At 34.7% G+C, this 72,089-nt stretch overlaps 2 protein-coding genes across 8 annotated transcripts; both read right to left on the bottom strand.

Annotated features, from left to right (window-relative positions):
• Positions 1 to 34,187: 34,187 nt before the first annotated feature.
• On the bottom strand, positions 34,188 to 47,266 carry LOC123532152 (amiloride-sensitive amine oxidase [copper-containing]-like). Of its 4 annotated transcripts, none has more exons than XM_045313514.2 (3): positions 47,053 to 47,266; positions 41,628 to 41,728; positions 34,188 to 37,480 (listed from the first exon to the last, which is right to left on the bottom strand). In XM_045313514.2, the coding sequence occupies exon 3, from the start codon at positions 37,474 to 37,476 to the stop codon at positions 34,849 to 34,851; it is 2,628 nt and encodes an 875-aa protein (XP_045169449.2). In that variant the 5' UTR covers positions 37,477 to 37,480; positions 41,628 to 41,728; positions 47,053 to 47,266; the 3' UTR covers positions 34,188 to 34,848. The 4 variants fall into 4 exon arrangements, 3 of the variants coding, with proteins under 3 accessions (XP_045169449.2, XP_045169448.2, XP_045169450.2); XM_045313513.2 differs by lacking the exon at positions 47,053 to 47,266 and adding an exon at positions 42,087 to 42,238; XM_045313515.2 differs by lacking the exon at positions 41,628 to 41,728.
• Positions 47,267 to 49,519: 2,253 nt separating this feature from the next.
• Positions 49,520 to 71,842, bottom strand: LOC123531313 (uncharacterized). Of its 4 annotated transcripts, none has more exons than XM_053517345.1 (14): positions 71,728 to 71,832; positions 69,866 to 69,957; positions 69,256 to 69,706; positions 68,851 to 68,944; positions 67,390 to 67,524; positions 66,936 to 67,080; positions 64,097 to 64,228; positions 62,609 to 62,768; positions 58,562 to 58,754; positions 57,747 to 57,894; positions 57,029 to 57,169; positions 55,487 to 55,782; positions 54,387 to 54,707; positions 49,520 to 53,077 (listed from the first exon to the last, which is right to left on the bottom strand). In XM_053517345.1, exons 2-14 carry the CDS (start codon positions 69,948 to 69,950, stop codon positions 52,829 to 52,831), a joined length of 2,550 nt encoding a protein of 849 aa, XP_053373320.1. In that variant the 5' UTR covers positions 69,951 to 69,957; positions 71,728 to 71,832; the 3' UTR covers positions 49,520 to 52,828. The 4 variants fall into 4 exon arrangements, with proteins under 4 accessions (XP_053373320.1, XP_053373322.1, XP_053373321.1 ...); XM_053517347.1 differs by having other exon boundaries at positions 71,804 to 71,828; XM_053517346.1 differs by lacking the exon at positions 71,728 to 71,832 and adding an exon at positions 70,729 to 70,784.
• Positions 71,843 to 72,089: the final 247 nt, after the last annotated feature.

Below are 72,089 nucleotides of genomic sequence, written 5' to 3'. Positions count from 1 at the left end.
ATAGTTCCTTATATTATCATATTATTTGCTAGGCTAAGAACATTATTTTGTGTTTCCATAATAGTACTTATATATTATGATTTGCATTAACAGTGAAAACTTTTTATATAAACTTTAAGACAGTTATTAATCTGTGTTTCTAAGTTTGCAGAATGATGTAGTTGTGAAAACTTATTAATTCTGGAAGGGCCTAAATTGCCAGCTTTCATCTTGAAGTATAGCTGTATTGTACCTGTATTATCACAATGATTTTCGTGATGTGACATCATGACAATTTAACATGACAATCTGATAACACAACACTTTGTAAATTAACTCACAGTGGATTATGGAATCAGCTGTGGATTACTACAGGGTTACTACAATGACGTGATAAAAGTGATTAATTCAATATATTAAGGAAACAGATAGACGCAATTCAGCATTTTAAATGAAACATTAGATTTCTTAAATATTATATAAGTCCTTACTTTTTACCAGTTATATAGATACAATGTGCGGCGTTTGGGTTCCCGTTTGACGTACATTCTATTATTTCCTGTTTACAATGTTCACATAATCGGTAAAGTAGAATAAGCTTGATTTTCTAAATTGCAGCTAACATCATTGAAAATTGACCTTTGTCATAACACATATCTGCTCTTTACCTGGAAAATTATGTGCAATGCATAACAATTTTAAAGACATACTATGTAGCGAACTAGCTTAGTTAGGACATTTTCTATTTATATTATAAAAAAAAACATCATCCCTTCCTCTATCAGACGCCAAAACAATTGACTTTAAATGTTCAAATATAAAACTTTAATTTGATGAATTTTCTGGATAAACGGAAATAACTTTACATGTGTGTCCAATAACAGCTTTCTTTAAAAGAATGGCCAGACTATGAGTTCACAGTTCACAGTTTTCTGCGGCAATCATATTAGAATTTTATTTCATGAATATTGGTTATAATGTGGTCATCAGAGGCTCTAAAGGGAGCGTTAATGAGTTCTATTGCTTTGTGTGGATGACTTTTAACAGGTAGATACAACGAATTTTGACTGGCTGTCTTTGTCAAGAGGTTTACTTTTTTGTAAATTAGTGTGAATTTTGTTGGAACTGTAAAACTGTTGCTAATACATGGATTTCTAGAATAAAGTTGATAGTCTTTGTTTTGGGCTGAAAAATTAAAAAAAAACAAAAAAAGGGAGATTAGTCTATGATGAAGGAGGGTCATAAGAATACAGGTCGTATCTTTTCTCCGAATAGAAATTCACAACGTGGTGAAGTGTTTTTAGAGATTCAGTTCCTTTACTTGTGAAAGAAATTGCATACAAATGGCTGTTTCTTTGAAGGGTGGTCTAAAACAATATATCATAGTTTTGTTATAAATTGACCCTTTCATGAATTATGTCAATATAATTCAGTGGAGAAGGAAACTAATATACAAAAATAACTGATTTTTAGTAACTCGTTAAGGTAACAGATTTTGGTAGTTTATAAGGCTCCCTCACTGTACACAACAGTTTGGCTCATTTAAAGAATAAGTGAGAGAGATAGATCTGTTTGAAAGTAACAGTAGAGTTTTGCATAATTTGTTATCTTATTTATTTATAACAGAATCTCGATGCATAAAATATTATTAAAACAGTACCATAGTATAATTTAATCTTTCCTTTCAATATAGTATGCTATATAGCAAGTTTTTTTTTCCCTCTGAAACATGGAGAAATAAATGTTAAAGCGAGGGACAACAACACTGCTTAGTGTGTCCTTAATTTTCTTATCGCAGTAGCATGAATTGATTTTTGGATTTGCACTTATTCACGACATTGATCTTATCTGGTATTTACAATGAATATCATTTAACCTCTTTTAAACTGTACTTCCTTGTCTTGCTCTTGTTATCGCGAATATCACAACAAGCATATATGAGTACTTTTGAAATCGATTTAAATGTCATTCAGGTACAAATTGTAATATAACATCGGTTTTGATTAGGTGTTAGCTACAATGGATAGACAATGAATTAAATCCGAGTTCTTTATCTGAAAGAGATAAAATATGGTTACCGTAGCTATATATTTAAATTGAGAATACTCAGTTAAAAGCGGGCATTGACAGGGTGAGATATGATGCTATAAACGGAAATGAGATGTTGAACCTTAAAAAGTATATAATATGAAATGAAAACCTTAGTAGACCGTCTTGATTACGAACATGATATATAACAAGAAATATAACAAGAAAATGTTGCAAAACTGGAATCTGGTCATAAATTATATTAAAATTAAAGAAACACAGTTTTACTACTTTCTGTCTCTTTTTCGTCCTCTTATTTCCAACAGTTGTGTCATCTTCTGAACTTTCCTTTCCAGTGTTTGTTCTTCACAATGAAAATAAATCTAGAGTTTAGTTAGTCTTGCATTGTAAAAATAAACGTCATTGACTTGTGCGGTAAATTACTCGCTCCCAAGCAAATGTTATGGTGATTATTGATGGTGGGATTAAGTTTACTTGCCGAAATCATGATTTGCAATATTTTGAAATTCAAGGCCACAGGCGCTATTTGAAATAAATCATAAAATATACCGTATATATCACGAGTTTCATACCGGCTTCGACGTATATGTGTGCGTGTATCGAATCTTTTTACATAAACTTTCGATAAATGTAATCATTTGAGTAATCTTGCTGAAGTTGGCGGCCTAGCGGCCTGACGTTAGCGGCCCGGAAAACTTGTGTATTTATTGTAAAATAATGATTTGGACTATACGATAATCATAACAAAAACTGTAAAAACAAACATTAAAACTAAAAAAAAAATGATGCTTGATGTTGAATATTTTGCAACGCGGCCTATGAGAGTAAACTTACAACAAAAATACGAAACAGTCATGTTTTGAGGTTAATTTATGCTCAGTGAAATACATAGCACAATAGTTTAATAACTCTGAAAAAATCCAATTTAGCGGTTTGGCGGCCTAGTGGCCAGGAAGACTTGTTCATTTTTTTGTAATACTATTAATGATTATAATAATAATAATAATAATAATAACAATATATAAATATATATATTAGATTTACTAATACAAACCTTATAACTCAATAAAGCACCAAAAAATGTGTTGTTTGGTGCTAAATATTAGCGAGGCAGCCCACAAAGAAATTAAGAAACGACCATATCTTCGGTTAATTAGTGCTGAATGAAAAACTTCTAGGTTACACCATGACAGTTGTTTAGATCTTTTCTCAATATAATCTGCAATCAAACTAAACCAAAAATGTAACTGTCACATCATATTTCACTTGTTTCTGTTATATTTTATCAACAGCATGGAACTATTTCTTGGACTACTTCACATATAACACTGCGTAGTCACTTCCGGTTTGGTATAATCAGTCCTTTAAGGAACGTTTTTGGTGGACAAAATTTGAAATTGATATACTGACCTTTAGGTCCACCTTTTACCACAAACATGTTAAAATTTGAAAGGAATCCATGCAAGCATTCTCTCAAAATATGCATTTTTAAATGATGATATTTTTCAGGTTCGGACAATTGCTATTTTCTGATTTTTTACAGAAATATATCTTATAGAAAAATTTATATATCTATTGTATTTCTTAAAACTGAAGACTGTAATTGCTATTGGCTGTTACTTGGATGACATCTGAATAATAAAAAGTAAAAAAAATCACATATGATCATATTTTCTACTTTTAACATGGCTTGAAACATAAATTTTGCAATTAAAATGGTATACAAATGACTTTATATAACCAAAGAACATGTTAAATTTGGTTATTTGATAAATAGCAAAGTGTCATTTAGTGATTACAATAATTTAGAGACAAGATGTGTGTGTGTGTTGAGGTTGTTTACCCTCGCCACCGGTTAAAAACCATATGGGCGAGCATAGCTACAATTAATTAACTGCACTTTATATGCTACATGTAGAGTGTGTACCATAATTCACAGTCCAAAGTAAGTTAAAGGGGGATGTTGCTAGCGGTTGGTGGTCATAGCATGTAGCTTATTGTCAGGTTATTATGAATCATCGTTTCATATGTTTTATTACCCAGTGATTACTGGAAGCAAACATGATCATCCATTTCCAGCTTTACCATCTGGCCTGCTGTGATTATCTATCAGTCAGAAATATGTATTATACATGTATACTATATATTTGCAATGAACAACAAAAGTACATTGATATACTAACTGGTCAAAGTAGCCAGTATGTACCCAGCCAGAATGCATGTGATCAAGGACCACACTGTTCACTAATATGCCAGATATTTATTTTATGCATTTCAAGAACAATTTCTACAGAGACGAATAGTTAGGTTTTTATCAGAAATAGTTGTTCTCATTATTGTTTATTTGATTGTTTATTCTTTTGTTTCAATTACCCTGTTTTGAAAATATAATTCAAAATTGACCGGCTGGGTTGTCATTAATAATCAAGTACATGTAATCCTGTAATTAATACAGCTACAAGAATAAAATATGAAATTTCCTGTTTTGAGGTGCATAATGACACTATTTTGTGATTGTTACATTGGTCTTTTACATTTTCAAGTATAGTGCAGCACACTGTAATTATATAGTATAATTGTAATTTATCAGAGTCTGAGTGCGGAATGTGGCTCTCAGTTTAAATAATTACATCTAGATACCTCATGACTAGTAAACCAGACCAAAAAGGTACCAACATTTTTTTAAATATACTTATAACATTTCAATAGGTCTTTTTTTTATCTAGATTTGCAATCTTAGACGAATAATAGCGCTTTTTTATATTTGAAATTTGAGTGTTGAGTGATAGTATTTGTTGTAATCCTGGACTAGGTTTCATACCAACACATTATTACATGGTGTCCACTATGAGTGTACGCTCTCTCGTGTTCTATAAATAGAACATACAGCATAATGCAATGCGCGAATTGCGGACAAGGGAGCATTTTCTATATATAACGAATCATCAGCTATCTCAGTAAACTTTGAATGGAATTTAAAAAAAAGTAAAATGCCACCTGTATAAAATTGTCGCACATGTTAACAGAATAAATAAAAGAGATGAAACAATAACTAATTAAAGAAATATATTGGAACGAATGTAAGGAATATACAAAATATGCAGACATATTTTTTAACAAGACTATTCAAAACGGGCCCACTAAGCAAATAAAGAGCACTGTTTAAAAGCATGTCGCATGTACATTACCCCATATTCTGCAATCATACTATTAAAAATCTTGCATCAGAAGAACGATTTACAGACTTAATAGCAATTGATATACTAACTAGTAATTGTCAAAGTGGTAAATTTCTACAGAGACAAATAATTAGGTTTTTGTCAGAAATAGTTTTTCTCATTATTGTTTATTTGATTGTTTAATCATTTTTTTTTTCAATTACACTGTTTTGAAAATATCATTCAAAATTGACTGACATGGTTGTCATTAATAATCAAGTACATGTAATTCTGTAATTACTACAGCTACAAGAATAAAATGTGAAATTTCCTCTTTTGAGGTGCATAGTGACACTATTTTGTGAGAAAGAATATGTGATTGTTACATTAGTCTTTTACATTTTGAAGTATAGTTCAGTACATTTTAATTATATAGTATAACTGTAATTTACCAGACTCTGAGTGTGGAATGTGGCTCTCAGTTTAAATAATTACATCTAGATACCTCATTACTAGTAAACCAGGCCAAAAAAGGTACCAAATTTTATTTTCAATACACTTATAACATTTCCATAGGTCTTTCTTATCTACATTTGCAATCTTAGACAAATAATAGTGCATTTTGTATATTTGAAATTTGAGTGTTGAATGAAAGTATTTGTTGTAATCCCAGGCCACTTTTTTTCAAGTTTCACATTAATTACATGGTTTCCACTTTGTGTGTACAATGTATTGAAATCATTCTATGTATTATATTGTGAGGATTTTATACTGCAAATTTATTCTAAAATAAGATTCATAAGAACTCACTTAATTATAAAGATACAAAATGTGCCGTCATAATATTATAAAAGGGAATACCAAGTAATGTTGAATTATTAACATGGACACGGAATCAAATGTCTACCAGTCAGTCTGATTCCAGTTCAAAGGTTGAACTGCCCCGTCTCATCCTCAAAAGTGTATGTCAATTTACGATCTAGTACGAAATTTAATTTAACTTAAAAATCGTATATACGGAACATTTTCAGACAATGCACATACCATTTACGATTTGATATTGACCAGCGTATACATATAGTAATCTCATAATTAATTAATATAATTAATCATTGATTACATCATGCTATTTTTATGAAATGCATCCATAATAAATTGAACTATAACTAACTTGTTGCTTGCATTTTGTTTCAGTAGTTATATACGTTTGACGAATTGACTGTGACTACACGACCTCAAAGAATTGATAGCGAGACTGGCATTGCAAAGAAAATAATACTAGATCTACAGCAGCAAAAAGCATCGTTTTCACAATCTCTTTTTTATCTTGAAAATACTGATAACACCTAGCCAAACCATAAAACACATGTGATGGTAATTAATATGCAAGATAAATATATCTGGTTGACCACTAACTGAGTATCCAATTTGCTGATGACTATTAATTATTGACATGCTGAAGTGCTAATATGTTTCCCTGGGAAATGAACATCCCCCTTTAAAGTAGCCGCCAGTGGGCTGTGAATAAGATGGGAATTTAATCCCATACATTTACTTTAAAAACTACAGTTAGAAGAAGAATAGTAACTTATTTGTGTACCATCATTTGTATATATTAGGCCTCTGTTATGTACCTCATATAGTGTATCAAGGCATTTTGCTTTCCCATTTTAAACTATATTATTTATTAAAACTTATCTTTTATTTAAGACCTATATTTAATAACTGACAGAGACAACAAAGTCCTAAATTCCATAAGAAACTTTGGTTTGTTTACATTTTTCAGCCGAACCACGCTTTTGGTAGGCCAACGCTGATTGGCTTAGACGTAATTGTCTGCTTTGTCGTGATTGGCTGTCTTAAAGTTGTTTACAAATCAAGTAGATCAATCCGATTTTTCTGTAAATTCAGAAAAACCGAATTGAGCCACCTGATAGTTACTGTAAATGGAGGAAAATCATTTTTAAAGCTTAATAAAGTAGTTTTTTAAATAGATATTATCATTTTTTATATGTTGTCTCTGTCATGTTACCTAAATTCTATTTTCATACTTTATGTATGTAATCTGGACCATGTTTTTACTGAGTTTTGCTGATGACCTTCTAAGAATAGCAATGTTGCCAGATATTACATTGAAATTCTAACAGCTCAGAAAAATTCTGAGTTGTACAATAATGCCCCGATTTGCTATCAGTAATATCTGTGTTGTCTGATATGTGGTGAGGCTAACTTGGTGAACATATATAAGATAGTCTCACACTTGAATGGGCTCATGATGACTTTTGCTCCATATTATTTACAATGAGCCCATTTTTATAATAAAATGCTAAGATTAAGCATTATAGAAGAGATAAAAAATATGTACAATATGGAGTCTTTTAACATATCAGACAACATGTAGCTCCCATCCTCCCATATGATTAATATTGGTCATCAGACAAAAACATTTTAAAACAATGCCACTCGTGTGACCCTATTTAAAATGAGAATATAAAATCAAAATGCATATAAGACACCGCTTCACGGCTTACTTAATAGGGCCACAGTTAAAATAACAAAATATGTAAAAATAATTACATTTAAAATATTTACAATTTAAAAATAAGGGTCACACGGTATGGCAACAATTAAAACTACACAATTATAATATAGATATTTGTGTACACCATGGCGTCTGTACTGTTTTCTGGGAGGGGCAGGATAATAAGAAACCAACACAGTTATATTTTGCTATTATTTGTTTCATATTGCTCATTTTTGTTTTCTCCTGTCTTTCTCTCCTTAGCTGTATCAGCTGTTAGCTGAATACATTTCTTTGTAGCTATCAGAATTTCTGGGGTGACCGGTTACGAATATATAGCTTGTCTCGACTATTCCCCCTTGTAAAACATTTATCTGGTAGCGGCCAGTCTCTAATATTTATTCTTTTACTTGTTTTAATAATCTTAATTCTTCCTACTTATATTGTTGTTCTAAAAAATGATCGATGTTGCTAAATATAGCACAGACATAACCCAGACACCACGTGACTCTGATGGAATGTGAGGCTCCAATTGGGTTATTTTGAGGTATCTTACAGGGTGTATTACATTGTTCTCTCAACATTTCTATCCGAATTTGTAGAAAATTTCAAAGCACAATATTACTTATGCATTTATATATGTTCAAATCACTTTTAATCTATTATGTTTATCTATTATATAGGTGTTATTTTTCCAAATCTGATTAAAATCTATTGCATATTAAGGGAGAGAGGAAGCCATCCAGCTGGCTTACGAAGGTCGGTGGTTCTACCCAGGTGCCCGCTCGTGAAGAAATAATGCACGGAGGAGCACCTGGGGTCTTCCTCCACCATTAAAGCTGGGAAGTCGCCATATGACCTATCATGTGTCGGTGCGACGTTAAATCCAAAAATAAATAAAAATAAATATTAAGGGAAATAGGGCCATTTCATAATTTTTTACATATGTATAGAAAACGGTTGCTAAGCAACCATTTCTTGATGTTTTTTATTCAAACTTTCATAAACTACTCTTTAAATGTTATACTTGAAGTTCATAATATAATATTTTTTCCCACTAGGTTTTTTAACGTTTTTTAGGGGGGAGGAAAACATGGTAAATTTTGAGAATTCTGAGTTAACGTTTTTTCTTGATATTTTTTTTAAAAGTTATGTTTTTTTAACGAAATTTTCATATTTTATCCTTTATATATATGCGCATCTGATGTTATCAACCATTCATATCAAACCCATACCCAAAAAATTTCCGACGTCAAAAACCAAAAATCTACTTTTGAAAAAAAGCCATTTTCACCCATCCTTATTTTCTTTCTAAAAGATTTATTTTTTAATATTTTTAGATTCTGTTTTTTACATTTGACCGTTCAAACCTATATCTAAATACCTGTGAATTAGGATAATTTACTATCATCCCTTTATATGTATAATATGGATCTCAAAGTCACCATCTTATCTGGGATTGTCATTATACTATTTTATTGCTATTGTTATTAATTTTATATACAAACTAACATTTTATCATATACTTAATATCTCTAATATATCCTTATTTATGTGTTCTTAATTAACATATAGCTTTATTACTATTACTTTTAATCATTTTTACTTAAAATATGTCTTTTTAGCACAACTTATCCTCAATTTTACTATATCCCCCCACTTTATTTTGATTTTTTTTTTTAATTATTCAATATATAATTAGTCCACCATACCAGACAACAATGGATATACTGTATTAAAGAAACTGTAGTAAACACAATATGTATCAATCTGCTGTCAGCATATAACCAAAGATGCTGTCAGTATAAACTGACAGCCCAACTATTTATCTGCTGTTAGTATGAGTTTTGATTTCAGGTTGATATCCAGCTATGCAGAGGGATGTAAGACAGTTCACACGATCCTTACATATACCAGACATCAACCTTACTTTCTTATTATACATGAAATGGAAACAGCAGAATGATACTACAAGCTTCTAGTTATGTTTTGATTCACTATTAAGTAGTTACGCTAGTCTAATGATACTAGTATGATATAAAATGTAGCAAGGAAACTTAATTATATTACTATTTCTAGTGTCATACTAGTATGGTCACTAGTTGAAAACAAGACTGGCCGCATTCGGAATTTGTTCTTAATTAACATAATACAGGGCACAAAGTGCCTACTGTTTAAATTAAATATTCTTTATTTGGTATATCTCTATAAATTATTGAAGACCAGACGAATAACTATTATTATTCATATAAAAACTACTAGCACCCCTAGATCTATTCTGATGTTGTTGTTTTGTGTCTACTGCTTACCCATCTTTGCGCTCTATATTATTAAAATAATAATATATATATCCATAAAATCTTTATATTATTTATTTAATTTGTTAATTTTTATAGAATTTAAAACTATGTTAAAGAACAGCAAGGATGTACGGTCTATAGGAAATACAACTTAGAATTTTATGAAGACAAGATAATCCATGCTAGGGGCTTTATTAAGGTATATTGCCATGTCTGTGCATCTGGCTGTGAAGGTGTGAAATTCCTCAGGTGTTCCACAGGGTTCTACACTATCACCTGTTTTCTTCATAGTCACTTAACCTGTTGTTTTGTATAGATCAAGATGTTAAAATTTAACAGTATATGCATGTGTTAGTTATTAGTTATAAAATTTTATCTATTTTTTGTCACTAAATTGCACAAAATGGTTCGCTTGAAGAAACAAGTTAAGCACTGCCGCAGTGTTGAGTTCAAGAAAGGTGCTCCTAGCACAACTAAAGGTATGAAACATTGTTATAACACTGATAAGTTAGAATATAAGTATGTTAGGTTAGAAAAACAGGTTCACAATGCAACAGTTCATGAGAACTCTGAAGTACTAACCTTTAAAGATATTGATGGCAATGCCACATTGAATAAACCGCTTAGGCCAAAATCAGATAGTGTTGGGATTATCGATAAGTATGGTACTGCTCAAACTGATTCTGTTCACCCGGACTTGCAAACTAACAAACTATATCTTCCCGTGAATGTACAGGCTATGTTCAATTCTGAAATGAGAAATCATAGGGCTGTACACAGTGAATGTGAAGGTGATCTTGTGTTTGAAGGCGAAGCGTCACGAAAGTGGGGGGGGGGGGGGGGGGGGGGGTAGTGTGGCGTGAAAGACTCAAATGTACAAAATGCATGTTTTTGAGTCAGTTTCACAATCTTTATGATGAGTTGGATACTAGTAAACGTGGCAGAAAGGCTGCCACAGCTAATATAGGTTTGCAATTAGGATTATACACCACCCCAATAAGTAATACTGGCGCTTGCCGGATACTAAATAACGCAAACATAATTTCACCGTGTGTAGCTTCTATGCACAAAACTGCATTAAAAGTTGGTCAGGGTTTACAGGTGCTAAACGAACAAAGCATGAGTGATATTCAAACAAATCTTAAAACAGTAAATGAACAAATAGGTCAAAAAGAGCCAGATTGAGTGAATGTTGAAGGAGACTCTTGTTATAATAATCCTATATTTAACTCAGATTCAACCCCGTTTCAGGCGGGTACAATCGTTGCGACTACTTTATGCGAGAACAATACGAAATCGGAAAAAATCATAGGGGTTCATGTTGGCAGTAACCTTGGCGTAGTAGCTGCCAGACTTCGCAATAAAGGTAGAAATGTGGACAAATCATGCAGGACATTGTAGTGCTAATGTTCCTGAATCTGATTCAATTGGTGATGAGGGTAGATGGAGTCAAGAGGTAGCAAGTAAACTGTCAATGCGCATAGCCTCCTACACTGGAGATGGTGACTCAAAGAGTCATGCCGGTATTGAAAATCTCAAAACAATAAAGTAACACACTTAAAAGATGTCAGGCATCTTAGCAATTCAATGCGGCGTGAATTGTACAAGGCCCCATTCAGTAGCTCAATGTTGAAATGCGGTAGTAAACAAACATCAAATCTAAAAAATAGGTTTGCTATTTCTGTAAAGCTGAGATGTGTTGCTTAGCTCAGAAAAGCTCAAAAAGTACATAACGGTGACACAAGTAAAATAAAACTAGAATGTGTCTGTAGGACACAGGGTGTGCCCCCCACTGGTACATTTGTCACAAATAAGGGGCAGTAATTCAAATTTTTGCAGTCTTAATGGGGTATAGCCTCAACAAACATTTTATGAAAAGGATTCATTATTCTAGGCCCTATACTTTTTGAGTTATGAGCATCACAAACAAAAAATCCACTATTTTGGCTATTTCAAGGGCCACAACTCTGTAATAAGAGCTAAGATTCTCAAGAAGAATGACAAGCGTGCAAGGTCACATCACATTAAAGACTCCAGCAAGGTTTCCTGATTTACATCTAATACTTTTTGAGCTAGGCACATAATTAGGTGAAAAATTGCATTCTTTTTACTATTTCAGGGGCCATAATTTTAAAAATAGGGGTTGGAGCCAGCCAAAAAATTAAAGGTGCACAAGTCTATATCATGATAAAGACTTATGCAAGTTTTCAACCATTTATATTAAATACTTTTTGAGCTAGGTGCGTCACAAGGTGAAAATGTACATTTTTTGCTATTTCAGGGCCTATAACTCTAAAAACAGGGGGCGGACCCAAATGAAAAATAGGAGGTGTAAAAGTTTATATCATGATAAAGAGTCAAGCAAGGTTTCATGAATCTATATCAAATACTTTTTGAGCTAGGCATGTCACAAGGAGAAAATGTGTATTTTTGACTATTTCAGGGGCCATAACTCTGAAAATAGGGGGCGGACCCAAATAAAGAATAGGAGGTGCGCAAGTTCATATCATGATTAAGACTCATGCAAGGTTTCATGAATCTATATCAATATTTTTAGCTAGGCTTGTCATAAGGTGAAAATGTGCAATTATGACTATTTCAGGGGCAATTACTCTAAAAATAGGGGGTTGGGCCAGATGAAAAATAGGAGGTGCGCATGTTCATATCATGATTAAACTGTTGCAAGATTTCATGAATTTATATCAAATACTTTTTGAGCTAGGCATGTCACAAGGTGAAAATGTGCATTTTTGACTATTTCAGGGGCCAGAACTCTGAAAATAGGGGGCGGAGCCAGATGAAAAATAAGAACTGTGTAAGTTCATATCATGATTAAGACTCAGGCAAGGTTTCATGAATCTATATCAAATACTTTTTGAGCTAGGCATGTCACAAGGTAAAAATGTGCATTTTTGACTATTTCAGGGGCCATAACTCTGAAAATAGGTGGCGGAGCCAGACGAAAAATAGGAGATGCGCAAGTTCATATCATGATAAAGACTCATGCAAGGTTTCATCAATTTATATCAAATACTTTTCGAGCTAGGCGCGTCACGAACTTCGGACGGACGCACGAATGCACGGACAAGACCAAATCTATATGCCCCTACCACTCATGGGGGGGGGGGGGGGAGCACAAGAAGTATTCCAAAATTGATATCTGCCATTGTTATGTAAACATGTAAAAATGATAGCCTGGTTTGTTGCAGTAATTTCAAAAATGCTTACAGTTATATGCCGGTGTAATGAAGTATTTCGACCCCCATAGAATAACGACCCCCCGGTCATTATTCTATAGAAAATGTGACTCCTTTCCTGTAAAATATTGACTCCCCTTATAAAAAACTGACTCCCTTTGAAAACTCTATAGAATAACGACCCCCCCCCCCCCCCCGGTCATTATTCTATAGAAAAACTGACCCCTCCAAGTAAAATACTGACTCCCTAAAGATGACTCCCTTCGAATCTCATAGAATAACGACCCCAGTTATTATTCTATAGAAAAAGTGACTCCTTCCATGTAAAATACTCACTGCCGAAATTACTACATTCGAACTCTCATACAATATCTATTCCCGGACATTATTCTGTTTAAAAAAGTTACTCTTTCCGTGTAAAACACCGGCTCCTAAAAAGACTTTCGACGATAATATCTATTTAAAAGTGATCCCCACCAAACCTAACGGACAATTTTACTAGATCTACAACTCTGAATACCCTCCATTGCCAATAGTTAACATTTTGATTGTACTACTACTACTACTACTGGTGCCGCGACTTCTATTGCTATTACTACATGTACTTCTTCTTCTTCTTCTTCTACTACTACTACTACTACTACTTCTACTACTACTAATACAACTGCTACTACTGATACTACTATACCTGCTTCCACTAATACGTCTTGTACATCTACCTCTTCTTCTCCTGCTGCTGTTGTCGCTGTCACTTATTCCTCTGCTGCTGATGCTGCTGCTACTGCAACTGCCACTACCACTGCCACTACTACTACTACTACTACTACTTTCTATTGTTGCCGCTACCGTACTTTACTGCCATTGCTAAGTATTGCAACTTCTATTAATACTAAGTTCTATGCTAGCAGTTTCTTGTGCAGTTTTCTTCTGAAGAATTACTTCATACCGAAGTTTGCAGGGATTAGGCCTATTGACACTGCTGTGTTTTGTGAACGTATTGTGAATTGTTATTTTCCTGAAAAAAATGTATACACCAAGATACAGCGTCTAGAAATAGAATCCCTTTTCCCGTTGCGGAATGCTCTGATTTCTGTGTCAAGTGATGGTATCTGGGGCTAATGATCAAACGGAAGGACGGACGGACGGACAAGGGCAAATCTATATGCCCCCCTCCCCCGAGTGAGGGCATAAAATGCAGCAATTAGACCTTAGATACATGAGTTATCACTAAATTTGACCAAATGACCGGGGGTCGTTTTTTTATGGGAGTCAATATTCTTCGTGAGTTCAGTTTACTTCACGTGGACAAGTCATAGTACTATGATCTGGAGGTCATAATACTATGACCGGGGGTCACTTTTTCTATAGAATAATGACCGGGGGGTCATTATTTTCCCGGTCATTATTCTATGGGGGTCGAAATACTTCATTACACCGGCAAATGTCAAGGTACGAATGACTGAATACGATGAAAATGTTTTGCGAAAGTGCATTAATATTTTCCTTGGTCCTGACAGCATCAGTAAAACCAAACTTATGACATCAACACAAAAATGTGAAGCCGTCTATCTTTCATATCAAGCAGTCATTCCCAAACAGACAATATTTGCCCGTTCCTCTTCAGGACGCATATACGGGCAAATTACTAAGTTAAACCATGGTTATGCTGAATCTGTCTTACTAAAAACTAAGTTCTTTAAGGCTAACATTTCAAAAGGTTCAAAAGTAGTAAAACAAATTGTAAGAACTGAAAAAAATCAGGTGTACCCGGCTTCGGTCGGACATGAAACAGAAAGCGAAAAGAGCTCGGTATGCTGCACGGGCTCGGCGGTACAAACTTCATGAAAAAATTTACTACTCGTCAGGCCTTACATATCCTAAACCAAATTATAGTGAAGTGAAACACTTGCAAGACCACTGATATGCATAATTTAGTGCCTAAAATTGCATGATTTAGTGATAAGACTGCATGATTAGTGATATAGAAGCTTAGATGTATATATATAGAAAAAATGTGTGACAAATGTATATATAAGAAGTTATGCTGTTGGTTCAAATAAGTGTCTTTTTCTGTATATTTTCTACATATTTTTTATGTTTTCAGTGGTCTAGCTTGTACATACTAATTAAATTAAACAAGATATTGTCACAAAAATTAGATTTAAGTGATATTTCCTTTCAGGGATATTTTCAGGTTCTAAATCATACAATTAGGGTAGCCGGTATGTTCAAGGCATATGCCTCTGGCAACACAAGTCTTCCTGTCATGATTAATATCCATGGGTTCTAGGGAAAGGTGACTTGTGTTAGAACACAGAGAGTTGCCACACAGGTGTTAGAGAGGCTGGTTATATGTCAAAATCAACTTAAAATGAAACATGTATGCCAAACGGTGAAAAAAATGTACTTTAGAAGAGGCATCTTTTGGAAATTTAGCCCTGAACTTGCCATATTTAGGCCCTAAATTTATTTCCAGAACATGTCACTGTCCAAACAATACAGCCCTTTTCAGGATCTAGGATGCAATTTCTTTCAATTTTTCTTTCAATTTCTCTGTAATTATCACCTTCCATGACTGTAACAGCAGACAGTATGTTACATCCGAATACTCTTCTAGGTTACACTATACCAAATCGATTCCTTCTTTATTTCATAAAGGGAATTAAATTTTCAGACACCATTTTCAGTACTTTAGAGCATTTCAATGGTATGGAAACCATATATAGCCTTTTAGTATAACATTTAGGGAAGGGCCGATCGCTAATGTTGTAAGAACTTGGGCCCAACCCTTTTGCTTTTCAATATATCGTAAATGTCTTGTCTCTGTATATATACATGTATATATAAGCAATAAAATATGTTTAAACTAAAAGTATAACATGTCTACTTACCAGAAATAAAAACATATTGAGATGTTATGTTGAATATAAGAAAAATAATTTGTTCAGAAAATCAACACCGTACGAAAATGCTTCCATGAAATTGTTAATCGAGCAAATACGCGTAGGTAGACATTTTAATCATAAACATGTACTAAAACATGGAAATGCACCATGACTGTTGTTTAGATCTTTTCTCAATATAATCTGCAATCAAACTAAACCAAAAATATAACTGTCACATCATATTTCACTTGTTTCTGTTATATTTTATCAACAGCATGGGACTATTTCTTGGACTACTTCACATGTAACACTGCGTAGTCACTTCCGGTTTAATATAATCAGTCCATAAAGCAAAATTGTAAATTACTTTGGAAATTACCTTCAAACGGCCTGGTGAACCCATTCTTTTGTAAGATAGTTATTTAGAAAAACCGATCAATATAAAGGAAACTGTGAACTCTAAAAAGAACAAAAAAAAAATGTTTTGTTATATCATTCATATGAATTCAAAAAAGTTTAAGTCGCTAAGCCGCTAAAATTTATCTTTTGGCCTTGAATAATCGTTTCAAATGAAAATATCGTTAGTGAATTCTAGCAGCTTGCAACATTGAGTTATCATTCTAACAATTGTTGGCCGACAATAATCATTTTCAAACAGTAATCTTTCACCAAATTTATCTTCTAAATACTTAGTAGTAACTTGTATCCAATAAATCGCTCTGTCAATCCTAAAAATGACCTGGCATTGGATTGTATAGTAAATGTTTAATGGTATTCTGTTAGGGAATATGTTGTTATTGAAGAATCTGAATGATGCCCAGCTGGCATCATTGAACATTTTGAGAAATTCAAGATGGCATCCAAGATGGCCGCCATAATCAGAAAAAAATATATCAGTGGTGCAAGAAATAACTTACAAATTGCTATTTGTTGATTGATTGTTCTTTAAATGTTTCAAACACAATCATGTACATATCTTTACCTATTGATTTAGTCAATCTAAGATGCCATCTTGGACGGCTGGAATTCAAAATGGCGGCTAAAATGGCTGCCACAATTGCCTTTTTTGGCGTATTGTATTATCTTATCAAGTTATGCTGTTATGCTGCTATGGTCCCTGCCCTATCAAATATAGTAGAAAGAATTCTCCAGCCAATAACTGATTCAATGGACGCCCGCATAAACTCTCTTGGAATGGTTCAATCCAGTCAAAGTGAACCATTGATGAACAAAAAGGTAGAATTAAAACACTAGAAACTGAAAACAGAAGGCTAAGGCAAGATCTGAAGTCAGTTAAAGATGATATTGTTGATTTATACATGAAAAATGATGACTTGGAACAGTATGGAAGAAGATCCACAATCAGGTTCCACAATGTACCAATCAACAACAATGAGGATGGAACAACTACAACCACTGATGATATTATCATTGACATTTGCCAAAAAATGAAAATAAATCCCACCATTACATGTGATGATATAGACAGAAGCCATGTAATTGGAAAGAAAAACAACAAAGGCAACTTTCAAATTATTTGCAAGTTCAAGAGTTGGAAGCAGAAAGATACTGTATTTAGGTCAAAGTCAAATCTGAAAACATGTAAAACAAACTCATTCAATGTTTTCATCACAGAGGATCTCACTAGAAATAGACAATACACTGTAAAGAGATTAGCAGATCTCAAAAAAATAAACAAAGTACATTCATTCTGGACCATGGATGGCAGAATCTTTTACAAACTGTCTGAGAAGGGCTCTGCCAAGATGTTTAGACACACTGAAGAGCTTGATCATTTGTCACCAGACCCAACAGATGAAATGATGCAAAACGCTTGGTAATATACTATCAATGACCAAGGATCTAGGACAGTCATTTTTCATGTTCTGAGCTCAATATTCTCCTATTAAGTTTTTACTAAGTATGATAATAAATGTATCAATTCATCCTGACATGAATTTAGAAATTCCTTGTAAATTAATACAGTTGGCATGATCCAAATTATTTGAAATGTTATTTGTTTCTTCTTTGTTAGAGAAAATAAAGTTATTTTTAGTCTATGTTGTAAACATGCCAATTAAATTTTGTTTAATTCAGCAAAAATGTTACAAGTTATTTGAAATGTTATTTATTTCTTCTCTGCTAGTGAAAATATAGTTCTTTTTTGTTTAGATTATGTAGAGATAGTACCTAAGTTTTTCAAATCACAGGTTTGAAGTTAAAAAGCTTTGAAATGAAGACAAAGGTCCATATATTTCTCAAAAACAGAAATATAGACAATATTTTAACCAGAGGTGTGGAGTTATGAGCATTTAATATTTTCATGTTAACGAAAATTTTGTGATCAAGGAAATGTAACTCTTCTTGAACATGGAGAGCATAAACCTCAAAGGGACATAATATAGTCAATATTTTCTAATTGGGTGCATTTGATTTAACATTCAACTTTGTCTTTGATCTGGATTGCTAAATAATGATCCATGATACTGTGTGCTAAAAATTTAGAACATCTGGAACAGTCTATTAACAGCAAAACAATGCTTTAGCAGAATCTAAATAGTTAAGCTCTAACTGGGACTCGAACCCAGGACCTCTCACACCTAAGGCAGACACTCTACCACTTCCCTATAACAGCAGTAGCTAATAGCTATGCAGTTTAATTGCTGGATTACATTGCGTGAACTGGAACAATAATCGGTGAACTCCGGATTATCGGCGTATTCGCTTTGTTACCTAACGGCAATTTTTGTGTAAAGAAAAAATATAACCTAATGCTGCCAACGTCATAATCGGTCAAATCTGCCCAAATTTCTCTGACGTGTTGTTCAGAGTATGAACTTACTAACTGGTAGTACCAGTGAAATATTACTTACACTGAATCTTTTATATTTGCCCTTTTTGCAGCTGTCGAACGGCAAAGACGGTGAGTTTTGGCCAAATATAAGTAATTATTTTACCAGTTTTGAGAGGATTTCAATTGATGGAAAATTACAGTTACAAACTAAATACCTTTCTGCAACACATGGAGTCATTAGCATTCACTGTCAATCAGTATTATGACTAAGATCGACTGTCATTCATTCATTTCAAAGTTTCATAGACAGAGTCCGTTGTTTACATTTTTTATCGTAACCGGTGCACTTGTAAAAATCACTTTAGTTTGAAAAATCAAAGTATGCAAAGAGCTATGGTACGGTCTCTAGATTATGTTGTAAACCTGTCAATAAAATTTTGTTCAGTTCATCAAAATTACTATATGAAATAAAAGATTATTCATTTCTTCTCTGCTAGTGAAAATATAGTTCTTTTTTGTTTAGATTATGTTGTAAACCTGTCAATAAAATTTTGTTCAGTTCATCAAAATTACTATATGAAATAAAAGATAAGTTTATATAAATTACAAAAATTGTCCATTTGACACTATATGCTTTGGGTATTATTACAAAACTCATACCACAATTGTGTATTTTCATTCTACTTTAATTACATGATAAATTTCTGTATTATTTATCACGCACACCTCAACATTCTATAAATAGAAATGTCTTTTTTCATTGTACATTAATATCATGATTAATATCTGTAATAATCAATATGTATTCCTCTACATTTGATAATTGGAACTTTAAATTTATCTGTTTCGAGTATCATTACAAAAACACACCACATTTCTTTTTTTTACATTTTAACTACATGATAATCATTCGCATACCTCCAATTTTTATGAATTGATCTATGAACATACTTGCAATCTTTTGAGTATTATTACATTAAACGTTTTTCCACGTTTGTTTATTCAACATCACAATAAATTATACGATAAATAATTTGTATAAGTTTATGCATAGCAACCCTTTACATTCTATAAAAAATAGTTCTGCTTAGAGTATTATTAATTAATCTCATACCGCATTTGTTTGTTTACAATGTGTATGTTACATGACAGATTTTTGTATAAGTACAAGCATACCTCTTCAAATATACTTCGGTAATATTACAAAAACTCATGCCTCATTTATTTATTTACATTTTAACTATATGATAACTATTCGCATACCTCTACTTTCTATGAATTGATCTATGAACATTGTTGCAATGCTTTGAGTATTATTACATGAAACATACCACATTTGTTTGTTTACATTGTATATGTTACACGAAGTACACGCATAACTCTTCACTCTGTACTAATTTATATACTTCGGGTATTTTTACTATAGTTCATACCACATTTGTTTGTTTACAATGTACATGAAAGATATATGTATTAGTACACACTAAACTCTACACTTTATGCTAATTAATACAATTCGGGTACTATTACAAAAGCTCATATTTTGTTTGTTTAATTACATTGTATTTATTACACTAAGTCTTATGTTTGTATTAGTAAACGCATACCTAGCGCATTCCATAATAAAAGTGAAGACCAATGATATATCAAAATGCCCTTTCTCTACTTTAACAATTCATTAGCTGATTAGTATATCTGCACTAATTTAAACATGCACATGCGTGCCTAATTCGTCCTGAATATATTCAACTATGTTTAGTTTTGATAGAGAAACGACTTTTAACGCTATTTTGTATCACTGTACTGTGCAGGGTTGTATACACTATGGTAGTCAATGTCTAGATTTCTTGACATTTACTGAAGTCGTTAATTGTTTTTGTCATGAATATTTAGATCTCTTATTGATGTAAGCTTTATTATCAGTGATATAAAACACCCTATGCTTGATAATCGTTAAAAATCATACTGTGTTCATTCAGGTGTCATAAGCGGGTATAGAGCAAATGACTTCTTTATTTTTCTTCAAGTGCACGTATACGGGTACGTGCTATAAATACACGTACTGAACACCGAACATTACAGTAACCTTATAGCGAAACTTATAACGATAAGTAATTACCTCCCTGACCAAAATAGTATACATAATTGTTACTAATGAATTTTTATCTTTTTTCATAGAGTGCACGTATACGTGTACGTGCTGCAAATACACGTAGTGAATAATGTACATTAAGGACTATGCTATTTCGACAATGCAAAATTCGTATGTAAAACTGAGATTGTCGTAACAACGCGAGAAATGCACGGGGATCAAAAAGAAACTAATAATTATAAGAAAATATATCTCCGAATAAATTATAAAGTATCAATGACACTCAAAAACATGTCCCAACAGTGCACTAGAAGAAAATGCATAGAAATTTTCGGGGTAAGTATTTGGTACCGTAAGTCTCTCATATATATACAATATATATATTCTTCAAAGAAGGATATGTCAGTGTAAATGAGCTGAGCGTTAGCTTTCTAAGAAAACGCCGTTAAACTATGTTACACGAATCACACGTGCACCGCTCTTTTACAAAACTGTGTCCGCCATGTTTTCTTCAGTGAACGAAATAAAAGGATTATTTTACCATATATTTCCTTATTGTAGAGTACGATTGACTTTCTAATCTAAATAAAACATCACTTTTTTATAACATCCCACTGTCCGATCTTTCTGATCACTTAACGATCACTCACAATTACAAAATAAAACCAACGTGTCATCAAAATTATCACTTTACACGGCTTCATGGACATCACGGCCTACTAACATTAAATTTGTAATCATGCGCCAACCAAACAAATGATGAAAGATCGGTACTTTTTCAAAGACATGTTTTATTTCCTGTAATTTTCTGATATTCTAACCTTCAAACAACCGAAGTGTATGCACAGAAATAACGAAACATTTATGCAATATAGCTTTTAGTATAAATTTTGGATCTATCTTTTTCCAGCCCAACAACAGACATGTATATGTCACAAACCCGGTCTGTCTTCGAAATCAGTGTCAAAGGTTACTAGAACATAAATACAATAAATAAACAACCGCTTACTATGTTCTTGTAAGTCCTGTAAGATGAAACGGCTCGTGCTTATACATTCATATATATTCCGTATCGGGAACATTGACAATCACAAGTCGATCCTTACCACGAACATGAAAACAGTTACTTTTATGCCTTTGTTTACATTTCAAAAGTAACTATTCACATATACGTTCAAGAACGTAAATTTCGTGCTTTCCGACCCACATGGTGTGTAAACTTCTGTATTTAAAAGTATGGTGTATTCGGCAAACCATTTGTAACTTCCGACGTGGTAAATGTCTTTGTCAGTTATGTTCACGAAATTTAATTGAATATTTATGTTTTATACTTGCAAAAGAAAAACTTGATCATCATGGCCGCTGGCTTCGAATTCCTCGCCCATCACCGACGTGGGATCAAAAACCCACTTGAGGTGTGAAACTTTTCACGTAAGGAAGCCATCCAACTGAGGTTAGTGTCTCGATCTAGGTACTAGTCTGAGCCTCAAAAAATGTCTGGAGGGACCCCTGGAGCCTTTCACCACCAACAAAACAACCAAAAAGTTCATTGTGTCGTTTCGGTGTTACTCACAATCAAACAAAATAAACATTGTTCCCGTTTTTGTTTGTTTGTTTTATATAAATGAATATGCAAAATGGGTTTGTTTGTTTCAGTGTAACGTCAAAATATAATATTACAATTATATATCAACAGTGAACGCCACATGCATTATTTGTTCACGAGGGGTTATGCTTTAATCTTACAGGTAAAACAAATATATTCCTATTGTATAAAGGGTAAAGGTAAATATATATGTATATGTGTGTGTACTCGTGGAATTAAATGTTAAGTGTAAAAAGTATATATTCACAGTTCAAATCATCCATGCTAAATAACACGTACGATATGTTTGCTTTCTCACTGTCTAACATGTTCGAAATGATTTATTTGATTTTTATCATAGGGTTCTAGTTTATTTTTCACCTTAAATTAAAGCAAACGTGTTCAATATAATTTTAAACAAACTCTGAAGTTTAGTAGGTTGTAGCATTCTCTAGGTCAATGGTATTTTTATTACCTTCTGTAGTCAGTCATTATCTATTGTAAAAAAAAACTCTTTTTAACCAAAGTGGAAAAATTCAGGTACTTGAAAATGCAGCTTTCTAAAGTTAGAATTCTCGATGTCTTTTGTCAGACATACCTTGTAAATAAATAATATTATTACAAAATTAATACTGCTATTTCTTTTGTTGCACTTTGCGGACTTATGATAAAGTTATTTATGTGCATCTGTTCACAACGAAGCACTGACCCTGAGGACTATGTATGGGAACATATAAGAGTGAACTAAGTGTAGACTGAAAAAGGGCAATATTTATTTTGCCGAACAATACCTTAACAAATATATATTTTCACATATCTGGGCGAAAAATACCGCTTAACAAATATATATTTTCACATATCTGGGCGAAAAATACCGCCATTGCAAAACAATACATTAAAAAAATATATATTTTTTTCACTTGTCTGGCAGAAAATACCGCTGAAAAATACCTTAACAAATTTATATTTTCACATATCTGGGCGAAACATACCGTCCTTAACAAATAGATATGTTCTCATATCTGAATGGAGTTACAGTCCAATACCATAACAAATATATATATTCACATATTAGGGCGGATATAACCGCCGAAAGCATATCAAGAAATGTAGATGAATTTGCGTATTAAGAGAAATCTTTCAAAATTAGAAAATTGTCACTTGAAAGAGGAGGCGGAATGGCATGTGGTGGTAAGATAAAACCAGAAATTAGCCAACATAAAATTAAAGAAAGAAGCGTGCTATTCACTCTTGAATGGTGACGAAGAAGGAAGATGCCGTTTCACGATTGGTTCAACGGTATAAAAGGAATTCATTGATTGGCTTTTACCGTAGTATATAAATTAACATATTTCAGAATAGGACCGATTTGCTCCAAATGTACAACAATGACATAAATAATTTTATCTACCTATAAAATTCATATATATATATGAGCAGTACAATTCCTGTAAATGCGCACTACGTGAGCGCTCAGGCCCCTCTCGCACACCATACCTATAGTTCGGACTTCTTTAATGTGTAAAGGCATGTGCACAAAAATGACAAATTTTGCCAACACCTGGTAAATTGTAATGTGTTTTTTAGAAAAGTAATAAACGGAAATAGAAAAATAGCTCTCAGCTCATTTACACGGATAGTTTAGCTTTATTATGTATGTTATAGTTTTTCGCAGTTATGCACGATGACATAGAATACTTACCCCGAAAATTGTGACACGAACATACTGATAACTTTTCCCACTTTACTTTTTAAATTAAAGTAAGAGTTCACCACTTCATGGTTTTGATGTATTGTCACTTTGGGATAACGTTTGTTTTACAGTAACTTCGAAATTAATCAGAAATAATATCATGTACCCCACCCACCTAATTCATAATTTCAAAATAGCATAGGCCTTAAAATCAACAGAGTCACCCCATTACGATAATCAATTATCTTCTTGACCAAAATTGTATACATAATTTTTACAAATCAAGTTCAAAACAAATGTCCGTGTAACAACATATTTACATTACTATTTATGTAAAAGAGCATTATTTACATCCATGAGAAAACCGTACTAGTAAAAGTATTAAGGTTCATGTAAAGTGTTTGAGACTGCCCCTCGAGTAAATTTTTGTTTCATGTTTTGAGACCTCATAGGCCTTTGTTTTGCATACATTGTATACCAAACCGTTCAGAAGGAGTAGACATGACATTCAAGAGAGGTTGTTTTGCTCGGTACAATAATATTTCTCTTTTATGACATGTACTTTGCTTGTCCACATTCGGTTTTGTAAAAAATATCAAACTTCTTTTTCAAAAATATTTTGACATTAGGTATTTACTTATTGTGTGCCTAACATATTTCTCCAGGTACTCCCAGAGTTAAAATTGCTACAATACATCTACATTTCAAAAATTTGCCAAAATTGCAAAACGAAAGTGAAAGTAGAGCTGTCAAAATGACAAAATGCTCCTATATTTCAGAAAATATGTAAGTTAACTGTATTCCAATACTAGGAGTACCTAGATAAATATGTTACAGACACAAACAAAACGTATTTAAAGAAAAAATACTTTTGAAAAAAAAGTTTGATATTTTCTACAGAATAGAACCGTGACGGTCGAAGTACCTGCAATTTTAGACAAAATACTTATTCTCAAAGAAGCTTACCTTTGTGTAATGTATTCCCTACTTCCTCTAAACAATTCAGTGTATTTATAATAAATAGAAACGGTCTTCGAAGAATAAATTTCCAAAATCAAAATTCACCTGAGGGGTGGTGTCCAAACACTTTACATGAACCTTAAGAAGGGTTAGGTCACTATGCGATGTGCATGTTTACACACATCATAAAGTGTAAGATATATGTCAAACTCCACACGTATTAGTAAACGTACATGCATGAATACCCGAAAACCATACAAAACATCAACAAGTAAATGAGTACCTTTATAATTCCAAGAAAGCATTTTCCCTTTATAAATAATCCTTGATTCCATTTCTAACACACTCAATATGTAGAGCACTTTTAAAAATCTTCATCAAGATTTTTCCGTGATATCCATGCAGATTGCTGATAGTGATATATACAAAGAAAACTTTGGTCCATCAATTATTACACTTCAAATCTTGAACAGATTTATAACCGTTCCTTGAGTTAAGATAGATTTTACGTATATGAATATTTTAATACTATAAAGTACACCAAGCTATAACTTTAGAATAGGTATATGTGTATGATTAGTAAAATATATGTAAATATGTTTAGATGTATATTTATATACGTGTGTGTATTAAAAGCTTGATCAAGATTTGTCCGTGATATCCATGCAGATCACTAATAGTCATATATTTAGAGAAAACTCTGGTCCAAGGGAGGCTAATTCAATTATTTCACTTATAACATTAAACAGATTTATATCCCTTCCTTGAATTAAGCTGGAACTTGCGTAAGTACATCTAGTTATGAATTTAGTATAGGTATATTTGTATGATTATGTAAATATATGTAAATATGTACAGATGTATATTTATATATGTGTGTGTATGTATATTTGTATGTGTTGGTATAAGAACGAACGAATATGTTATGTGTTTGAGATAATATACAGTCGTCAAATTGCTCATTTTATGTATCACTTGTAATGTTGTATTTTCCAACTGTTGCAGTTGCTGCTTATTCATAACATGCGTCATCTGTGTATGTCGAATGAGCTTATTTTCATGTACATTTTTTTCTTATATTATTCTCTCTATATTTTCTGTCTGTTCTGCTTGTCCAGCGTCTTAGGGCCTACGATCATAAAAATGTATTACGACCAATACGCCGCTACAAACCACACTTTCTACATATTTCTATATCCATCTAGGTAATGAATGAGCTATGTGTCTATCGAGCGGCAATAGGTCTTTTTTACAACAGTACTCAGAAAATTAAGGGAAGATGTCGTTTTTACTGCCAGCCAATTCTAACCATTGTTAATGCTTTAATACAAATAATACGTGGTACCTTTTGTCTAATAAGACAAATAATGACAATAATTTTTCTTAATTTTGTTAATCTACAAAATGGAATTTTAGTATCCTTTGGAACTATCCATGCTGCTATCAGAGAATTTATACCAGCAGACGATTATTTGTTTTTGAATGTTGAACATGTTTTTATCTTGATAAAATTATTGATATTATCAGGCGATGTTGAAGAAAATCCTGGTCCGATAAACAATGAGAACTGTCTGTCGGTTTTTCATCAAAATATGAGAAGTATCAGAAACAAACTCGATTTTGTAAGAGACAACTGGTTAGATTTTGATTTGCTCTGCTTTACCGAAACTCATTTAGATATTTTAGTTGACACAGAAATGTTGAAGTTAGAAAACTATAGTGAGCCTTATCGCAATGATAATACCAATCATTCAGGAGGCCTTTTATTATATGTCACAGAACATCTCATATCTAGTAGAATTTTTGATCTTGAAATAAATCTACCTGAATCATTGTGGATTAAAGTAAAATGTCGGAATGAAATATATTTAATTGCTACAGTTTACAGACCGCCTAATGCTACTGTCGATTTTTGGGAGAGACTTAATATTTCTATCGAAAAAGCTTTTGATTTAAGCAATAAGATCTTAATTGTAGGTGACATCAACGAGGACCAACTGAATTTGAATAATCATAAATTAAGAGATATACTAATTTAAACGACATGGTTAATGTTATAAACAGAACCAACGCGAATAACTCCTCTGTCTACAACTCTTCTTGATCCGATTGCTATTTCAAATGATATTTCAGTTTTGCACCATGGTACATTTGATACTCCGCCAAACATCAGTGATCACTTAGGTACTTTTATTTACGTTAGATTTGACCGACCCTCCTCAGTCCCGTATAAACGGCGTGTCTGGAATTATAAACGTGCAGATTTCTGTAAATTAAATGATTTGATTAGACATACTGACTGGTCATTTATAAATTCAAATACTATTGATGAGGCGTCAAGCCAATTTACTAACAAATTTATTGAACTTGAGAAGAACTGCATTCCAACCAGTTATATAACAATAAGACCCAATGATAAACCATGGTACGACTCTGAAATTCGTCGTGTGACTCGTCAAAAGGACCGAATGAAACGAAAAGCTCTTACTACAAATAATATATCTGACTGGAAACAGTACACTAAATTACGCAATAAAGCGAGTAACTTAATTAAGCACGCGAAAGAACAATTTTTCAGTAACTTAGAATTTACTCTTAATGAAAATAGTTCAAGCAACCCAAGGTTTTATTGGAAAATGGTGAAAATGCTAGTTAAACAAAACAAAGGTAGTGAAGTTATTCCTCCCCTTGAAGTATACGTAAACAACAACACTTTATATTTTACATCTGATGAAGAAAAAGCAAATTGTTTAAATGATTTTTTCGTTTCAATCTCTACAGTCGACTCTTCTAAATCTAAACTTCCTCAATTTACATTGAAAACTAGGAATATACTAGAAGAATTCGTGATAACTGAAGAAGAAGTTACTGATATTATATCAGTTCTGTTGGTTAACAAAGCGTCAGGCCCGGATGAAATTAGTCATAGGATGTTAAAAGAATGTAAGAATACTATTAATAAGCCATTAAGTATGTTGTATAACAGGTCACTACGCGATTGCGAATACCCGAACATATGGAAGTCGGCTACAGTTATGCCGCTTTTTAAAAAAGGTAACAAAAATACACCCTCCAACTACAGGCCAATTTCGCTTATCAGTTGCATTGGGAAAATTATGGAAAGAATCATGTTTAAACATTTTTATAACCATTTACATCTAAATAATTTATTATACCCAAAGCAGTCAGGTTTCATACCAGGTCATTCGACAGTGTATCAGTTAATAGATATTTACAATCAAATTTGTCAGTCATTCGATTCTAAAATACCGACATGTATGGTGTTCTGTGACATATCAAAGGCGTTTGATCGAGTATGGCACGAGGGTCTGATTTTCAAACTTAAACAAAATGGTATTATTGATAATCTATTGCTATGGGTTAAAAACTATCTTAAAGAACGTAATCAAAAAGTTTTTGTTGGATCATCTTTTTCTGATACGAAATATGTTACAGCTGGTGTTCCCCAGGGCTCAGTGCTTGGACCTCTCTTCTTTCTAACCTATGTTAACGACATCACCGAAAATTTATTGAGTGTTACACGTTTATTTGCTGATGATAGCTCGTTAGCTGTTTCATCATCAGACATAAACTTTATGCAAAATACTTTAAATTCTGATCTTCAGAAAATTAGTGACTGGTCCCAGCAATGGCTCGTTGAATTCAATCCAAACAAAACTGAAGTAGTATTTTTTACCTTAGGATCAGAACGCAAACCTTCGTTGATATTTAACAATGTTCAACTCGATTTTGTCGAAAGTCATAAACATTTAGGACTGACATTTAGATCAGATGGAAAATGGCATGATCATATTACTAACATCATCTCATCAGCATCGAAAGTTCTTGGATCTATGCGAGCTTTAAAGTTTAAAATAAATCGTAATTCACTAAACCAGATATATATTTCGTACTTGAGACCCATATTAGAGTATGCTTCTGTTGTATGGATGGGTGTACTGAATATGAGAAGCAGTCTCTAGAAAAATTGCAGTATGAAGCTGCAAGAGTTGTTACGGGACTAACCCGATCTGTCTCCATTGAAAAATTAATAACAGAAATAGGCTGGGTTTCATTAAAAGACAGACGTATTATTCAAAAACTAACTACTGTATACAAAGCAAGACAAGGAAAGCTTCCAGATTATCTTGCTGATTTATTTCCTGGAACTGTATCTGAATCAAACTCATACCGACTTCGTAATAGCAATGACTACGTGACATTAGCCCGCCGCACCCAGATATATAATTCATCCTTTATTCCATCTGCTACTTCTCTATGGAATAATCTTGAAATAGATATTAAAAACTCAGACTCATTGAATATTTTCAAAACCAGATTGAAAGCGAAATACAAATCAGATACAGTTTCCTAAATATTTTTGTATTGGTGACCGAAAATTTTCTGTATATCACGCACGCTTACGCAACGGCTGTAGTAACCTAATGCTGATCTTTTTAACAATCATTTACGCAACAATTCTTCATGTGAATGTGGTCATCAAAACGAAGACGCTAATCATTTTTCTTTAACTGTAGAAATTATCATACTCAGAGAACCGTCTTGTTTCACGAGACACGTAAATTTCATCCGCTAAACCTACAAACAATTCTGTTTGGAATGATCGATATACGGAAGATGAAAACACGTTCATCTTTCTACAAGTTCAAAAATATGTAAAACAGACAGGCAGATTCTAATGACACTTTCTTATATATGAAAATATCTTAACTAATAGACGACACTTTAAAATGCTGGACAAGCCCCAACTCCCTCTCTCTCTCTCTCTCTCTCTCTCTCTCTCTCTCTCTCTCCCTCTCTCTCCATCAATTAATTAACAAATTATTTCAATATTATTAACACAACTTCGCATATTTATTTTGTTTTCTCCGCCGAGTTATATTAAGTTATTTCTATTGGGAAGGGCCGTTTACTGATGTTGTGAGAACTTGTGGCCCGACCCATTTGCTTATTTTCTTGGCTGTACATGTACATTTTTAATGTTTGTTGTTATAAATGTAAATATTAATAAGCAATAAAATATGATTAAACAATCTTATCAAGTTGGTAATCATATTTGTTGATATAAGTGTTGCAATATGTAATAACTATTTAAATGAAATAACAATTTTAATCATTTGACTATTAAGGCTTCCAAGATGGCCGCCAAACTTGAAAGAAGTTGGTAACAATGCTGAATATTGATCTTATTTCATTGGTCTGTTAGTATATATAAAATCAATCATCAAGAACATTCTAAATACATGTTTTTATTTATATTTGCTTATTTTACAAAGAATATATTGTACAATTGGCTTATTAAGTAACATTAAATGTAAAATCAAACATCGTGTTTGTATTCATAAAGACATGTTAAAATGCGCATTGAAATGAAAATGCCAGAATAATTATGTGAACTTCTTTTCACATAACCACCTAACGCAAGCATTGTCCTGTCGAAATGTACACATCGTACATGGAAGTCGAGCCTGATTACATCTGCACCATTTTGTTAAACATGGGTTGTCACTCGAGCACCAGCACATTATTATCTTCAGTACTTCGGATGGTGTCAAAGCTACAGTCGGTGCTACTGATACAGGAACCAGTGTCTTCATTACCTCGTTCCTACGTCAACCATATTCACATGGGTCTATATTTGGTGTGTATGCATGAAGAGCATGATTCCATGCACAGGCCTGTAAATGTGCATGTTTTATGTTTTAAGCAAATGCTTCTTTTGTCGGTGCCAATGAAGCCAGTACTGGCAGGGTTTTGTTGGACTTGCCAACTTTGGCTGTCAATAGAATTTGTCGCGCTACAGACATGCCGTTTGAAGTTGGTTTGCCATAAGAGGCTGATACAAACCTTTTTGATTCAATTATTATAATGTCATTGATGTCAGTTGTTATATCACCCATGGATTTTAAGAGATAACCAGCTTGCACCATCTTGATCACCTTTGATTTGTCAATGCCATAGTAGCCTGCCACAGTGTCACACCACAGGCACGGGTCCAGTGTTTATTTTTTTTATTTTATTTTTTTTTGTTTAATATAAAAAATCCCTTTTTTCACACAATTATAACCTTTCATATGTTAGTCAAATGGAAACAAAATCGATGACAAAACATCCGGTCACAGTATCATATACATTGAAAAGGTGAACTAAGCGAGCGTAACGCTAGGGGAAGCTACTCGGCAAACTTGTAGAACATTTCAAAATCGGAGTTTATACACTTGCAGCCGCTACCTGCATGATTGCACCTTCGAAACATTTAAAGCCTTCCATAAATACTAAACTGACCCCATAAATTGCTTTGAAAAACACAGTACAAGTCTCTACGAACGAAATATTTCAGTTATCCCCGGTGATTTCATTCCGGATAGCAGACGTGTTCCTGGTTTTTATCACTTCGTTTGGCAGCTGAAATTGCCGGGGATATTTGAAATATTTCAATCCTAGGGACTTGTACTGTGTATTTCAAAGCAATTTATGGGGTCAGTTTAGTATTTATGGAAGGCTTTAAATGTTTCGAAGGTGCAATCATGCAGGTAGTGGCTGCAAGTGTATAAACTCCGATTTTGTTTTAGTTACACATTCTGAAATCGTAGAGACATGTGACTGATTTTTACATTATCTTTTTAATGTAATAGATACATAAGTATTCCCTATAAAAATATAATATCTTTTAAATCGCTATTATGTGGTGTTAGAAATACCTATACTTTTGATTATGAGATCTCCTGTGAGAGAAAGAGTTGTTATTGACATACAACAGACACAGCACAGAAACATTATGGAATTGTGTGAGATTTACTAGCATTCCATGCTGACTCTGGGTGTGACACTGTGGCAGGCTACTATGGCATTGGCAATTCAAAGGTGATCAAGATGTTGCAAGCTGGTTATCCCTTACAATCCTTGGGTGATATCACAGCTGACATCAAAAACATTATAATAACTGAATCAAAAAGGTTTGTCAGCTGACATCAATAACATTATAATAACTGAATCAAAAAGGTTTGTATCAGCCTCTTATAACCAGCAAACTTCAAACGACATGTCTGTAACGCAACAAATTCTATGGGCAGCCAAAGTTGGCAAGTCCAGCAAAACTCTGCCAGTACTGGCTTCATTTGCACCGACAAAAGAGGCATTTGTTGAAAACATAAAACATTTAAAGGCCTGTACATGGAAGCATGCTCTTCACATCAAATATGGACCCATGTGAATATTGTTGGCGTAGGAATGAGGTAATGAAAACACTGGTTTCTGTATCAGTAGCACCCACTGAAGCTTTGGAATCACCGGAAGTACTGAAGATAATAATGTGCTGGTGCCCTAGTGACAACCCGTGTTTAACATAATGGTGCAGCTGTAATCAGGCTCGACTTCCATGTACGATGTTTTGTACATGTCAACAAGACAATGCTGATCAATGCAACAATGAACAAAGAACGTGCGTTAGGCAGTTAAGTGAAAAGAACTTCACATAATCATCCTGGCATTTACATTTCAATGCACATTTTAACATACCTTTATGAATACAAACACGCTTTTTGATTTTACATTTCATATTACTTAATAATAGCAGCCATATTGTACATAATCCATACCATATTCTTTGTAAAATAAGCAAATATAATTTAAAACTTGTGTTTAAAATGTTCTTGATGATTGACTTTATATATACTAACAGACCAATGATATAAGACCAATATTCAGCATTGTTTCCAATTTCTTTAAAGTGTGGTGGCCATCTTGGAAGCCATTTTGGATCAGCTAAATAATCAAATGAATAAAGTTATTATTGCATTTAAATAATTATTACATATTGCAACACTAATATCAACAAATTTGATTACCATACTTGATTTGTTAATACAATACGCCACAAAGGCGATTGTGGCGGCCATTTTAGCCGCCATTTTGAATTCCAGCCGTACTAGATGGCATCTTTGATTGACTTAATCAATAAATAAAGATAATTTATTATATACATCTGTCTGAAACATTTAAAGTAAAATCAATCCGCAAATAACAATTTGTAAGTTATTTCTTGTGCTACTGATACATTTTTTTACTGATTTTGGCGGCCATCTTGGACGCCATCTTGAATTTCTCAAAATGCTCAATGATGCCAGCTGGGCATCATTCAGATTCTTCAATAACAACATATTTCCTAACAGAATACCATTAAACATTTACTATACAATCCAATGTCGGGTCTAAAATAATTATCACATTTATTTACCAGACTATAGGTTGCTCAGAACATATTGCTGCTAGGCCGCAAACTTGTGCACTGCTGAATTGTGTGGGCATTACAAGGATCAGAATTGTGACACCTCAGACGCTTGCAAAGATAATCAATGAAATCTTACATATATATTCGCGTAATCGAACAATTAAGAAAGCCCAGTATATAGCAAATACGTAACCAGGGATTGCACGTTTGAGCCGCTGGTCCCCTGTACAATGCTACTCTTGAGTCGCAATAATATGACTACATACATATTGTCTGTCGTGTTTGACATTCAACCGTTGAGTGACATCGAGTATCAGTCACAACCGCTTTGCTTACTTTCTTTTATTTCGTCCTCTCAGTCCAATAAAGGGAACGAAAATATATTGACCGTGAGATCGATCTCCGGACTGTTTCAATTTGTTTTGGACCTACTTTACTATGCTTGACTCAATGACTGTGTTAAGATTTTTCTTTGCTTGAGATATTGCAGTATTTATAACCTCGATAAAGCATGCTCACCAACAGCTGCTCCTCCATTCAAATCATACTATGATGTTTTTATTAGATGCATAACATGGTTAAAGAAGTGTTTTTGTTTTGTATTCAAACATCTCAAAAGTTTTATGTAGTTGTCATGTGGCAAAACATTTTCATTTCAACGCGCCAGCTGTAGCAGCTACAATGAACCGTCCATTATGAAAACTTGGTTTATTATACTATTCGCATTAGAAAAAGTCATAAAATAATTAGATTTATTTTTGTTGAGTTTAACATCACACTTGTATTTACGCATGCGTATTAAAGTCAAGCTAACTGGTCTGAACTAACGTTCATAGTTCTAGCAATATACCCCAAATTTTGTCACATGTAACGTAAATTTTCAGTCGTTCCGATAAGTTTATTTTTGTTGAATCAAACTCATACAGACATCTTTTGTATGAATGTGGTAAATAATAAATCTGTCCAGTGCCCTTTGTGGTGTTTGTAAGATATCGTCGTGAGGATTTAGTTTGAGGAAAGTTTTTCCTCATTTATTCTGCATTTTCTGTTTATAATTTAATTATGTAAATGAGAGATCGGTAAATATTTCGTGAGACTGTGAGTTAAGCAAAGCCTTTAGCTACACCATGTTTAACGTCATGTTCTTTTTCATTTTGGACTAATCATTTGCTACACTCGTGTTACGTTCTCGGTGTTCTTTTCGCTTACCAAACTCGAGTCTACACTAGTGTCTGTAAAACAAATTAAGCCTTGGTGTGCTAATAAAAGCGCACATGCTCACATTCACACCACTTTAACTCGAATAAGCCGAAAATAACACTGCGAAACACACCTACATTGTCATCCCGGCATTTTCTAAAAATTGGTTACTTTTAACATTAGATCAGTCATTAACAAAACAAGATGTATTGTCATAAGCTTCATGTTTCGAATAATGAGCTGGTAAATCAAAAACTGGCGTCCTATCAAAATAATTAAACGGTTTTAACGTGAAGCCAACCTCTGCCGGAAGTGTCATTGGTACGTCTTCCGACGTTGGCAGGTGGTAAAATTTTTCACTAATCCACAAAACCAGATCTTCATTTCGAACGGTTTCGTTATCTAATTTCATTACCCCATTTCTGGGAAACATTTTTATTGGATGGGTGATATCGTATAAAGAATTAGTAGCGTAAGGTTCTGATTCCTTTCTTTTAGTAACGGCAAGTTGATATTTAAGGTGATCCCAAACCTGTAACATCATATGGTCTTCAAGAATTTCGGCATATTTTGAATGTGGAATTACTCTATAACCTTTCTTCGCACCCCAAGAATTCCTTTTATTTTCGTTCACAACCGTCCAGACTTTCGGATTTTTCGTATCCAAAATGAAACTGTTTTCATGTGTAAGTATTTCACTGCTAGCATACCGTGTGTTATTAAACAGGATATAGCCTGGTTTCTGTGTTCCTCTACTTCTGGTCTTCCAATGTACTGTTTGGAAACTGTTTGTTGTTCCATATATATCTAAGTCGATTTTGAATGTGAACGTGTGGTCGTGTATAGGTCCGAGCAAAAATTCACCAAGCCGATATCCATAGGGCGGGAAACTATCATCGTCTGCTGCCTTTGGATCATCTGGATCCCAAAACGCTCCATAGAGGTATCCCGATGCTGTTAGATGTGTCTGAAGACGACCGTCTAAATAAAAGTTCCATTCAAAAATATAATCATAGTTACCTACACTAATCGGTGCTCTAATCACGAGATAGTGATCTGCTAAACCACGTGACCCGTGTCTCCACAGCGGCCTTTGTCCGTCTGCTTCGAAAACACAAAAAGCGTCCATTTCTATAGGCGAACCTGCCAGAAAATGGGTCGCTTTTAAAATTTTACTTCTTTTAGGACAATCAACGTCAAAAACCGGTTTATTATATTTGCCTATCAAATAAAACGTATCACTTAACACTGGAGGTCCGTGTCCATTCGTTTGAGTTGAATACAGTAGTGTAATATCCTGGAGAGATATTTCATACGCGATTCTTTCACCTTGGAATCTGACGTCGAAGACAGCTGGACCTCGCACAGGGTTAGTGGATACTTCTAACTGCCAACCCATCCACATTACTTTATGACCTTTTACGGTATACCTTGGTCCTTGTGGTTCGTAGGTTCTTGGTGGAGGAATATCAGACAGGTCACGTGCAGGCAGTGATTCATTTCTTACACGATCGAAATCTCCTTTGTGGTCTTTACGATACATAGTCGGGTACTTTATTTTTCGTAATTGCACAGAATCGTACGCTTCTTGCAATTCAGTTGCAGACTTGTAAGGACCCTGGTCGAGATAATACCAGTTAGAAGTATACCATCGAGACACGTTTGTACCCGGGTGATGAACCGTGCATGAAACTGGGAGAAGACGAAGTGTAGATGCTGATCCTAAATGTAATACTAAAACCATGTATGAAGTTCGATCGGATAAATTAGATGTTGGTAAATAAGAAAATTCTGGAAAAGTGTCTTTGGTGTTATTGATTCCATCAAAACTTTCAAAGAGCAAATGCGCAATTGCTTGTATTTCTGGTTCTAGCAATGTATAGAGTTCATTTGCTTCAGTACTATCATATGGCCGCCGATTAAAACTGATTTCTCCGTCTTTTCGTAACTTTTCAACTATCATATTTTCAAAGGTCTCATTCAGGGGTCCAACTCTGTATTCCATGACATCTGGAGGGTCACTGGCTGGTCGAAACACGTGAACTTTAGCAAATCTCCCCGGAAATGAACTGTTCTTGTCGAGGTGATGTAATGCTTCATATTTCACAGGGGGGAGCAGGTAGACATGGGACAGTCTATTGCTAGCAAGTTTATGATCGTAAGATACATATGCTTTAGTTTTCAGAGCTATAGAAACAGCTTTCATTTCTTTCTTAGTGATTGGCGCGAAAAGGGATCTGATCGATTCATTACCAAGAGATGTGTTAGGATCGCGAGTTTTGCAAACGTTACAACTACTTGTGGAACTTTTTGATGTCACTGGCGTTACAAACTTTTGTTCTGTCATAGAGTGTGTCGTCTGCTTACTAGATGTAGTGTATCTTTCTGTGTGACTATCTGGTGAGGATGATGGTGTTGTAGATGACAATTGTCCTTCTGTTGAGCACCTTGAACAATTGCATTGATTAGTCTCTGCAATGGGGGAAACTTTCGCGCCCGACTCTTCTGACTGGTTCAAATCATACGAGAATCGGCCTATCAGCAATCCGATAGTTAGACCAGCGATAAATAACACTGCTCCAATTACGACTAAAGCGCACATTGATAACCTTTGAATATTGCACCAATAAGAGTGTTTAATATTTCTTGAAAACCCGTTTGCAGGTTTATTCTCAGAAATGAGAGATTTCAACTCGATGGTCACCTCATCATCTTCATCATTAGTCAGTTCAGCATTATTTTCAAATTCATCCGTCGCTACATGCTTAAACCGAACTTTATCAAAATCTCCACCAGAATTTGGCTTCGCCATACCTCTGTAAAAATGTAAAAGTCTATATTAGACGACTGATGCGAAGCTCTTTAGCACAGAAAACTGGAAGATTTTATAACCAGTTCCGTAACTAAATTAAAAAGTACCGCAAATTCCAAATATTAATTAAAGCAGTACCGGTACACTCGAGGGCTTTAAAAACACCTCCTCTGAACATTTGAAAAAAAAATCGGATCGAAGAAAACATTCATTATGTACATACATTTTTTTGTAATTATGAGAATTGCATGAAAATGACGAAAGTACACGCAGTGGTATCTCACATGTTCAACATTTAGTAATTTCCTGGAATAAAAGCTTTTTAAGTCCAACATTTTTTTGAATATCGAAAAACGAAGAAAGTATCTTTTATTGACGACTTTCACTGCACCATTCCAAATTATACAGGCTATGATAAAATCTGTAACAGACACAAAAATATGAGCCGCGCCATGAGAAACCAACATAGTGCATTTGCGACCAGCATGGATCCAGACCAGCCTGCGCATCCGCGCAGTCTGATTATAGGGATCCATGCTGTTCGCTTTCAAAGCCTATTGCAATTAGAAAAACCGTAAGCATACAGCATGGATCCTGACCAGACTGCGCGGATGCGCAGACTGGTATGAATCCATGCTGGTCGCAAAGCCACTATGTTGGTTTTCTCATGGTGCGGCTCATATGCTTCTTGGCACTGAACGAAAACTTCTCGGATATCTTTTTGAACGTATATAGATATACAGTAGTTATATTACACGTACATTTTTCACTCTATCAAAATAAATATGTATTTTACTTTTATCAGCTGCTAAAGGGATAAAATTAAAGGAATATCGTTACATTTATAACATTACACTAACTTAATAAACCAACCAAGTTTGGGAAAGTATCTTGACTGTAAGTGACACAGGTGATTTTTAAACTGTTGAAATATTCAACATTCGCATCGGGGATTGTTTCCGGTATTTATGGTCACCCATATAAACCCACAAAACTGAAAGTTTCGTCAATTGAAAGGAATTCGACACAGAATTGAACAATTCGCAGTGGAAACAAAGGATTCGGGATGAAAGACTTTAACTTGTAAGACTTAGTTTCCTACATATAAACATACCATTGAAATCTATATAACTACAAAACAAATTAAAATATATGAATATTAGTTTGGACACGTCCTTGCTTTCTTCGGATATAATGACATTGAACTTTGTGTATAAGCACCATTTGAGCCGTGTCATGAGAAAACCAACATAGTGGGTTTGCGACCAGCATGGATCCAGACTAGCCTGCGCATCCGCGCAGTCTGGTCAGGATCCATGCTGTTCGCTTTTAAAGCCTAATGCAATTAGAGAAACCGTTAGCGAACAGCATGGATCCTGACCAGACTGCGCGGATGCGCAGGCTGGTCTGGATCCATGCTGGTCGCAAAGCCACTATGTTGGTTTTCCCATGGCACGGCTCATTTAATTAGTTTTACCGGTACTTTATCATAGACTGCAAGTAAAATATTCGGTTGCTGGTTGCATGTGCCAGTTGGCATATTCGACTGCATCTGCAACTCAAAATGTACCGCAGAACTGTCTGTGCATACTTTCGCTGGATTTAAATATAACCCAGTCTTTTCCAGACCTAAACATACAACGCAGGTCTACGTTCTTTGCATGTTTCCAACTCGGCCAAAATACAGCCAGAGTAGTTGCTTGCCCGCAATTAACATAAAAAGCTGAATAGTAACAAATGTGGTGATCTATGAATAAGGTATATGATAAACGTTGATCAAATTAAACTGTAATGGGGAAACCTTCACGGCAAACGATTTTCACTGTCATAAATAATCGTTTCTATTTTGAATAAGAGCAAATGCGAGTGAAAGAAAATTGTCTTACAAACTATACTGATAGCAACAGACATTCCAAAATGGTATTTTCAACTGCATGATCAAGTGGTTTACAAAAACCTTGTCTAAAATATCGTCACATCGTCTCTAATTTTTGCGTACACGATCCATTTCGAACATCAAAATCTCCACTGTAACAGTGTTAAAATATTCGTCATAAATAATCTGAATCTACCTATCGTTGATGAAATAAGCTTCCAGTTTCAAGTTAAACTCAAAAAATAACATTGTAAACCAGCGTTTAATTAAGAAATGTCCCAAATTGAGAATTTAATCCTCATATGTAGCACCATATATGAGCCGTGCCGTGGGAAAACCAACATAGTGGCTTTGCGACCAGCATGGATCCAGACCAGCCTGCGCATCCGCGCAGTCTGGTCAGGATCCATGCTGTTCGCTTTCAAAACCTATTGCAATTAGGGAAACTGTTAGCGAACAGCATGGATCCAGACCAGACTGCGCGGATGCGCAGGCTGGTCTGGATCCATGCTGGTCGCAATGCCACTATGTTGGTTTTCTCATGACGCGGCTCATATACAGTTGTAACGTATTTAGCGCCGAATATAACTGGTGGTCAACTAGTGTGTTCAACTTACTCTCTAGTTTTTTTATCCAAGTGACTGTGGGATTTTTTACAGCGCTTTCTTCATCCGACACGAATTAGAGGCATGCAAGCTGTCCCGGCAAATGGCACATCCTTACTTTAATATCCAGTACATATTTGAGCAAATACGTGGACTGCTTGTATATTACAAAGTGTGATTATGCTTTGTTCATTATAGAAATAAATCCTAAAGCAATTTCATTTGTGAGGAGTCCTTTAATGTATTATACACTATCTGCATTTACAGTTTATCTTATTATACAAAACATAGAAAAACAATTTACATTTAGCAACCCGTATCACAACACGGTCTAGCAAATACAGAACCCGAGGCGCGTGCAGTTCAGTAGCGTCGAATAAATATCTTTAATAAAGTGGTTTAATGGATTTTAAAAAGATATATGAATGCGATTGCATATCAACCTTATATAATTTATGCAGACTTAGGAAAATGTAAAATATTACGGTATCTGGATATAACTAGAAACTAGTAAGTGGCAAGCTTAGGTGTTTTCTTAAATGTAAAATGTTTTCTCGTATGTAAAACACTGGCTTAAATTGCACTTTATATTCGAAATACATATAATATTATCTAAAAAGAATATTTACTTATTGATCCACATTTTCGGAAGGACTTCATTTTGAATACATAATTTTATAATACCTAGATAAATTCTATTACAAAACTCGGCTTGTATTTCACTAGGCGGGTAAAACAAAATCCGTATTGTTGAAATCCAAGCCCGTATCATGCGTGTGTATGTCTGGACTTCTTTCATTAATATTCACGACCCGGTTCTATTAATATAGTTCAGATTAAAAGGGAAATCTATAACATAAAAAATAATGAAAGGGGATTCTTCTGTAGGTCCTTCAAACATAGAGTTGCAAATTGCTAATAACGACATTATTTTCTTACTCATGTTAAACCGTTTTTTACTCCTTTTCGATCAATATGTATCGTGTTTGTTAACGCCGTTGAGGTGTGCATGCGCTTTTTCCTTTAGCACACGGAATTATATATAAGAATAGAGTCATCAAAACGGCAGCTAGATCTGGAATGTTGTATTCGATTAAGATTTAGATTATTATTGTCTTACTCACGCACATTTAAGAAAACGTCAATAAGTTATATCCTGCATAATTCTACTTTGCAAAGTTGAATCTGTCATAGATTAGATGTCAAAATCGAAATTTCGCAGTTGTTAGTTTGTCTCTCAATATTAATTGTAACTGCGTGGTCGCTGAATGTTTTTAATTATACCACTTTACTCATTTGTTTTCATTCGCAAATTTAAGATTTAAGGTAGCAGGGATTTGAACAGGGATTTGGACATTTTGGGCACGGCCACGCCTGTAATATTGCACTTCCCTAATGTGCAGAATCAGGGTACTGGCCATTTTATAAATTGTGTACATGCTTTGTGCTTTTAATTAATGACAAAAACAGGACTCTCATACAAGAATACAGAAATTTATCAAAACGAAAGTTGTACCCCACCCATTAAAAATAACACGCCAAAATCATCAATTTTGCACTTTTTAAACAGCCTGCAATGATCCCGATTCAGGAACAATGCCCTTTTTCAGGATATGAATGGAATGTCTGCCTAGCCATCTCGTTTTTTTCACAAAATAGCAAAAATGTACCTGAATGTCAATCAACAAGCATGGAACTCTTCAATGTTTCGAATTTCCCTCACCGAGATGACTCATTGATTAATACAAAGCTAGCAGCAGTTAGTTAAAAACTGAAATCAGAATTTTGTATGTATCAGCTGTTAAAATTTTCTAAGGAATTAACAATCATTATCTCTCACTGTAATTTACAGACATCCAAAATCACGATTCTAATTATTACAAATATTGACGGGGCCAAAATTCGAAGTGTACCCTGCAACCTTAAGCAGTGGCAGGGGCCAGTTTCGTATTTGGCCTGGGGCCTCGGGTACGTTTTTAAATAAAATTGGTAGTTGTACTTAAAAGGCATTTATATTCAACTGCGTATTTATGATGTTTATAGAACTAAGGATTCCTGTGTGTGTAAAATAAAAATATGCTTGAATCGATTTTCTACCTCCGTGTACACGGCCGGGTCTAAAATCTTACCTCAGGTGACGGAAGTCAGACGAAATGGAAACGGTCATCCATCCATCCATCCAGATTCAGCTCAAATTTGCGGAAAAAGTAAACGGTTATGAGACACTTTTCTTCCCACCATTCTTATCGTCTGGACACATGCTTTAAAAATATACATATGTTTTAGGTCAGTCATTTGCAGATAATACGGTACAGGTTGCGCAAGGTGTGCATTTTGGGCCATTTTTGTCGTGAAACCTGCAGGCATATTGTGTAACTGCATCTAAACTCTTACCTAATCATGTGAACAAATCGCATATTCGAAACGCGTGCAGCTAGTTTTTTGTCGTTTTTGAAATCTTCATCAATGTTTAATTTAATGCATGACTTCTGCATCTGCATTTTGACAGGTTTTTGATTAATGTATCTACCCACACATTGCAAATATTTTTCTTTTTTCTAGTAAACGTAAACAATATCTAATATTTGGGGTTTTACCAAATCTAAAGAAATTGAGAGAATCCATCTTAAATTTTGTAAGAAATTGCTTAAAGTTAAACCAAATACCTCTAATGCCGGTGTTTATGGTGAACTTGGCCGGTACCCTTTGTATATTTCACGATATGTTAGAATGATAAGATACTGGTGTAAAGTAAAACATTCTAACAATATTTTGATTAAGACAATGTACGAACAGGGTTTACTTGATTGTAATAAAGGTTGTAAAAACTGGGTATCGAATATTAAAAAGTTATTAAATGAATATGGATTTGGATTCATATTTGACAGTGATAATTTTGATGTCAAGATGTTCCCAGTTATTTTTAAAATAGAGTTATAGACAATTTTATACAAGAATGGCATGGATCGATAGAAAGAAATTCAGTTCTTGTAAATTATAGACAATATAAATCACAATTATATTACGAAAAATATTTAGACATACTACCAATTCATATTTGCATTATTTTAGTAGACTGAGACTCTCAGCCCATCCGCTACGTATACAAACCGGACGTTATGCTAGAAACAATATTCCAAGAAACCAAAGGAAATGTTTATATTGCTCCTTAAATGATATAGAAGACGAGTACCACTTTAGCTGTATATGTCCTACCTTCGAAAACTTAAGACAGAAATATGTTAAACGATATTATTATAAAAACCCGCCTATGTATAAATTTTTAGAATTACTGAATACTACTAATAAACAAGATTTGTGTAAGGTCTCATTGTTCGTAAAAGAAGCACTTATTGTAAGAAATTCTATACATAATGCATAAAAAACAAATGTTTGTTTTGTTTATCCTCAAGATTATGTTCTTTTGATAATACATATTGTATGTTTATGTCCATAATTAGTGACATCTCTGTAATATATCACTGTGACTGTGTTAATGTTATTTATATTTTGTATGAATATGACAATGTACTATGTACAAGTCGGAAATAAATATCTGTTCTGTTCTGTTCTGTTCTGTTCTAATATTGGCAAACGCAAATTCAAACTGCTAAATGGTATTTCGGTATCCAGATTTGGATATAGATTGATAGATTTAATTGCAACCATTAAACAATTTAATATCACACCAAAAGTGTTATATCTAGCATAACTTTTTTTCTCATCGAGACATCGGCTGATCATTTGTGTTCTCCTCTTAATTTACCAATAAAACACATGTCATTTAAAACTTGGACAGCAGAGTGAGACGGGGATCTTGTTTTTGTGCAAACAAAATTTTCCGACATGCACAAATTGAGTACATCGAGGTTCAGTGGGCATACATAGTTTTAGTGCTCGGTCGTTGCCGTAAAAACTTGCATGCACTATAAATTAGTTGGGTGTAACGACGCACCGACACAAATTTAGGTCATATGGAAACTTTCTACCTTTGATGGTGCAGGAAGACCCTAGGTGTCCCTCCGTGCATTATTTCAATACATGCGGCCACCTAGGTAGAACCACCGACCTTCCGCAAGCCAGCTGGATGGCTTCCTCACATGATATGCACAACAGAATCTTTTTTTGACAAAGTTTTGTGGCAAAATGATTCCTCTTAAGTGGTTCTCCAAATCTAAAATATCCAGTTAGTATACGTGTTTATTAAATGTTAATCATTGGCTAGAATTCTTGTACTAGTAATAAATATTTACACTGTCTTAGCTATACACTCAGTCAAACCTGTGTTACAGACAACCTCTGAACAGACACCACTTGGCTTTAAAGACCACATGTTTTGTTTCCCATTTTAACATTTACAGTGTATTTTAACCAGTGAATAAAGACCACCTCCCAATAAAGACCACATTTTGGCTCTCCCAAGGGTGGTCTTTATAGACAGGTTTGACTGTAAATGCATTTTGTCTTATTATTTTAAACCTATTGCATAGTACTGTTGTTTGTTCACATAAACTATATGTAGTAAATTACTAGTAACTGTTCATATTTTCAAATGTAAAATTCCTAACTTGTATACCTTTGGGATATAGTCTGTAGTTTGTATCCGCTCGTATCTTTGTATGCTCAAAACCCCGCACGAGGTGTCTATTTTTTTTTATAAGAGCAAGCCATCAAGATGACTTTGTGAACAATTCGTGGCTAAGTTATATCCGAAGGAGGCACACGGTGTCTTCCTCCCAACATTAAAACACTGTTAAAAGCTGGATAGTTCTTTTGAGACATAAACACGAACTTGTAAAATATTGCAAGTTTACTCAACTAAACTTCCTAAGCGTTTCAGGGTTTACATGCATCTTTCCCATGGCATTAATACACTTGCTTCACTTGCATTGTTCAAATATTTCTACTTAAGTTTGTCAACTGGGCATTTTGGTTCTTGTTAGACATATCTGTACGAAATTTCTTATATAGAAAACTTTAACCAAGGGATGCCCAATATACACTAGTCTGTGTTCAGACCTTATGTTTTGTTCACAGGAGATAACTCCTGAGGCAATACAAATTTTGTATCATTATGTCCCTTTTATTCTCAAAACATACGGTCTGTGCAAATCTGGTTTGAGCATCTCCTGAATCCTGGAGATCGGCCTTTATCTAAGGTCAGGCTATTACAGCTGAAAATGATCATGTTACATGACCTGGTGGTTCTGGGATATTTATTGCCATTCATAGATAATCAGAGCCAAGACTGATGAAGTCAAAATATATAAAAGAATTATTTTTTTCTAAAAAAAGATTATCTAGTCGGTAGCCAGACTAAATATACACAGGTGTAATCAAGTTGTGAAATCCTTTACAGGTTCAATTAAAAAACATATGATAATTGAAATAATTAATATCATATTATCGACACCAGTTGTTATGACCGTACACTTTTGCGCTATTGGTTACAATAATATTGATTCCATGATGAAAATGGATGATCATGAGAACTGCAAACTGCAAATATGATATACAGAAAAATAACACTGTCAGTAAGACCAGCTTTCATCTGTAAAAAAACTTTAAATATCCATCTTATCTCCTTAGGATTTTCATTTTATTGCATTTTTAGCATCTTAAGACTTTTCATTTTCACGGTTTCAAAACTTCACATGTTGATAATAAATATTGATGGAAAAACGAAAAGAAAACATGATTTTTATGGGGTGGGGGCGTGGGGGTGACCGGGTGTGGGTACACAACTAGACATGTTGATAACAACTAGACATGTTGGGAAAAATGAAAGATGTTTAATGAAATTCTACCAATTGGTTAGTTTGTTATGTACAAATATGTCGATTTTTAAACAATTAAAAGGCAATAACTCTTTAGTTACTAAAGAGATCCTGACGAAATTGTGTGTGCACTACCACATTGTGGTGTTCTAAATTTATTTTAAGTTTCATACTTCTAGGTCAAATTATGTCACAAGTTATGAAGCAGAAATCGCCATATTTTTATTTACCTATATAGTTAACACTACAGACTACTAAGGGCCGTAACTCTGGTGTTACTTGGGCAATCAAACTGAAACTTGACGGGCCGCACTTCCCTATAGTGGTGAACATGTATATGAAGTTTTATTTGAATATTCAAAACCACTTCTTAGATATGGCTTCCTATAGCCACCTAAGTATGCAAATATGGGCTCGGACAGACGGACATACAACGCCAAAACTAGATCCGTCCACCTTCGACGAGGGATAACAATAAACATATCTATATTGGTCTTTTAGACGTGTGGTTAGCACGCGGTAGATTATCTGTCATACGGGTTAGAATATATACATTCCGGGATGATTCCCTTTCTTGCATAGCATTAACACGTGTTAAATCGCGGGTAAATCTCAATCACATTTGAGCAACCTTTTACGACATTCTACAGAACTCTATTTACTTAGAGATTAATTTAAAGAACAAAGAAGACCCTTTACATAGTGTTAGCTCCCTCTTGGAAATGTCCGTTGTTTTACTTTTAATAAAATTGTGTAATTATCTCCCTTTAATATAAAAGTATTGATAACGTGGACTACTTCTTTTCCAGTTAGATGTAATTTCTAGTTTTACATTTGCATTTGATAAATATTGGGATATTTTGACTACCTGTTAGCTCCGGAACAAATCTACCTTGGCTGTGCAACCTATATAGGCAAAGGGAGGTAATAATGAATTTATAAACTTGCATTTCTTATTAATTTTTGGCAAAATATGCAATTGTCATGGAAAATCTTTTACAACTTTAATACAGTTTTGCTTATATTTATGTTATTGAATTCCCCAGGCAAAATGTTTTTATTTAATTTATACTTATGCTAAAATAACGCTATCTTGGTTTGGCAAGAGGGTGGGAAAGTCGATTTTTAAAATTACTTCCAGTGAAAATTTGACGTGTATTGGTAGAACTCAGTGGCATAAACAAGTGCAAATGATCAGTTAGTTAAGTTTATTTTGTGTATTAAACTGGTTTTAATATGATATGTTGTACTACATATCAAATATATTTAACTCCATTGAAAACTACCCCCAAAACGTTGAAAGAAAAATATATCATACCTTGCTATATATGTTATTCTCTTTACAAATACACTATTAAACATACATGTGCTTTAACACATCATGGAGGTTAAATTTTTGGTAGAATTCGCTTCCTGATCAATATTCCTTTATCGTTAAATCCATACTGATTATAAATAAACCCAAGGATTGTGGTGTTTACTTAAATTTTGTACATGGATAGAATAAAACTACTAATATGTCTCACGGGCAATTAAATAAATTCTGAACGTCTTAAGGCGTGTATGCAGGGGAGGGAAGTTTTGTATTTCGTACTTCTGTTATTGAATTCTATTTTCATGCACTTTTGTCATAGTAAAATTCTATATTTAGACATTCTGCATTACTTTTCACGTAGGAAAATGGCTTACAAACACGTAAGTAGCGGGTAGTCTTAGCAGTGTCTAAACTTTGATCTGCATACTCGCATTCATTTTAGAAATAACTTTTTTTGTAGTTATTTGCAACAGATATAAAACGCATAAAGGCAAAGAACACACAACCTTGATAAGGATCCATACTAGTATCTAGAAATCTTGCTTGCATGTAGTTTCAGCGTCTATTTTGGGTTTAACACAGTTTTCCAACAATATGGTGGCCAGTTTTATCTAACCAGTGTTTACGCCGGCGTCTGTACGTTACTAAACTGTTCTCCGCAAGTAATTGCCAACTTCTATTCTTGTATCTATGTCAAAGAAATAATTTTAAGGCCCAAGGTTTTGTACATTTTGTATCAAATCGCCAGAGATCTAACAACGCCATGATTCACATATATTGCGCTTAGCAACCAGGCTGGGTTAAAGTGTTTCGGTAATGTGTCAACACTATCAAAATTTGATAATGAGTTATTTGATAAAGAGTTTAAGACACAATATTTTCTATCAAATCGCCACAGAGATATCACGGCCCCAAGATTCACAGACTTTGCACCCTTGCTACTGGGCTTAGCTGCCGGGTTTTGTAAAAGTGTTTCTGTACAGAGACAGACAGATTACTATTAAAATGTGACACTGTCCAAGACTGGATTCAAAGGAAACAAAGACTGTATTATCGGTCATACTCTCATTTATTCAAAGCCAAATTAAAAACGACAGTTTTTCTTATCTCTATTTATCATGATCTACCCTTTTTACAGCTGTTTTACATAACATTATTCTGAAACCAGATATCATCCAACGTTACATGTCAATCCCGCACTAAATAACACTTTTCTTATGCTACCTTGAAAATGACAAACAGTTTTCAATTTAAAATGGTTGAAATTTCATACCAGTGAAAAAAAACTGTATCAGAAATTGTATTGTTTAACATTTAACGTTCTAAAACTCTCTGGGTAAAATATAATGTGCACTGTACTATGTAAAGGTCTATGGACTCTAATGGGCAAGTTAAGTTCATTTACTATTTTTTAACTGTCAAATTTTAGTAGCAACCATTCACACAGTCATTCTCTCTGGTACGAAAAAATATTTTTGCATCTTTTTTTGTGATTATTTTTATCTTTATAAAGACTATTTTCATACAAATACAATACTTAATAATAATGTTTTTCTGTGACAAAGATACTTGTTTTTCTGTGACAAAGATACTGCACAATATCTGATTAAAGCTACTAAAGAGATTTTGTAGATAGTCTGGTCATTTTTTTGTTGTTTGTTTTGGAAAGCATTATAGAACTAGCACTCATTTTTTTCTACTGTTTTTTTTTTACCTTTTGAAGTAATTTTCTTAACTTTTTTTATAAATGTTTTTCCTATTTTAATTTTTTTTTCATAATTTTGAATATGGAGCAAACTACATTAAAGAATTGTAAGGCTTCAAAACACAGAAAACAAAGACAGTATTATGTGAGGAAACACTTCTCTGTTATACAGTCAACCCTTTGTGTAAAGACCACAACTAACAGTCAAAGACTGACCTTTATAGATGTTTTTTCATTCATGGGTAATATGATTAGATGGCAAAAAATATTTGTGGGTCTTGCAGTATAGGTCTTATCTGTTCACAGGGTGGTCTTCAACACAGATTTGGCCGTAAACATTGTAAGGTTTAAGCTGCGAAAAGAGTTAAAGTATTTTTTTTTTCATCTGGTGCTTTTCTTTTTGTATACGAAAGGCCCTTTTTAATCGAGATGCAAAAATATTTTCACTGCCTCTTTGCATTCATGTTTTTATATTTTTTTATACATTTTTTATCCACTAAGCACTAATGTGGTCCACACACCATTGGGTATTATCAAACAAAAATTAACATTTTTAAGAATAATACCCATCAATAAGATCTCCACATTTCAATATCCATTCTTCACTGGATATAAACTGCTTTGCAGCTTAAAAAATGAGCTTTACAAGCATTTCAAACTGAATGAATGAATCTGGTGAAAAAAAAACAGGTGATGCAGTCAATTGATTCTTACAGGTATAAGGAAAGACTTCAAATAGTTCTAATTTTAGAACACCCAAAAAAATTTAGAGGATACAGAGATCCTGTAGATATTCGAAGTTGAAATACTTCTAGCTTTAGACAGTTTAAATTTGCTTGTCCAAAGTTCCAACTTATCACATACTGTCACCCATGCATGTTCCTTGAAACCATTACTGTTTTGGTAAAACCTCTGCCCAAGACTACTGGATTTTTTTATGTTTATAAGTGTGTGAACCATTTAAAATGACACATATATTTTTAAACAAAATATTAACATTCTACATAGGAGAAAATGAAACATCTTATAAAGTAAAGGGTTAAAAGCTAGAGAGGAAGATAAAGTAAAGAATAAAGTAAAACATAGGTAAGGACTTATATAATATCAAACAGGGAAGATAATAAAAATGTAGAAATATGAAAGTTAAGATTTCTCTACCACATACACTAAAAGACTACAGTAAGACCTTGAATTCTTTTGGTTTCTTTCACAAAATATAATTTCACTCTATCTTATACACATTTAAGCCTTAAAGCTGCATAACTGTAACCTACACACTTGGGTTTTGCAAGAAATGTAGTATGAAAATTCATCTTAATAAACATGCACAGAAATTCAAACACAATGAAAATCAAACAGTGGCAAACAGCTACCCAGGTTTCAATGTAATTCAAAACTACTTTTCATGATAAATCAATAAGATTAACATAAAATTACATATGTTGTTTTTCACCATCAACTTTACTGCTCTTTTTTATGTTTCCATTTTTCTTAAAAATGACAAAAAAATTCTCGTAAATTTCATTTTACACTATGTCTGGTATCAAACAAGCATCAGTACCCACAACCCGACTAAAATCCTGCTATTTCTAAGTGTTTCTCTAAAATCCTGCTATTTCTAAGTGTTTCTTGTATACATTTTTTCTCCTTTCTTAACTGCACTACACTGTTAACTTTGTATTGCTTGAAAGTGCACATTTATTGTAAAAAAAAAAACAGCTCATAATATAATCTACATAAATTACATAAAACAGTAACCAGAAAAACATGCAAGGCAATATCAGTGAATATCTATATAATGTGAAACTGAATGTTACGGACATGATGAATAACATGTTTATAATGCTGTTGTTAGAAAACATACAAACACAACAGAACACTGTACAAGCCATATAACTTTAAACTGCAATTTTCAGTACACAAATTTCATTCTACTAGCTCTTTGTTCTCAATTCATTATCAAACGACTTATTGGCAGGCTTATGCCCTATATGTGTCAATCATGAAATTAGCTAAATATAAATCTAAATATAAACTGTGCAAATCACAACTATAAAACCAGTGTATATCTTTTCTTTTTTTTAATTGGCAGAGATGTTTTTCAGGTAATAACTTGCTTTTTTTCCATGTTTTTTTTTTGTTGTTGTTAGAAAGAGCTGATAGGTAGGAATTTCATATGTTTTTTTTTCGTTATTTGGGCTATGGCATAGATGATTTATATCCTTGCAACCCATTTTTGTGTGTTTTTATCTGTTTTTATAACAATTTCCAACTCCAACTTTGTAAGCTCCTTTTACATAGACAAGCACATATTAATAATAATAATGAAAAAATAGGGTTGGCAAGAACCACAGTGTTAAATGTTAGTAAAATCTTTTTCTCATTTTCAAGATGTAAGTGAAGATTAAAAAAAAACATTAGTCAGAAATAAAACAGCAACAACAAGAACAAATAAAACAAGAGCTGTCGGAGGACAGCAACGCTCGGCTATTCAACAGCCTTGTCAACTGAATGAATACAAAAGTTGAAAAAGGGACATAATTTTGTAAAATGCAAAGCAAAGGTATTGAACCTCTGTACTGCATGTCATATCATGACAGTGAACAAGTGTGTGAAGTTTCAATCCTTTCCAATTTGTGGATACTGAGATACCAGCTTACATACAAAAACTTAACCAAAAACTGCTAAGTCGAGGTGAGCTAAAAATGCAAAGTAGAGTTGTGGGACCTTCACAGTGCATGTTAGATCATGACAGTGAACAAGTGTGTGAAGTTTCAATCCATTCCCATTAGTGGATACTGAAATATCAGATTACATACAAAAATTTAACCAAAAACTGCTAAGTTGAAAAAGGGGCATAATTTTGAAAAAAAAGAGTAGAGTTATGGGACTTGCTTAGTGCATGTCAGATCATGACAGTGAACAAGTATGTGAAGTTTCAATCCATTCCCATAAGTAAGTACTGAGATACCAGCTTGCATACAAAACCTTAACCAAAAATTTCTAAGTCGAAAAAGGGGCATAATTTTGTAAAAAGCAAAATAGAGTCATGGAACATGTGCAATGTAGGTCAGTTTATGACAGTAAATAAGTGTGTGAAGTTTCAATCCATTCCCACAAGTGGTTACTGAGTTACCAGCTTACATACAAAACCTTAACCAAAAATTTCTAAGGCCAAAAAGGGGCATAATTTTGTAAAACATGAGCTGTCGGAGGACAGCAACGCTCGACTATTCAACAGCCTTGTCAATTGAATGAATACAAAAGTTGAAAAAGGGGCATAATTTTGTAAAATGCAAAGTAGAGGTATTGAACCTCTGTACTGCATGTCATATCATGACAGTGAACAAGTGTGTGAAGTTTCAATCCTTTCCAATTTGTGGATACTGAGATACCAGCTTACATACAAAAACTTAACAAAAAACTGCTAAGTCAAAGGGGCATAATTTTGTAAAAATGCCAAGTAGAGTTATGGGACCTTCACAGTGCATGTTAGATCATGACAGTGAACAAGTGTGTGAAGTTTCAATCCATTCCAATTAGTGGATACTGAGATATCAGATTACATACAAAAATTTAACCAAAAACTGCTTAGTCGAAAAAGGGGCATAATTTTGAAAAAAAAGAGAGTAGAGTTATGGGACTTGCTTAGTGCATGTCAGATCATGATAGTGAACAAGTATGTGAAGTTTCAATCCATTCCCATTAGTAAGTACTGAGATACCAGCTTACATACAAAACCTTAACCAAAAATTTCTAAGTCGAAAAAGGGGCATAATTTTGTAAAAAAGCAAAATAGAGTTATGGAACCTGTGCAATGTAGATCAGTTCATCACAGTGAATAAGTGTGCTAAGTTTCAATCCATTCCCACAAGTGGTTACTTAGTTACCAGCTTACATACAAAACCTTAACCAAATCGGGACGCGGACGCCAACGCATGGGCCAGTCCAATAGCTCTACTATTCTATGAATAGTCGAGCTAAAAATACGAAAGTTCAAAAGCACTTTTAATTGTCTTTTTTTATCCTTTTACACTATATCACTGTGGCCGAACAAAACGGATTAGTCCACTTTTAAAAGAATTTTGAGAATTTAGGCATGTTCCCACCATCGTTTCCCTCCTCCATCTGCACTGGACTGTCCCGAAATGTCTTCATGTTCCTTGTTTGTACAACTGGAGTTTGGCTGTCACTTTCTATAGGTGTGCTCCTACCAATATTGATCACTTCTGGGTATACTTTAAGCTCTCTCTTCACCATCATTGCTTGTTCGGCCATAATACGTTCAGCCTTCTTCTTTATCAACAGCTTCTCTATCAGCTCCTGAAAGAAAAAGACCAGCACATTTGGTCATTCAAAGGCATTCTTCGTTTTACCTTTCTTCTGATTTCCCAAAACTTAAGTTAATGAAAATGGCAGTGTCTTATTTCTTAAGAATGCTTTGAAACTTAATTACTGACAGACTATATGTTATGGAAACACATGAGAATTAGTTATTTTTACTTATTTTCATGGTGAAAATCAAAAAGGGTTTGTAATGCTATACCCGAGATTAACTGCCTCGATTATGAGTATGCTGTCGCGCACTGAACACTAAATCCTCCATAACCCTATTGGTAGCGACATTGGGGAACTTCTTTATTGCCACAGTGGTCCGGGTCATCTTTTTTTTTTATTTGGCATTTTTTGAAAAGTTTAGAAACAAAAACTCATATTCTAATGTTCATAATAGGACCAAACTTCAATATGAAATAGAGGATATTTGTTTGTTTTGAGTGAATATGGAATATATCTCACTGAGAAGTTTGAAATTTTTTTAATATTTTCACGAGCGCGTAGCGCAATGAAAATGTGGAAACTTTCTCACTTCGAGGTGAGATATATTCTAAATCCACGAAAGCAAACAAATTTTTTTTTATTTTATACTCAACTGCGTTGAGATTTGCATTTTGCAACTATTTTTAATCTCAGCGCGGGAAAAAGACTCGCATAAACAGACATGACGTCAGACGTGCTGTGATGTTATAAAGACGCATACAACATTAAGTTCCATTTTATTTCATTTTTTGCTGCATAACGTTATGAAATTCTCTTTAAGTAAAATAATTTGAATCGAGAAATAAGCTATAAAGAACAAAGTGCGACTACAATTTTCATCCTGTTTTAAGCAAATAATTTTAAATTCATACACAATGTAATGAGGGAGTGGAGCTATATATCTCACAGTGTGAAAATATAGATTTCATATTTTCACAGTGTGGGTGATGAAATATGAAAATATTTAACTGATAGAATACAGTATTTCATTAGTTAGCATAAGAAAAATATTTTTTTAGCCCAAAATCTGGATGTCTGTGCCTTATAACATTTATAAACACATACAGCACTGGATCAACTGACATAATGCAGATGTGAGAAAACAAAACTTTAAATGCAATGTATGAATTTGCATTTGATGTGCAGGCCTTTAGTACAGTATAATACTGTAATATATCAGAAACTTCATAACATTAGGGATTTTAGACATGCAAAACTGACATGAAAATTACAAACTGATATGGAAAATATTTACATTTTAAGGTTCCACGGAAAATTGAGTTTGTAAACTATATGTAAGGAAAATTATACAGACCTGGGGTACATTCAAACGTACAACTCCTGGCTGCTGCATTTCAAAGGTACGCTGTATATTCTGTTTACCTCCAAGAGAGACCACATTGTCTGGCTCCATACTTGCACCTCCTATGTGTGGGGTGGGTATGATACCACTATATCCGATAGCTGGTACCACTGGCTGTGACGGTTGGACAGCAAATCCTACAGCTGGTTCCACCATTTGTGAAGGTCTAACAGCATTGAAGGCTTGCATCGGTTCTGATAGCTGAGACACACCACTTGGATGATCAGATGTGTCCATTGATGGCTGTGCAATTGGAGCTTTTCTTTCCGTCATCTAAAATATGTCAATATAAAAATCACGTATTAACTAGAGCTGCTTTTGAGAAAAGCACGTCTCCCACATCTGCCTAATCATCTGAATAGTTATGTATCTGAGTCAACCACTCACCAATACATGTATCACTCGCAACTGTGTACAGAGTGATTTTCCATAATTCAAGGGCCATATTCTGAAGGGCCTTGGGTGATTTGGCTTGTTATCAAACTTAGTCGAGGACTTATTAGTAAACATACTGTGTTGAAGTTTGGTGAAGATCTGATGAGAACTGTTCAACACACACACGGACACACAGACAGTAGTAAATCAATATATCTCCCTCACCACAATGTGGTGGGAGACATAATAAATGCAAATGATTCGGAAGAAATAATTTAGATTCCAGGAATTCCCTTCAGCTCTCAAGCTGTATTTCGAACCAAACTGATTTATACTGATCGGCATCAAAGGTATATGAAAGATTCAAAACCATGACCTTGATATTCTATCAACAGTTATTCCATTAACTACCTGATGCAAGGAAAAAAATATTTATCAACCCTTCAGGTAAGATCAGATGGTTGTTAATATGCACTATGTTTTATGTTGCTTCAATTTAAACATCAAAACACATCCTAATTTGTTAGATATTGTGACTTCATTTATATCTATGGGCCGAAATCTCCTGGTTTCTGTCTAAATGGCTATCTTGTGAGGATATGAATTCATAGACTTCCAATATTTTTACATAATTTCAGTCCTCTGTGAATATTAATGTCACAGTAACTCATACATACCGACAAGCTAAAATTTGTATCTTCAGTCAAATCCTTAGGTAAGGACTGTTCCAAGCTGAGACCCTGGAACTCACTGACTGGTGTCATAGGCATCATCATATGCATCTGTTTGCTTGCTATTCCATGCCGTAGCTCATGCATCTCGGTGATTGGTGACTGTGGCGAGAAGCTCTTACTGTTTATGTCCTTGCAGTACTTTCCTTTCTTGCCATACGGCTTTAGCTTCATACGTAATGCATCTTTTGTTCTGTTCTTTACTGGGCCGTTGTCACTCTCCATACAATCTTCAGCAATACCTGCAAGTAAACCAGAGAATATTTTTATTGGGTTTAGTGTCTAACCGATACAATTATAGGTCATATGGCGACTTTCCAGCTTTGATGGTGGAGGAAGACCCCAGGTGCCTCTCTGTGCATTATTTCATCTTGGGTGGGCACCTGGGTACAAATCACCGACCTTCTGTAAGCCAGCTGGATGGCTTCCTCACAAAGAATTCAATGCCCGAGTGAGGTTCGAACCAACATTGGTGAGGGGCAAGTGATTTGAAGTCAGAGACCTTAACCACTCAGCCGAAAGGCCCCTACAAACAAGAGAAATATCGAAGAAGAGAAAATATAACTTAAAACAATCTACAATGAAAAGTAACTTGCTTGAGCACGGATGGCTCGAGCTCCAGGCTGACTCGAAGAACTTGTTTATTTGTTTGTTTTGGGTTTAACGCCGTTTTTCAACAGTATTTCAGTTATGTAATGGCTGGCAGTTAACCTAACAGTGTTCCTGGATTCTGTACCAGTACAAACCTGTTCTCCATAAGAAACTGCCAACTTCCCAACATGTATAAATCAGAGGCCGAAGATGACTGATTTCAGAAACACTATTTTTAATAAGCGTGCAAGCTTTGAGGAATTCGTGGTCAGCTGCCATTTTCCTTTTCTAATTCATATTTTCTACGTTTGGACTGCACCATTCAAAACCCTGGATAATTCAAGCATTATGCTTATTTCCTTATGACTTCGAAGATCAGTGTTTTACTGCATCAAGTTACATTTAGCTATTGGAAAGTGTGTAAACTGTTAATCAGAAACACATTATGACACTTTAATTTAGTTTGAAATCTAGAAATGGTTTAAGTATTTAATATCTTTACTTATGAAACAAATGTTTGTACTATATTTATAGAACAAAACATCCCAAATTTACAAGCGAATTCTCTTTTTATGTTTTGCTTACAGTCACAGATACACAAGTTACTTGGGTCATAGTGTGAATTTTCTTTCTGATTGAGAAGGAATACCTTAGGACCCCATCCAGGCATTATTTCAGGCACAAGCAGGCACCCCTTCCCCCTCCCCCCGGCAAACTTCTGTAAGCTATCTGGATGGCTTTATCACACGAAGAATTCTACATCCCAAGCCAGGTTTCACATCATCATAACTGAGAGCAAGTGATTCTAAACCTCTGACAAAAACCACTATGTCTCAGCAGTCCTCAAACAAGCAGGACTACATACTTTCAACAGCAGCAAGGGGTAAAACGACCTACCTGGTATACCCATTCCATGCTGGCAGTCAGGGTCTATAGCAATCAGTGGCACTTGTTTCTGTATCAACTGCTGATGCTGGTCTATTGCATCTCTCATCTTTTGTTCTGGTCTCACTGACATCTTGATCTTGTGTTCCATCTCTGCAATATTATTATTATATTAATTTTTTGTTTATTTTGTTGGATTTAAGGTCATATAGTAACTTTCCAGCTTTGACTGTGGAGGAAGACCCCAGGTGCCCCTCCGTGCATTATTTCATCACAGGCAGGCACCGGGTAGAAGTTATCCTTGATATTTTTAGATTTTGCTTATAATCTTTTTCATTTCTACATCAGCAAAAATAATGATGTTACTTCTTCATAAACTCCTCTAGATTCAGAGAACCATTATCAAATAAATAAATACAATTATTCTCTTTGATTCTTCAAATTGTGCTTCTAAAACCACCAAAACCGTCAATCATTAAGTCTGCCATCTCAAAACATACAAACCAGAAACTTCATAACCTAGGAAGACAAGTTAATACATTTAACTGAGTAGTACAGATATTTTATTTAGAAAACGCAAGTAAGCTTTCTTACTTATAGGTAAAAATGGAGCTCCTGCACTTGAAAACATTTTCATTTTAGCCATTTTTCTGTTTCATTTAACCAAATTTCATTCCAATTCATGTTTCACCCCCCATTACTACAGTTTCCCAAAGACTGAATTATTTACCTTCAATAGTGTCCAGGGCCTGTCTAGCACTAAACCTATCCTGATGCCTATGTTGCGTCAGCTTCGTCAGAAGGTCTCTCATTTCAAGGTCACACTCATCTGGTATCAGATTGTGAACGAAACTGTTCGCTGACTGGTCACCTGCCATCTACAAAATCAGAAAACTTCCTTGTCACACTTGAGAATATCAAATGGTCGTAGTACAGGCATAGAACCAACAACCATCCACTAGCCAGCCAGATTGTTTCTTCATATGAAGAACTCTTAGGTTTATTCAGTCTCACTAAACTGAATGGGGTATAAATCACACAAATACAATTTTTAATGGTACATGGCAACCTTTAAAGCCGGAATTAAAGTAATTAAGTCAGACAAGAACAGGATGCTTGGTAGAAGCATCAGCCTTCCACAAACAAGCCCGTCATGAAACCAGAGAATGAAATATTGCCACAGACAGGCAGACACATATCCCTGTCTTATTAAACCAATAAGCCTTTTTTTTGTTAGGTTTAACGTCGCACTGACACAATTATATGGCGACTTTCAAGCTTTGATGGAGGAAGAAGACCCCAGGTGCCCCTCCATGCATTATTTCATCAGGAGCAGGTACCCGGGTAGAATTGCCAACCTTCTGTAAGCCAGCTGGATGGCTTCCCCACATGAAGAATTCAACACCCCGAGTGAGACACAAACCCACATCAGTGAGGGGCAAGTGATTTGAAGTCAGCGGTCTTAACCACTCGGCCAAGGAGGCCCCCTTAAACCCGTAATTTTATCAGCTGAAATAAATACTTCATACTTCAATAAGAACTCACCAGCGCCATCAAACTCATGTGCAACAACCTTTTGGTCTCTGCATCAATTCCATCATAGCTTGTCTTCCCATTGTTAATCACTTTCACAAGAATATGGTAGCCTTTGTACAGGTACATTATGACAAGCCCGAAGGCGAAAGTGTCCACTTTCCCAGTAACATCTGCTTCCGTCAATCCAAAGTTAAGACCATGCCTGTTGAAGGAAGATCACTATTTTTACCAACATACTATATATGTACTATGTATGTGTACAGCCCTGTATCGAAATTAAAACAGAGAAAGGTTAAAGACCAATGCTCACTATCTGATAAGGGCTGTTCCAGAAAAAAGGCCTGGGGGGGTAGGAACGAGCTCCAATGTTTAGGGGACCACCTATAGAATTTTAACTGTTTTTGGGGGACCACCAACAGAATTTTTATTGCTTTGATACCCCCTACCCACAGAATTTTAATTATATGTATAATGTATAGTAACAAATAAGTTTGATTTTTTAAAATTACGAATGGGAAGGATTGTGTTTAGCTCTTGAACAGTTGAAAATTATGTTGCGATTTAAACAGGAAGTTTTAAATACATGCAGTCAAGAAAGATATGCCAAAAGAAAGGAAATCCTGTGTTACCTTTTATTATGTTACCCATCTCGCTAAGGCCTTTGTCTGCGAGCCAGGAGATGATGCCTTCTACGTTCAGATTTCTGAACCAGGTTTGTTCCGCCATTTGCATTTTAACCCAAGGGATAAAGTATGGAATATTGGAAATTCTGAAAAATTTGCTGGGGGCTTGGGGGCCGCCAGGGCCCCCCCTGTGGGTCCAGGGCAAAGACCTGGTAGGGGGTCCAGGGGGGCAAAGCCCCCCTGAAGGTCCTGAGAATTAGTGATTTTGAACGCATAGAGCAGCCCTATTCTAGCCTTATATGTGTGCCAAAAATTTACTTATTATAATGCACAAAATGCATGATTTTCAGTTAACATATTTTTGTAAGATTCAGACTGAAACAACCAAATTCTGGCAACATTTTTGTTTTTTCATGCCGCCATATTTCAACGTTTTGGCACAACATTCACAAAATGCAGACCCTGCAATATCCGGTTTTTGTAGCCAAAGACCCCATCGATCACCATCAGTGTCACATTCAGATAGCCAAGCCCATCTCCATTTGTTACCATGTTTGCTTTCTAAGTCCTAAGTATTGTATGCTGGCGGTAAAAACTTCATTTTTCACACACTATCCCGTGCAGCCCTAATTAGGGCGTGTTAATCCCCGAATGAAATCTTGATCTTCGTGAACCTCGTGGAAAGATTGATACTTTGGGAGATAAAAAGCGTGCAAAGCGTAGAAATCAAGTAATGCGTGCGAAAGTCCGTGCAAACTTTGACGCGGCAACTTTTAGGCGCACGTGAAAGTCATGAAAAAAGTGAGTGAATAGTTATATAAACGGTCGTCGTTTTACATCAAACAGTTGAAGTAAATTTCGGTACGTAACGGGATCGAGTATCACTGCAATAATTTTTTTTTAAAGTGACTCTTCCGTGGTTGAAGCTTATTTTTATAATTGGAACTCTTTATAAGGTGCGTATCATAAAATCCAGACATCGCGAAAGTTGCCAAAAATGGCCGGACATTCAGTTCTGCACTGCCGGACCGAACATTAAATATGAAACAAACATTTATTTATTTATTTTGTTGGGTTTAACGTCGCACCGACACAATCTTAGGTCATATGGCGACTTTCCAGCTTTAATGGTGGAGGAAGACCCCAGGTGCCCCTCCGTGCATACTTTCATCACGAGCGGGCACCTGGGTAGAACCACCGACCTTCCGTAAGCCAGCTGGATGGCTTCCTCACGTGAAGAATTCTACGCCCCAAAAGAGGTTTAGAACCCACATCGATGAGGGGCAAATGGTTTGAAGTCAACGACTCTAACCACTCGGCCACGGAGGCCCCATGAAACAAACAGGAATCTTGCTTCCATTTATCAGTATGCAGCTGTTGATATATTTTTCTTGTATCCTATCTGATCTACATTGCATTGGATTCGAAAATCCCGAAAAAATAATTATTTTGGATAGTGTCCCAAAAATATGGACACAATAATTATCATCAACCCACCCCTGTTCAAAGCGGAAAAAAACATTAACAATTATCGGTAATTATTCTGTTGATAAAATAAGTACTGGCCCTGTTTTCGTCATCAATTAAACCCCCCTCAAAGAGCTAAAAGAAGTGTGTCGGTATCATGGCATCTTAAGTGGAGATCAAAGTTGTCCGAGATTGTCATGGCATTACGTCATGTTTTCGCGCCATATGACACTGTCTGATCGTACCGCCTCGGTTCTTTAAATCAGTAAAAAAAGTATCTTCTTTAATTTTTTTAAAAGCGAATGTGCAATATCCCGTATAAACTGACAGGTAAATGTGTCAAAAGATAATAGTGGATATCCTCATTTGCCCTCAAGGAATTTACATTATTGTTCGAGAAGAATATCTTACATAGTGTCGTGTCAAACGAACATCTACAAAGATTCATTTACTTATCAAACTTATTTAAAGCCACAGCGACATCATACTGCTTTATTTTAAAACCACATTTCTATTTACGTTCACGAGGTCACGTAACCTATTCCGCCGCACTTGCCAAAAATTGTTTTACTCAATGTATTGAAATAGCTGCCGCTTTTTCATTATTTATGATTTTTTAATTCTGTTTTTTGTACTTTCTTGTCAAAAGTCTGAATTTTATGACCTTAGAATGTATTATTTATTTACTTTTAGAAATAAATAAATAATTAGGATCGCGCTGTTTGAAATTTTACAAATAATTGTATGAAAATTCAATCGTTTTTATAGAATTTTGCCTACATTTCTGTCGATATCTTATTAAAATCGTTATAGAATTCAAACTGTATTACTTCTCAAGCGGTGTTGAAAATTTGAAGCGATTATATTAAAAAATGAATGCACTGCGCGCGTTTTTTTGTGTACGTTCCGATAAACAAAAGTAACGGCGATGTAGCCTAAATTAGATATTATTATTACGATAGGTCGCACGTGTTCGTGGAATAGAAAATTACTGGCATGACGTTTTGATATCTTTTACGATTTGCGGGTAAATTCCAGTCAATCCAGGTTATTTTTAGGGATGTAATTTCTGAATTTGGTAAAGTTACGAAGTAAAATCCACTCGCCCGATCGGCCGAGTATACAGAGAGGTCCGGTCGTCCCTATCCAGACTTTTACTCGCCAATACTCGCATGATATAACTCGCAATATACGTGACGTCTACATGTTCTTCGTGTTTGAAGATAAAATTGCATGCAAGAAATCGAGAAATGCACAGTATGGGGAACTTTTCGGCGCATGTAAAATTTATGAAAAACGTGACAGTTGTTTTCATTGAAGTACAGCGCCTACGCAGGCCAATCAAAATTGTCGTTACCTATGCGCTGCATATGTGATAAATAGAGTCCACTGTGTTTGTCGACGATTGATTGATTTTTCAAGCTTTGTTAAATGATGATGATTTTTTAAGCTTTGTTGAATGATGACAACCTACCCCCTCCCCACTAATAAAATATACTTCGCATAGAAAATCTCAAGAAACATTTTTATATGTTTTAGTGTGCAAAACACCCCCCACCAACAGAATTAAAATACCAATTACACACCCAACCAAGGAAATTTAAATACCAAAAATACCCCCCACCTAGAGAAAAAAAATAGGTACTCGTTCCGACCCCCCCACCAGGCCTTTTTTCCTGGAACAGCCCTAAGTATATAGAGGATATTTATTAGTCTCAGAGTAAGATCTTCCATATATTTATATACTTTTTTAAACTGGCCCAGAGCCAATTTCAACTGTTATTAACAAGTAGAAGAGTGGGAATATCTAGCCCTGAATTGTACACTACCAAATTTAAATGCAGATCTATAAAAGTGAAATTACCATTATCGTAATCCAATTGTTTCAAATAGCAGAAATTACAATTATAATCAAAGACTGTATTTCAATAAACCAGTAAAACAATATGCAACAAAATGTGCTTACTTTTGTGCCTGAAGAAACATCTTGCAAATTTCAGGTGCCAAGTATTCTGGTGTCAAACCAAAAAATTTCAAGGGCTCCTGAGGGAGCCTTGATGAGCCAAAGTCTGTCAATTTTAGAACAAACGAGCCATCATTCTTGAAGTAAATGCAGATGTTTTCAGCTGTAAAAGAGAATCATTTTAAAAGAATAAACTGTTTGAAGTAACACTGTATCTCTACACTTTTAACTGCCAAAAGACTCTTAACTTAAAAGGTAGTTCTGCATCTTAAAAACAAGAGCTGTCGGAGGACAGCAACGCTCGACTATTCAACAGCCTTGTCAATTGAATGAATACAAAAGTTGAAAAAGGGGCATAATTTTGTAAAATGCAAAGTAGAGGTATTGAACCTCTGTACTGCATGTCATATCATGACAGTGAACAAGTGTGTGAAGTTTCAATTCTTTCCAATTTGTGGATACTGAGATACCAGCTTACATACAAAAACTTAACAAAAAACTGCTAAGTCAAAGGGGCATAATTTTGTAAAAATGCCAAGTAGAGTTATGGGACCTTCACAGTGCATGTTAGATCATGACAGTGAACCAGTGTGTGAAGTTTCAATCCATTCCAATTAGTGGATACTGAGATATCAAATTACATGCAAAAATTTAACCAAAAACTGCTAAGTCGAAAAAGGGGCATAATTTTGAAAAAAAAGAGAGTAGAGTTATGGGACTTGCTTAGTGCATGTCAGATCATGATAGTGAACAAGTGTGTGAAGTTTCAATCCATTCCCACAAGTGGTTACTGAGTTACCAGCTTACATACAAAACCTTAACCAAAATCGGGACGCGGACGCCGACGCATGGGCGAGTGCAACAGCTCACTATTCTATGAATAGTCAAGTCGAAAACGGGGCATAATTTTGTAAAAAAGCAAAATAGAGTTATGGAACCTGTGCAATGTAAGTCAGTTTGTCACAGTGAATAAGTGTGTGAAGTTTCAATCCATTCCCACAAGTGGTTACTGAGATACCAGCTTACATACAAAACCTTAACCAAAATCGGGACGCGGACGCCGACGCATGGGCGAGTGCAATAGCTCACTATTCTATGAATAGTCAAGCTAACAAGTACTGGTCTACCACGAAGAAATTTATAAGAAACATTTTTTTCCATGCATCAATGCATCCAAGGAAATTCAAGTAATAAATAAGACTGGAGTGTGCTTGATTACTTTTTTACCGATTCTCTATCATATACACAACAGACTTCGACGGAGAAAGTCATATATTTGATGACATTTTTGCATGCACAAAAATGTTCTGTAATGTAGGTTTTAATGAAACTTTTCATAGTTGCAGACTTACTTAATTTAAATCATATGGCTAGGGCCTCTGCTGTTGATACCAATGTCGCCATTTTCGATAATTTTAAGAATTTGCATTGTTAAATGAAGTCAGAAACACAGCATGATAAACTTTAATAAAACATCCAAAGCAATCTTACGTTTCACATCAAGATGAACAATACTGTAATGGCTTATGTGTAACAGAGCTGCTAGTCCTTGTTTCGAAGCATCCCATATCTGTGGGGCTGAGAGAGTCTTTCCCTCCTGGAAATATCTGTTCAGTGCCTCTCCTAAAAATATACACTATCACTTAGCAACAATATATGTGTGAACAATTTACACACGGCAAGTTATCTGTTACAAATCAACCTGCAGATAAACAAGAGTTGCCAGAGGAAAGCAACGCCTGACTATTGAACAGCCATGTCAACTGAATGAAAACATGAGTCAAAATATTTGTAAAAATGCAAAACAGTTATGAATCCTTTACAACAAATGTCTGCTCATCACAATAAGTGTGTGAAGTTTCAATCCATTCTCATTAGTGGGTACTGAGATACCAGCTTACATACAAAAATTAAACCAAAAACTGCCAAGTCGAAAATGGGCATAATTTTTTTTGGAAAAAAAAAAAAAAGAGTTAAGAAGCCTGAGCACTACATGTCAGATCATCACAATGAATAAGTGTGTAAAGTTTCAATCCATTTATTTCCATTAGTGGGTACTGAGATACCAGCTTACGTACAAAAACTCAACAAAACTGTTAAGTCGAAAATTGGCATTTATTGTTTTTGTAAAAAATGCAAAGTAGAGTTATGGAACCTGTGCACTGCATATTGGATCATCAAAGTGAACAAGTGTGTGAAGTTTCAATCCATCCGCATAAATGGGTACTGAAATACCAGCTTACATACAAAAACCTAACTAAATCGGGACGCCAATGTGAATGAATGGGTGAGTCCAATATCTCTACCTATTCTTTGAGCTAATGAAATTTTTATACTGTAATAGGAGAAAATACCATTACTTTTGGTGGACTGTGCTTCACACCAAGTAGAATTCTGTCTTTTTTTTTTGGCACTAAAACACTATTATTAATAACATGTTATGAAATTCTATGTATTTAACTCTGCTTTAAATGTCATATGTTGGTAGAAGTTACTAGAACACAGGTGCCTCCACCCCATTCCCCAAGTGGTCATATCATACACATTAGCAGCCAACAGCTGATGGTGTTTTGGCCGGGTTTTCTGAATTAGGTGATAATGAGTTAAAGTTCTAATAAAGGCATACAATAAATAACCCCCAAATTAATAAGCACTATTGAAGGAAAAAGGGCAAAAAAGAAATGGACAGGTAGAAAATGAAATTAAAGAAATAAATTGGTGTAAAAAAATAAAAGTAAGAAAAACACCATTTTCAATGTTTATATCCCTGTGACCTTGACCTTTGAACCTGAAATCAAAAGGGGTCATGTACACATCAAGACCAACATAAGTATGAAGTTTCAAGGTCAAAGGTAAAATACTTGTCCAGATATTGAGGGAAACTATTTTCAATGTTCAGGTCTCTGTGACATTGACCTTTGACCCAAAGTTTTTTCCTATATAAGTCTAAATAAACCATGTGACCACCGGGGTGGGGCCATATTTAACCCCATGGAAATAATCTGAACAATCTTGGTAGAGGACCACTAGATTTTGCTACATACCAAATATCAAAGCCCTAGGCCCTATGGTTTTGGACAAGAAGATCAGAAACAGTTTTAACTGTTCCTGGCCAATGTGACCTTGACCTTTGACCTAATAAACTCAAAATTAATAGGGGTCATCTGCTGATCATGGCCAACCTATCAATTTTTCTGACACTAGGCCCAAGCGTTCTAGAGTTATTGCCTGGAAACCATTTTACTGTTCCTGGTCACTGTGACCTTGACCTTTGACATACTGACCTTAAAATCAATAGGGGTCATCTGCTGGTCATGACCAACCTCCCTATCAACTTTCGTGACCCTAGGCCTAAGCGTTCTTGAGTTATCATCCGGAAACCGTTTTACTGTTCAGGGTCACTGTGACCTTGACCTTTAACATACTGACCTCAAAATCAATAGGGGTCATCTGCTGGTCATGACTCATGGCCAACCTACCTATCAATTTTCATGATCCTAGGCCCAAGTGTTCTTGAGTTATCATCCGGAAACTGTTTTACTCTTCAGGGTCACTGTGACCTTTACCTTTGACATACAGACCTCAAAAATCAATAGGGGTCATCTGCTGGTGATGACCAACCTCCCTATCAACTTTCATGATCCTAGGCCCAAGCGTTCTTGAGTTATCATCAGGAAAAGGATTGGTCTATATTCCGACCGACCGACAGATCGACCGACATCTGCAAAACAATATACCCCTCCTTCTTCGAAGGGGGGCATAATTATGAAGTTTCAAAGTCCTTAGTCCAGATATTGAGTGGAAACAATTTTCAATGTTCAGTTCCCTGTGACCTTGACCTTTAACCCAGTGACTTTAAATCAATAAGGGTCATGTACACATCAAGACCAACATATCTATAAAGTTTCAAGGTCCTAGGTGAAATATTTGTCCAGATATCAAGTGGAAACCATTTTCAATGTTCAGGTCCCTGTGACCTTGACCTTTGACCCCAAAATCAATTAGGGTCATATACACATCAAGTTTCAAGGTCCAAGGTGAAATACTTGTCCAGATATTGAGTGAAAAAGTAGGTTAAAAAGAGACTCATTACTTACATCCATCCGCACAGACAGACTTAATCTACAAGCCGGATTTTTCTTCGAAAACCCGGCCAAAAATGCAAGACTGCAAACTTTCAAACTATCTTCAATACTTTAAAAGTTATATGCAGAAAAGACTACCAGAGAAAAAAAACTCTTATACCCACGCATAAATCTGGGGTAAAAACAGGTATGGAATATATAAAAGAAAATATCTCCCCCCAAAAAAACTTCTGTCTGTCCATTACCTCCATATTCAATCAGAAGCTCTATGGTTGGATTCCCCTTGTTGGAATTCTCTCTTTGGATCAGGCCATACAATTTTGTGATGTTATGATGATTTAATTCAGTTGGTACTACAATCTCACTTGTTCTTAGCGCCTTCTTTGCCAACTACAATAAGAAAGTATAAATTTCATTTTGAAATCTTATTGCCAAAAAATTTATTTAAAAAAAAACAAAAAAAAACCAGAGGAATATTTTAAAGTGCAGCTGAATAGAAAAACTTTTTTTCTGGTAAAACTTTTAAAGAAATAGTATCTCGCCTCTTACACGTATCAATAAAATATGGGAAAAGTGTTTTTTTATCAATATCATCGCACCATGTTAAATTATTTCTGATATAATTCACTTTTTTTCGGACACACTTCATTTTTCTGTTTAAACTGTACGAATGATGAAAAAAGAATCCTCTGCTGTCACCTGTTTCCTTACAAACGGCTTCTGAGTTTTTGAGTCGTAACATAGGTCCACCGTTCCATATGAGCCCCGTCCAAGACATTGTTCAGACAGAAAATGTAGATCTTTATCGTAAAGGTCACACTCTGGGGCACAAGTCTGTAAAAATAAAGTGTAAATTTCTCACAACAAGTACTAAACTAAAGACTCCATAACTTATGTTACTTCTTTTTTTCCCCTCAAATATTGAAACATTTATTTTTTCTTTTTTTTTTATTCTAGATATTCAAATGTAAATCTGAAAAGAAAAAACACAATAATAAATAGAATATATGGAAAAAGTTCTGCAACTGCTGTAGTTGTATCTATGTTAGTATAAAAATCAATAAATTTTAATTTTATTTGAAATTTTTGTCAGGAGGGAGATGATGATGATCAACTTTTGGAAGGGGAAAGAAAAAACAAATATGAAGTTAAAATTACAACTGTTAATGTTAATGTACATGACTTAAACTTCACGAGAGACAGACTGGAACCTGTATACTGGTAATATCCAGTAGTTCGTAGCAGCCTGTTAACAGAAGTTGCAAATTTATTATTAAATCTTTTTTCATTTGGATGAATGATATTATTAACAAAATTTGTCTTCCATCATCCAGCAATTCTAACAAAAGACTAAAGTTAGTAAATTGAGAAAATGTTTTGAGCATTTCACAAGAGTGGCAAACTGCCACAAAATACACATGTCATCTAATTTGGCCTAATTCAAGGACCATAATCCAAGAGTGCCTGGGGCAATTTGACTGATTATCAAACTTGGCAGAGATATATTGCCCACAAACATTATCAGCAAGTTTGGTGAAGATCAGATGAAAACTGTTCAACTTAGAGAGCGGACAAGGCTAAATTCGCAATTTTTCAAGTAATTCAAGGGCCATAATCCAAGAAAGCCTGGAGTGATTTTGCTGGTTATCGAACTTGGCCGAGATATTATGCCCACAAAGTCACTAAGTTTGGTGAAGATAGGATAAAAACTGTTTGACGATGAGGGCAGACAAGGCTAAATTTTCTTCGAGTAATTCAAGGACCATAACTCAAAGCCTGGTGGGATTATGCTGGTTATCAAACTTGGCCGAGATATTGTGCCCATAAACATTGTCATCAAGTTTAGTGAAGACCGGATGAAAGCTGTTTGACTTAGAGGGCGGACAAGGCTAAAATTGCAGATTTTGAGTAATTCAAGGGCCAGAACTCAGAGTGCCTGGAGCGATTTTGCTGGTTATCGAACTTGGCCGAGATATATTATGCCCGAAAAACATTGTCACCAAGTTTTGTGAAGATCAGATGAAAACTGTTTGACAGAGAGCGGACATGCTTATGGACGCAGACTGCCCGCCCGCAGCCACGTGTGTTTACATAATACATCCCGCTCTTTCAGAGACAGGCGTATAAAAAGGACGTATGCTTTGAACAGACATTACAAACCTCATCCACAATACAGCCAGTTGTTGTATTACCAAGCCTTGCCAAATCTTGAACCATTTCTTTTAGTGCCCCTTTTGTTGTGTATTTTACAGTCCTGTAAAATAACCATGGCTCTCAAAATCTACTAAAGTCCTATCAATCTTAATCTCATCTGCGTAAATATGCAATATTTTCAGTTACCAATTTAAATAATATCTACGACTAATTCAGTAGTCTTATTTATAATCAATAATAATTATTATTGATAATTATCAATTTATAATTTCAATGTGTTGATTACAGAACTTTCAAATGAGCCAAATGCTGCGAATCGACAAAATATGGACATTCAAAATCATTTCAATAATATGATTTATAACACTTGATATATTAACGATGGGATTCATAGAAATTTTATATCCTTACCCCTCTATGTACTTGCTTGTTGGAACACTAACATCTGATTTCAGGTTACTTGTATCTTTTTTCAGTTCTATACCAAACTGGTCTGCATTTTGTTCAACAGCTAATGGCAATGAGGGACCTTCGGTAAATGTCTTTGACAGCTGTGGGGTATGTGATGTTGGTTTCTTTAGGAACTGCTTTTCTGCATGTCCAAACGGAACTGGCAACAAATTTGACGGCTGTGGTATGATGCCTTGAAATCCAGGATTTATATGTGATCTGGTGTGTGGCGACGCTTTCAGTGAATTAAACAGTTGTTTAACCTGGAGATCTCCTGGGGTGAATATTGACTGTGCATCATCACTGGGTTGGAAATTTGCACCACTGCCAGGCCCTTTCAGTTTCTTCAAGTCAAGAAATCCATTCTGGCCAGCCATTTTGCTAGCTTGAGGCGATGGTGGCACAAAACTAACTGAAAAGGTATTAGTGTAAAAGTCAGGCATTGTGTGAAATACTGTATCATGTACAAGACGCACTTTACATGTTAGCTGTTTCTAAAAATAGAAACCTCATGATTATGTGGCTCAATTTATATCCTCAGTAAATCATATATAATAAAGAATAAACTGACCTTTTCCAGTGGCAGGGGTGCCCATCTGCCCTACGGGCAGATTGTGTGGGAACTGTCTATCCCATTCCATGCTATTTCGATTCATCTAGTATCTAAAAATACATCAAAATGTAAAAATTGCTAAACATGAGCTCTTCATAGCTATATACAAGCATAAATTATGGTTTTTATTATAAAATATAACAAGAGCTGTCAGTACCGAGAAATTTAGATGCTTGAAAGTGAAATAGTAAATATATGAGGAAAATAAATCAATGTACAGATCCTTAAAATTCATTTCTATTTATTTACCATGTTTCAACCAAAAATAATCTCTTGTACTTTTTCGAGTTACTGGTACACAATTACAGCCATGAGATTTATGCATTTGATTTACAATACCCATCACAAATAGAAGGTGATACTTCAGCATTTGCATCTTATACCAATAGGAATGAAAACATTGTCCTGGGTAGTGAAAATTTTGTACCATGGGCATGATGTCACACATCTTTTTACAGCAAAATCATAACATACAGGTTTATTAGTAATACTGCACATCCCTACTTCACTTATACCATATACTTTGATGATCTTATAATAAATTATTAGCCCAGGGGTGGTTAACAAGTACGTCTGTGGCTATTAATGCACATGATTTTTTTATTCTCAAACCCACTTCACTGAAGGCTTCAGACAATTTTAAACTAAGTTACATCTTTACATACAACAACTTATATTTTTAAAACATTTCATTTAAATATGACGTTTTGTTAAGAAATACAACTCTAAAGTTCTGTCTAAAGAACTGCTGGTCCAAAAGTCATCACTCATACTGAACTGCAATGTGTAAGGGTTACGATAAGTAAGAAGATTAGGTCAACCTTTTTCAATAAACCTTTTCAACAAATCCAAATTTCTCCACTTTTCCTCCTTTCAAGGAAGTTTTTACTTTTCAGGGAATTTCCACAGGTATACATCACATAAAGGTTTTGGTGTGGTCTGGGGTATAGTAATCCCTATTTATAGACACGGGATCCAGCTGTCAAAATGCCAGTTTTGGTATATGGTCATTATCAATTGCTGTAAAAGTCTCATTTCTTTCGTAGCTAAAAAATAATTCTCGTCGGCTTCGCCATAGTGTCACATGCGAGTCACGTGGGTTATATGCCGTACACGCTCATTTGATTGGCTGTAACAATTAGTTCTCGCTAATCAGATAACATGATACAGCACCTAGCCCAAGTGACTCACATGTGAAGCAATGGTGGAGCCGGCGAGAGTTGTTTTTCAGTTACGAAAATAACAAAGCATTGCAGGACTTTTAGACCCCCTTGTGGTTCAATACCTAGGTTTGTGAGATACATTTTGGTCGTTTTGTAAGGAGCATCATTCATTTCCTTTTGTTTGCCTGCCATACATGAGTTTTACAGGTGATTTTCCATGATCGACCAGTGAACGCGATAGTGTTAGACTACACGTTTTTGATGAAAAAGTACGAGTTTTGCATCTTACTGTGCAAAATTGGTTTATGATAGCGAGAATTGAGAATGTTTTGTATGGATATTTATATTTAAGCAGTGTATGGGCGTATCGGCTGGTATTTTAAGGCAACAAATGAGACTTTTACAAGTTGATAATGACCATACACCAAAATTGCCATTTTGACAGCTGGATCCCTTGTCTATAAATACGGGTTACTATAACCCAGACCACCCCAAAACCTTTATGTGATGTACCCCTGTGGGAATTTCCCTATCATGGCCTATGGAATTTCCACTCGAAATTTATTTAGGACAAACACAATATATCATTAAAAACGGCTACATGACCAAATATAAACAAGAATAAGTTAGCCATAAAATGCAATAATCATCATTTACCCTATCAGAGCTGTTTATGGGCTTTAATAATCAAAGATAACTCTATTTAACGTTAAAAAATAATGAGCACAAACACCTTCCACTAAACACATAAGTGTGACGTCATTCTATTTCCGGTTTCACAAACATTAGACGGGTTTATTAACAACGGAGGCCCAGTATACTGATTTATCACCAAGTGCATAATGTAGCAAACAATCTAGTAACAGAGTCTTTATAGGGAGCACTTTTAGAATCTGTCCGTAGGTAAAATCTGCATAATTTGCAATATCCAGTACCTGTATGGTTTAAATAAAGGTAAGGCTTTTTTAGTTTGTATATTTCATAATTGGGGGGCTGCTGCCCCCCACACCCCCCGCATT

The sequence above is a fragment of the Mercenaria mercenaria genome, chromosome 11, assembly GCF_021730395.1.
Source record: "Mercenaria mercenaria strain notata chromosome 11, MADL_Memer_1, whole genome shotgun sequence".
NCBI lineage: Eukaryota > Metazoa > Mollusca > Bivalvia > Venerida > Veneridae > Mercenaria > Mercenaria mercenaria.
The sequence above is the reverse complement of the archived record's forward strand: the minus strand, read 5'-3'. Positions and strand labels throughout refer to the sequence as shown.

Excerpts from the sequence above, each read along its gene's own strand:
- LOC123532152 (XM_045313515.2), bottom strand. The coding sequence starts at position 47,096 with ATGTTTAATAGTGTATTTGTAAAGAGAATAACATATATAGCAAG. Across the intron at positions 37,481-47,052 it reads AGAATAACATATATAGCAAG|AGGTATGGCGAAGCCAAATT; the intron begins GTATGATATATT and ends ACATTTTTACAG.
- LOC123531313 (XM_053517345.1), bottom strand. The coding sequence starts at position 69,950 with ATGAATCGAAATAGCATGGAATGGGATAGACAGTTCCCACACAATCTG. Across the intron at positions 68,945-69,255 it reads ACAAGCAAGTACATAGAGGG|GACTGTAAAATACACAACAA; the intron begins GTAAGGATATAA and ends GTTATTTTACAG. Across the intron at positions 53,078-54,386 it reads TACGTTTGAATGTACCCCAG|GAGCTGATAGAGAAGCTGTT; the intron begins GTCTGTATAATT and ends TTTTTCTTTCAG.